Source organism: Centroberyx gerrardi, chromosome 18 (assembly GCF_048128805.1).
Source record: "Centroberyx gerrardi isolate f3 chromosome 18, fCenGer3.hap1.cur.20231027, whole genome shotgun sequence".
Lineage (NCBI taxonomy): Eukaryota > Metazoa > Chordata > Actinopteri > Beryciformes > Berycidae > Centroberyx > Centroberyx gerrardi.
Window position 1 is genome coordinate 18,880,174 of NC_136014.1, and position 60,948 is coordinate 18,941,121.

A 60,948-nucleotide genomic window follows, 5' to 3' on the forward strand; every position below is an offset into this window, starting at 1 on the left:
TGAACATCTCTCTTCTGTATCGATTTGTACCCAGTTGTTGGGTTGCTTATGATTTGAGTTTTGTTTTTCTTTACTTTGGGGTGGCGGGAGGGAGGGGTGGAGGGAGGGGCGGGAAGGCTGATTTATTTTCCTTTTTTGTTGTTGTTTTTCTTTGGTGTCCTCATCATCCGTCGTCCATCCTCCAAGCAAGGATAGAGCCGCTCCTCCCGTTTTTGCCTCATCTTGTGCCGCATGAACTTTTGGTGGTTGGAAAATTCAAAGTTCTCCTCCTCATCTACTTTGTGTTTATTTTTTTGTGCCATATGGCTTCTAAAGAAACATCCCCCCATTTTCGATACAACATAGGGAAATGAACGGCAACAAAATCTTTTCTTGCCATCATCCTTTTTTTGGCCTTGTGCAGGCAACCCCATTCTGTCTCAAGAAAGTTGTGTGTGAAAGAATGACTCCCTGTCTCCCCTCCCAAACGTTGCCCCCCCTCCTCCCTCCCTCCCTCCCTCCCTTCCCACCCCAACCCACCCACCTTCTTTCTTTTAGCCTTTCTGCATATACATGTCTGTTTTGAATGCAGATGGCATAAAAAGACTTTTATTGCCACAAAGTATATCTGTTTTTCTATTCTATCTGTTGCTCCAAGTAGAAGGCATTTGTGGCATGCATATTGTACTGGACTGTACTGCAGCTGTATAGACTAACTAACGTGTCAGACCTCGATAATCCTCTCCCTCACTCCCCCGCTTCTGCATGGATATGATTGGCATCCATTTTGTGTGCTTCTTCTCCACCCATAAGTCTCAGGCTAACCCCAGCTGGCTGGTAGTACATGTTAGCGTGTGTTCGGGGCGACAGTAGTGGACCCACTCCACCGCTGTTCCCCATGGCAGCTCCTCCTTCTGAGGCGTCTCGTGTTTGTGTCTGTGCCTGTTGTCTGTTGTCTGTTGTCTGTGTCGGTGCTCCGTCTGTGTCTGCCAAATAGCCTGTCTTGTCTGCTGTATGTGGTTTGTCTTGTGGTTGTGTCGTCTATGTGTTTCTTAAAAGTGTTAAACCTTACCTCTACCCTTGATCCCATGTGAGTTCCACAAGAGAGCAAATAAGAAGTGTGCAGAGAAATTTCACCAATCCCACCAATAAGGACCTCCAGACATTTACATAACAATTAGTTAGACTGACAGTAAAAGCATGTCTTGCTGGAACAACCAGTAAAACAAAACAACTACTTTGAGAACAGCAAAGATCAAGTCCATTTCTGATTTAATTTCACAGTGATTAACAGAGTTGCGGCTTATCATTACTGCGTAATAATAGCAATTTAGTGATTAATTTGTAATTATATTGTATTGATTGATGCAAATGATTTTCATAAATCCGCAATTGCAAATCTGGACATTTAGTTCCATACATACAGTATCTACGAGTTATCAAAACCTTATAAGGCACTGATATTAGTCAGACTCAGTGAAAGTAAATATATAGTATTTGCAGTCAACACAGATATGGGATAAATATATGAATGGGAACTTCTGCAGTGTCTCCACTGTACACTAGTAGTTTGTGATATTGCAATCATTTGCAGAATAGCATCAATGACATTTGTAATATCCACAAATCTCTGCAAAGAGAGGAACTGTTGCACTGTAATGTTGACAGCCGAATAGAACGTAAAAAGATTATGTGTATTTCGGTAAATGGGCCGTAAATGGTGCTGCATGCATCATTACCCTATCGGCTTTTGATGAATAGGAGAACAGATCTAACAGAGATGCAACATATTTCTAGATGCCTCTTTAACATATTGGCCTTGGGTGGGAAAAGAGGAGAATCTGTGGCACGAGGTGGTGCTAGATCAGAGGCAGCGATGTAATCTTCAGTGATTTCTCCATCGCTGTGTATGAAGAGCCCAGACATGTGAGGGGTACAGAATGAAGTATGATAGGGATGGATCACTGAGTTTCCTTGTGGCGTCGGCTCTGGCTTCCGTCAGGCCCCATCGGGCTGGCTGTCACTTCGACGCAGGCCTCAGATCAGTTTAAAGGTTATTCAGCTGACACGTGTCCGCCGAGCGCAGAGGTGCAGCCTAATGGCCATTCAGCAAATCGACCGGCTGACAGGGGCGACTCGCCACGCCTGCTGAAGATGCCAATTTAATACGCCAGAGTGCGCCCAGCCACATGATGACGGATTAAGAAGTATCTGCCATGCACCGCGGCTTAGGGACACCCCCGGAAGGGAAGTCTTCCTCCAGTCAAAGGTGGTTGGCGCTTCCTCACATGGCAGACCTCTCTGTAGCTCTAAACTTAACATCGTTAAACTTTTAGCAAGGAGATGAATGTCCACCGGTGAAAAGTCAGACTTCTGTTGGCTGGGGTGTGCGCGGGCAAGATAAGATAATTTTTTGGCAGGGTTGAGTGCTCAGCTTTTTATGGTACATGCTGCTAGAAAGCTCAGCCATTGCACAGCGCACCAGTATAATCCCTGGCATGTCCCTTTAACTGTGTCCACAGTGAGAATCTGTGTGTTGCTGGCTCTCTGGTAATCAGCTCCCTACCTGTAGTGGGTAGAGGTGAATGAATCTGCTACAGCAGGTTTCTGGGCACAATACGCACAGCCACAATGGGATTTCAGGGCCCCAAACCACTGACTCACCCACAATTTGCAGCGTCGAAATCCCATTGACTCAGTCCATCCATGGTTGGTGCTGGTGCGCTGGCTTTCCCCTTTTATGGTGTAGCACCGTCAAATCCCTGACACACCGATGGGATTCATCTCCATTCGGAAGCCTCAGCAAACGCTGGATGGACATGGGGATCAGTCCAGGGGAGAGAAGAGAGGGAAAAGAGAGAGGGAGGAGAGGAAAGTGAACAGAAACTGCTGCTCTGAGATTTCTACATCTGTAGCCTCAAAGTTGCTGAGGTAGTCAGTCGCTCAATCGGCCATTTAGTAGTAACTTTATTTATTAAATTCCTCTTCAAAGGCCCCAGCACAGGCGTTCAGAGATAGTCAAGCTGTCTCTCTTGCTGTACATGGAATGATGAAAAGGGGAATGGCCACAAATATCAATTTCTTGGTGTTTTTTTTTAAGAATAAAAAAAATTAGGGTGATACTGGAGGTCCTATTTCCATCAGCTCTGCTTCTTTATGTGAGGTTACCAGTCTGTCGTTTTGATGCAAAGGCCAGCCAGCAGATACCGAGGGCTAAGAAACACTTATTAACCTGAAGTCCTTCTAGCTCCCATCTGCTCTGAAAGAAAGAAAGAAAACACTGTAACTCCGCTGTAGGTCTAGCGGAGTGGAGAATTATTTGCAAAAGAGGAAGAGGCTTAGAACAAAATCCCTATCCGTCTTGACACAAGTGCAGAAAACAAACGCAATCTCGTTAAGCAAACCCATTAGAAACCGCGGTGTTTGTCTGGTTCAGAAATGCAGCGAGATGTGCAGCGCTTCTACAAGAGCTTACACAGGATTAAAGTGTTTACAAAACATCAAGGTCCTCTGCATTGGCTTTTCTGGAGACCCTTACTGCAGCGGTTCCCTCCCATCCAACGCTTCTGTTGGTATAGCGTAAAGCTAACAGTTGCCAAAAGCGGTTAGCCAAGAATGGAGTTAAGGGATGCAAACAAGGCCAAGACAACAAGGGCAGAGTGAGATAAATAGAGCCGCGAATGAAATCACTTACTCTGAGCTGTTGTTGTTTATTTAGCAGGGCAAGGAGTTTAGCTCGCTGATTGAAACATTATCATAGCTACACGACAGGATCAGGCGTTGTGAGTGGAAGGGAGGACTGCACATTACAGTTAAACGCAGAGATCTGTTCTCTATTTCCCGTCAAACATTACTGTGTTCCTCTACACATGGAAGCACATGTGAATCCAGTGCATTGTTAAGCAATCATGAAATCCTTATTAAACATGCAGATGCTGATAGTACACAGTGAAACAGATGCTATGCTCTCTCAATAATACTTTACTCATGCTTAAGATCCTTTCTAACCAATGCTCTCACATACACACACACACACACACAGCGAGGACAGACACCCAGTTTTACTTAATGAATGAGGTTTCTGTAACCAGCCCGGAGGGAGAGGGACCAAGCCTTGATATCTGAAGACAAATGTGCCTCTCACATCCCCTTAAATTCACCAGGGGCATAAATAAACTCGCCATCTTGTGCCCTCTTGTGGAAATCCTTCCCAACACTGTGTTTATCTGTCAAACGAAGGCTGTTGGTTATGCGCATTAACATAAAGCGTCTAAACATTTACTAAAAGTAGCCCATTAATTATCAGTCTACTTTCCCCTTTGATTAATTAGCGAAAGCGCTGGGACTAAATGCCACATAATGTTGGTTATATATCACCCGTGGTGTACCTTCCCCTGTTAAGTGCTGATGAATGGTTCCTTTGCCTGAGACAATACCCCACAGCCCTTGGTGGCAGTGACCGTTTACTGACCTTTAACCCTTCTAAAATCCCTTTCCCCACCTGACCCCGGCTTGCTGTATTGTAACTGTATATTACTCTCCCTAAATGCAACTTACTTAAGCATGCATTAACCCAACTTCTTAAGGTCAAACTAAAATCCAAAAAAAAAAAAAAAAAAAAAAAAAACATGTCTAATTTACCTGTCTCTTTTCTGACGTACATCCAGATTGCACGCCCTGTCCTGTGTTTTAAAATACTAACAAGAGAAACGTAATTCATGAAAAGTAACTAATAATAATTGTTTATTATTAGTTAAATGAAGGTGGTGACATTTTGCCTATGAACTGTCCCCCCCTCTCTTTGTCTGCCTCAGTGTGTGCTCTCTGGTTGTTCATCTTTGATAGTGTGTGAGAAATTTAATGCCTTTCTTTCTTGCTTGCCAATTTGTTTTTTATTTTTTTTGTCTTTGTACATATATGTTACAACACATATATGTGTATATCTATGTTTATTTCTGAAAATGTTCAAATTTTAACTCTGATAATTTGCTAAGAATTACTACTGCTAATGTTTGATGAGTTTTTCCTAATTAGTGCTAAACTTCCTCTTTTCTCTATGAATTAATTACTAATTCGTCAGCTACAGAAGGCTTTTAAGATTGGGTGTCAAACACTATACAGCCGTATTGGAATTGCAAATTCATGGCCTCATAGAGAAAAAAGAGAAGAAACCTCCAAAGTAGACCCTCACCACTATCTGTGAAAATTTTTCCAAACTGTTCTACGCTGATCTATTATAGCCTCTTGTTACTTGATAGCTACTTCTGATTTAAATTTGGATTTAACGAACGAGCGGATTAATTTGTGCATGGCAAAGAAGTTGCAGCTTAGGGTTTGTAAAACTGTCAGTGTTGAGAGTGCTGTTCTCTTTTGTAGATGGGCATGTATATGCTCATTGTTTGTATATCCCCATCCCTTCCTTACAGCCAAAAGCTCTAATGCCGCCCGACCGCTTCGTGCCGCCTTTACATGGACATGGCAACTGATGTACACGTTCACCCCCATCTATGTCATTTCCTTCCTAGTATGTTCATAGGTCCCACCCCGTTTCACACTCCCTCCTCCCAAAACCCTTTACGTAGAGAATCTTAAGATATGTACAGTCATCCATCCGTTCATAACCAATGAACAAGTTAAAGTCGAGCAAAAAAAAGAAAAAAAAAGAAAAAGAATAATCTAATCAGGCTGTAGATATTTACGGAGAGACTTTAAAGGAGCTTAATCTATCGAAGCAAGACTTATAGATGTACAGTTTTCTTTTTTATACAAAACAAAAATGACGATCAAAAGAACAAAAAAAAAATATATCCTGAACAGAATGGTGAAGATTATTTTTCATGTCATGATGTGTGGATGTATGTGTTGTTGCCTCCCTGTACCATCCTGTCTAAAAAGAGAAATAAATACTAATTAATCAGAAATTGTTAAAAAGAAACTAACCTAACTTGTCCAAAGGCATTCTTACACAACTTTCTTTTGTAAATTTTTTTTCTTCCTGCCAAAATCATGCGGGCAATTTGTTGATGTAAGTTGACAAAATTGGTGGTATGCTTTCTTCCTTTGAAAACTGTTTTTGTAGGCTTTTATGATTTCCCAAGCTGACTTTGTTTTACCTGTTTCTATACTTACTTACTAATCCCTTTCTGGATAGCTCTATCTGTGGCTTTACGTTGTGAATGTTTTACGATGTTTGCTCTAACTCTGAACTGTTTTTGCATTGCCTTTAATTATTATTTTCTTTCCTTGGTTTCTGTTTTGTTCTTTTTCATTATCGTTACAAGAGGTTTGCATCTCTTTATAGTGCCCTGTTTGTGAGCCTTTGCAGTGTACAAACAAGCCACTTTGGCAAGAGGATAAGCAGATTCAACAGACATCTGAATGTTTCTCACTCTTTGTAGCCAATAGCAACAGGTTTGAACCAATAAACAGTATCATCTATTCCAACGTGGATGTATCGTAAATAGATGGATCTAAAGATAAAATGCTTCACTTCCACTCAGCGCACCATGACAGCATGAATAAAAGAGCGGCTTTACACTCCAAAATATAGTATATTGGTACAAATAAGAATGTGAGTTTTGTTATCGTGCCGTAAAAATCTGCATTCAGGTGTCATTGAACTGCCGGGTGACTTTGTGCCATTGTGGTAACTGTATAGAGGTCAAAAGGCAAGAGGCTAGGGCAAATAGGGGAGCCTGCTAATGCTGAGTAGAGGAGGAAAGTTAAACCTCCCTCACTTTTTCATGAGAACAACTCACGAGTGGCAACTTAGGCTTTTACCGGTACAGTTTTTCTTTTATCTTTGCAGTGTGCGAACGTCCGATAGACGTAAAGGGCAGTTCAGGTTTTTAAGAGGCCTGTATGACTTTAGAGTACTTTCAGCCCATCAGAAATGCACTTGCAACAGTTTTTTCTCCTTCCTATTTTGTTTCCCTTTGTTTTTGAGCTATAGGATGCAGAAGTAGTTAGCATTTGCTAGCTTGTGCGGGTCAGTGGGGTTAAAAAGCACTTCTCTGAGCGACCATACGCAACGCCTTCCAAACCAGTTTCTCATTTCAGACTTAGTTAACTATAGGAAATAAATCTTATTTTTGAGGGAAGTGCCTTTCAGCCCCACTGGCTTCCACTTGAATTGCAAACCAATGCTAATACCTTCTGCTTCTTTTATCGCCATAACCCATACTTTGATGCTCCTGCTCCTCTTTGGATGGACTAAACGGACTTAAAGTTCAAGATAAATGAAACGAGCCTCTTAAAAGCCTGAACTAGTCCTTTATGTGGTAAAATATAATATTCCGCATTATCAGATAGAACTATATATGGGGCCACATTTTGAATGCCATAAACACATAATTCATATTTTTCATACACGATTATGATACATTAAATACATACCATGACTAGTTTACAGTGCAGGATAAATGTAGTATAAATGTAATGTTAAAGCATAATGCTTTCTGACAACATTTAGGATTTTTAGGAGTTAACATTATGTGGAGTCATGTCAGTTTTATATGGCTCACCCTTGTGCATCCCTCAAAGCCTTTTGATGCATTGTATACTTTATTTATGGCTGTTGTTTTCTTTCAGTTTGGGTCTTGTTTGGTTCTGGGTTTCTTTGATTTTGCACTGGTACAGTATTTTCTGTTCTTTATTTCTTTGTTTATCTTCATATGATTTCCTCCCTATGTTAAGCTTTGCTTTTTACATTTTTTGGTTACCGGTTCTTTTGGTGTTTGACTGCTTTTGTCTTGTTGGTGGAATTCTTTCTGGCGTCTGACTGCTCTTTCTCTCTCTGTCGTCCTTTCCAGGAGGGGAGCTAGTCATCCCCGTGCTAGTCGAGGACCCCATAGACATCCCTTCTGTATCCACCCGTTCTCCCTTCATCCCCCTCCCCCCAACCCTCCGCCCCGTCCTCACCATTATTGAGACCACCAAAGAATCCTTGGCCATGGCCACTGAGGCGGGGGTACCTTGCTTGTCGGACCGAGGCAGCGATGATTGTGATGATGGTGATGGTGATGGTGGTGATGATGGTGATGATGATGATGATGATGGCATGGTGATTTCGGGGTTTGGCTCTGGCGAAGCTTTCGACTCTAGCCTGCCCCCGACTGACGATGAAGATTTTTACACCACCTTCTCCCTGGTAACAGATAAGATCTTGACCACATCGGCCTATGAAGGTGGCTACAAAGCCCTCGCGCCCAAGTGGGAGGCCAAGGACTTGAGGCCTAGCAAAGCCTCTGAGGCGGGTAGGACTACACCCACCCCGCCTCTGCCCGACCTCCGGGGCACGCCGCCGGCGGCAGTCCCCTCGGACACGCCGCCCAAGCTGCCCGCCGGGAAAATGAACAACCGCGAGGTCAAACCCCCGCAGCCGGACATAGTCCTGCTGCCCCTCCCCACGTCCTTCGATCTGGACGGCACCAAACCGCGGGGCCCCCTCATCACCTCGCCCATGCTGCGCACGGTGCCCGCCGCCTTGCCCACGGTGCCCGGCGTGGTGCGGCGGGTGCCGCCGGGGGCCTCGGAGGTGATCCGGGAATCCAGCAGCACCACGGGGATGGTGGTGGGCATCGTCTCGGCCGCCGCCCTCTGCATCCTCATCCTCCTCTACGCCATGTACAAGTACAGGAACAGGGACGAGGGTTCCTACCAGGTGGACGAGACGCGCAACTACATCAGCAACTCGGCGCAAACCAACGGCGCCGTGGTGAAGGATAAGACACCTAGTGGCAGTGCCAAAGGCAGCGCCGGTAGCAAGAGACCGAAAGACAAGGACAAGGAATATTATGTATAGAAAACAAAAAAAATCATTTCCCAACACATAAAAAATATTAAACTGTTTGGAACAAAGATATAAACATTTTTGACAGTACCATATTGGCAACTGTGATTTAAAAAGGAAGATTCCTCTTGAGAACTCACGACATACTGAGTCATTGAAACATTTTCAAAAGAACTATGGCTTACGGAAGCACACTTACTATGGTAAGCATTACGGAGAGACAATGCAGTACAACTTCACAGGGACTCAAAGACAAAGACCTTTTCCCTGCTGGAGACATTTGGCAGTGTAAGATAACATCACTCTTACTTACACACCATCCCAAGTGACTGTCAGAGGTGTGTGATCCTTGGAGTTCTGATGACCTTGTCCATTGTAACCCTGTAAAATAACGATCACTGTCATTTCGGCCATTCTGAGCATGCATGTGAGGTGTATGTGACGTGGTGCTGGCATCTGTGTAAGTGAGGGACCTGAAGAAACAATGATTGTCGGGAAAGTTGGAAGTCAAAACATACTTTCGCATTAAAAAGCGGTTTCATTAAATGTAGCTTTTCATGGATGCGATATGAGGTAAGGTAAACGTATACTTCGAGGTGTCTTTAATTTTCGAATTGTGTTTTTTATTTATTCGTTTAGTAATTTATATATTTATTTATTTATTTATTTTTGGTCCGGTGTTTTTTCTTTTTTTTTTTTTTTTTTTTTTGAGGGATGATATCCAGTCAGGGTCGACTAGGCAGTGCTCATTGGAAGCGATACAGCAATGTATCACAATTTTTGTTCTCCCTTTTCTCCCGGTCTCAGCTAAGGATTGGACTTGCTATGCATGACATCCATATTCTAGATGGCGTTCAAGCGTGCAAGAGTGGATCCACCAGGCAAAATGCTACATTGTTACTTCTTTGAATTTTAAATCTCTGATAGCGTTTCCCCTTCTTTTTTTTTTTCTTTTTTTTTTTTAACAGTTTTTCCATAGACGAGTAGTTTTGGCCATTTATTACATTTTTTTTGTCCAATTTTCTTTGCGTTTCTGGAGATGCTGTGGCAAATGCATTATCATAATGTGTGTCTGGCGGAGATGGATTGTTGCAGTCTAAAAAATGACCAGGCTAAAGACGTATTCCAGTGTGAACAAGTGTGATTCTATCTGTTGTCACAGTCAACTGTGTCAAAAACAGCAAATATGTTTACATATTTTATTACATCATAGCCGTTGTACTTTGCAGGTCAATATTGTACATAAAATTCTAGTTTCTGTTGAGTTTTTTTTAAAGTCCTCTTATTGTATAGACAGACCATTTGATTTGATTTTACTGGTGTACTAACATGACAAAAATCAGTTTTATTTTGTTTCTGCCAGGAAAGCCTGGAGATAAAGTGATGTGCACAGGAATATTTTGTCTAGGCGGGGAGAAAATGTTGTTAGATTAGAAGTCTAGTCTCTCTGGATGGTGTTTCTCTAAGTCGCATGAATATTTGACCACTGGAAGCTGTCAGTCAAATAGAAAAAAACACCTTCCCCAGATCTTGTATTAGGGACTCCTCCTTCTTCTGAAATTACTTTAATGTTATTTATTTTTTTATTGGAGATTTAAAAAAAAAACAAAAAAAAAAAGATCAAGAGAATAAAGACAGATTGTGATGGATTTGGAGACCTATTGCTGCCACCTTACTGACTTACAGGTGTTTTATTTTTATTTTTTTTCCTCTTGCTTTTTTTTACTGTGACGTCTATGTTCCTGTCCGTTCAACTCTTCTTTTGCATTTGATTTGTATTTTTTTTTCTGTTGTGTAGTTTAATTTCAAGTCTCGCATTTTTATGACATTTTCTTCTGGCAATGTTGTTTTTTTATTTTATTAATTATTGCTGAAGTTATTTGGTTCTCATTCATTTCCATGCAAATTGGTCAGTGTGTATGTCCACTTTGATTTTTTGTGTTGGTACTTGGCTTTTCAACCCGTTAATTACTGTCTTATGCTCCTTTGACTCCAAACAATTCCCAGAAATAAAAATGTTGTTCCCAAAGTTTTCAATGTTAGATTGCGGGTGGCTGTCACTCATAATCCATGTTCTAGGCTGAGATTACTGCATGAGAGAAGATATTGCATCCAGGAGACACACATGGAGATAGAGCACCAGTATCCAGTCATAAGACTATTCACTGAACCACAATTTCTCATCCATTTGCTATCACTTCAGTGATTTCCTTTTATACCTAAAAGTGGTATCATTTCCATTCAAATGAAGTCCAAAGCACAGTAGCTCAACACTCTATCATTTACCTATAGATGATTATGCAAATTCATACACTGTTCATCGATGCACCAAGAGAGAGGAAGGGAGAGGGAGAAAGAGAAACAGTTATTAGAGGGTTCAGAGTCTTCACAACAGTGGAGGAATGGCTCTGGGTTTCTTTAGAGTCAGGCCTTTGTGAGAATGCACAGGCAAATGAGATTCTCCTCCACCATATGGCCAGGTTATGAGTCACTGAATGGCTGCAGCACCTGCTTTCCCAGCTCGTTTTTACACTGTCCATATTTCGTGCAAATGGGCCTTCACAGCGCTGGCCATTAACTTGCAATAGCCCATTGATGTAAGATATCAGAGCTCAGTCTGTGAGTATATTCAGCTCGCACAATGACTACATATTAACTCATTCATCCTGCCGCAGGCAATGGGAACAAGAAGGCCAGGAGGGATTCTTGCCATTGCAGGACTATTTTTACATCCTCAAGCAGACCCATTACATGACTTTTAAAAATGCACCTTTTTTCCACCAGCATAGAAATGTGTTCTGTTCAAGTCAGCAGAATAAAAAAGTTCATTTATAATTATATGTATAAAAAAACAACGTTCAGACATTGTATTGATAGATTCACTGCAGCGACATTTAATCATACCACTTCAATATAGATGGATTACTTATTTTCATTAAAGTTAATTATCTTTTAGAGTTCAGAGGAATTCAAAGCTGTGAACTTGTTCCAGTTGTTCTCCATCCAAGATTAGTTCCTTTCGTGGTTGAGTGCCCTTTCTGAAATCGCTCAATATTATTTGCTCTTTTAAATTGAGCCTCGGAGAGCTCTGTGCACCGGCGCCGGAGCTTCTCTCCCCAGGCCTCAAAGTCAACTTCACTGTTGGATTCATCTGTTCATCTCCATCAGGATGCTCTGTGGACTCAACTTTCATCTTTATTTATGATCTGGAGCAATTTGTCAGAAACACTTTGCTACATTTACCATGTTACATTAGAGTACTACTGTTAACTGTGTATTTAAATTAAATTAAATTATCCCATTTAATAATAACTTAAGCAGGCAAGCTTGACATCCTGGTAAAAAGCAGATGTCCTTTTCTTGGGCGCAGGGGGCAGATATTAAAATAAAAGACAAGTACTTTAATGCAAAAAAAAAGAAGAAAAACAAGAACAGAGAAACACAAAACAAGCACCAGGGAGACAGAAGGACAATTACAATACAAACCACCACTGAAAGAAATGGGAAATAAATTATAAATTATATAATTATAAATAAGCATTATGATTCAGCCAAATGTCTCCTCCAAAACACAAATAAGTATATATTTATAATTAATATCATGAACATAATAATATATCCAAATAGCAATAGTTCTAGTGCTGAAATTTGCACTGGGACTAAAAAAGGGACAGATACTGTAAACAAGACCATAATTAGTCCCTATTAGCACTGCTGGCACAAACCCTAAAACAGAGGTATTACTATACTCACAGCCATTAATCACCCTCAGATCTACAATACCAGAGTGCCACAGAACGAAAGGTATCCATTTGATATTCAGAGCCCATTTGCTTACACAGTTGTTGGCTGACAAAGTTTATTGATTGGGTTTTATGCGCACCAACTACTTTCCCTTTTAGTCAAATTAGTAGAAGTAGATTACATCAATCCCACCGATGCAGGTTGGATAATTCATATCTTAATTGACAGAAAAACAATTTACATTTGCTAATGGGTTTTCCAAATGGATTTCTCTCTGTGTGTGTGTGACTGCATTAGCTCTGCCTCGTCTGTAACACCAACAAGAGAGAGGCTCAGTTCCCCTCCATGCATTTAAAGGTTGACAGTTGACCCGGCAGATCAAATTTTACGTCGACTAATGAACTAGTTAATTCCGTCTAAATGCTTCATAACACGTATTCCAAATTATTCTTCCAAATTAGCATCTGCTTTGCAGAAGCATTACATCAGCTCTACCACTAATTGCGGATTATAAAATCTATATACTTGGTTGCTTTCTAGGCACGTTGAGGCGGGATGCAGCAAAACACCTTGAGCAGTTGGAACGACTGCAACTGTAGCATTTCACGCTGCCGCTGTATAGATTGTACATCTGCAGCTTTTTTTTTTTCCAGCACAGTCTGGTAAAGATTCAGGAGCGCTGCAGTATCCTCCATGGACCGGGGAAAGCAGCTGTGAAGACGATGGTGATCAGTCCTGACAGGTAAAATATGAGCCCGCTGACCTTAACTCCAGCATTATGAAGGGCACACACACACACACACACACACACACCCTCTCAAAAAGCAGTGTGTCTCTGTGTCAGTGTGTGTATGTGTGCGCATTAGGTATGCTTAAACCAAATCCAAGAGCACACACACACACACACACACACACACACAGAATGGCTTTGTGCATGCCATTCATACCCCCTCGGCTCAGTGCGTGCACAGCTACACATTTGCAGGGTATTCAGGTGTATATGTGCACTTAATTCACTTTTGTGTCTCCCTAGAAGAAGCACACCTCTTATTCTTCCGCTCCATCACTTAGCGGCCAAAGCTTTCAGTTAGCTCCTCAGCCCTAATTAACTGCCGAGATATGAGCGCGCTAATCTGGGCTCTAAATCTTCAGTTCCACTGACAAAAGCTTTTACAGGCTGTCACAGCTGCATGATAAACAGCAGCGGGGCTTTCTCATCTAGTGGACACAGTGCCATCTAGGGACTCGGTGTAGCAGCTTCAGGATTTTCGGGCTTCAACCTTGTAGAGCCGGATCGATGCAGACTTAAGGGTATCGTCATATATAATGCATGCCGGGCTGTTTTTGAAGCAAACCTATGCAAATACCAATATCTGAAGACTGGAGTCATTACTTGTGCAGTATATCTGCTAACAATCTACATGGATAGTGCTTGTAATTTCTGGCATGGCAGCAGGATCACCATGGCTTCAAGTGTCTTTTTTCCAAGGTAGAATACAACTTGGAAAATTCTGGACAGAGTCAAGCGGCCTTGTTTGCCCAGATGAGCCGGGGCTGCACCACTGCACACTGAAGGAGAGAGGAGAGAGGAGGGAGGAGAGAGAGAGAGAGAGAGAGAGAGAGAGAGAGAGAGAGAGAGAGAGAGAGAGAGAGAGAGAGAGAGAGGGGGGAGAGAGAGAGAGGGGAGAGAGAGGGGAGAGGGAGAGAGAGAGAGAGAGAGAGAGAGAGAGAGAGAGAGAGAGGGGAGAGAGAGAGAGGGGAGAGAGAGAGAGAGAGAGAGAGAGAGAGAGAGAGAGAGAGGGAGAGAGAGAGAGAGAGAGAGAGAGAGAGAGGGGAGAGAGAGAGAGAGAGAGAGAGGAGAGAGAGAGAGGGGAGAGAGAGAGAGAGAGAGAGAGAGAGAGAGAGAGAGAGAGAGCGAGAGAGAGAGGAGAGAGCCTGAGCTGCACACCAAAACACTGCTTCACTGGCGCTATGCAGTCTGGAGGATTGACAGGATTGTGAGGATAGAGACAGGGTGTGTGTGTGTGTGTGTGTGTGTGTACATGTGTGCACATTCATACTGTGTGTGTGTGTGTGTGTGTGTGTGTGCGTGTGTGTATCTGCTACCTAGGGAGACGGGCCTCCCATCCAAGCTTGACTGTGTGATTGGATCCAATGAGAATCCCGATGAAGCAATGAGCATCTCAGCGGCGGCTCCGTGCTCCCGGGGCCCCGGCGCGGCCCGCGGGCCGGCCCGACCCCGCCGCTCCGCGCCAGATGGAGAGCCGGGTGGGACGAGGATCCGGGAAGGTAACGAGGAGGCAAGGTTCAGCTGTTTCGCAGTGAAGGTGACTGCGGCAAAACTAGCGGCAAAAAATACAACGTTCTGCTCATAAATGATAACGGCAGATAATCGTTGAGGCTGTCTACTTGCTCAAATCAGATATGTGTGGGAAGGCAGAGATGTTGAAATTCATAAAACCATAGCCTGGGTGTGAGATGGTTGGACGGTTGGGGGGATGGTTTACTAACTGTGATGCTTAAAGGCGTCCAGATTTACCATGAGGGAAAATCCCGGGGGTGAAGCATCTTTCTAACAAGATCTTTGTCAAACAACAATTTCCTGATGCCCAAGATCAGTCTTTTTGGAAAGGTGACCGACTGGAAAATGCACTCTGAATCCAACATTAAATTCTCCATCAAGCGGACTTTTGCCTCAAACAGTTTGCTCTTCATTAAATAATTAATTAATTAAAGGTTAAATACATTTCTTCTGTTAAATCTAGTTGCCTCTGAGCTGTGAAGACAATGCTGATCAGTCCTGACGGGTGAAATAGGAGCCTTAACTCCAGACTACACGTACAAACCTCTCTAAAAGTAATTTATATTTACTTTGCACTTTGCATGCTTAATCTACAGTTCATATATGCACACACACACACACACACACACACACACACACACAATATCTGCTTCGTAAAGTTCATGTGTCTGTGCTCCTGTGTAGCCAAATCACAAATTCAAATGTGATGCAGTGATAAGTGATAAAGTAATGATACATTACACCGAATCTGTAGCAATTACAGCTGCGTCACTCAAGTCAATTCACAACTGGGCCGTAACATTCACCATCTGGTTGCCACGAGGCGACACGGGGGCCGCTCCATGTGATTTAGCGCAGAGCCCTCGTGTGCGATGACACTCGAGCGTCAGATGCGGGACGCGAGACGGGCCTCCTGCCACAATAACCGGAGAGGCAATTTTGGCACGGAGGTTGGCAGGGCCGAGCGGTTATTCCGCCACACCTGTCCGCCATCACACATGGAAATCAGGGCCCGCGAGTCACACCGCTCACGAGTGCTGCATATGCGATGAGGAGACTCGGTGCGATGCGCTTTCTCGTATGTTAAAACAGGTTAGAAATACAAATAGTTGCACGACAACTGCACCAAAAAACATGTTTTTTTAAGCCACAGTGAAAATGAGGTTGATACAGAGACTCAGCTGCAATAACCCATTCACTTATTGAACGACGGCGGCTGGATACACTCTCAGCCTCCGGGCTTAAACGAAAAGCAGAGCATGGCTGTCTGATTGAATGGGTTTGTAATGCAAGCCAAATAGGTTTGTTCTAATGGGACTCAGCCTCAGCGGCGGCTGCAGAGGCTTACGCCAGCACAATAACAGCGGCAAGTAGCAGTGGCAAATACCCCATCAATGTTTGATTGGCTGTGAGCGGCAGAACCAACACAAAGGGGTTGCTGTGTTTACTAATGGACGTTTGGGCGCAGTATTATTCAATGAGGCTTGACTTTAAGAATCGGCATATTAGCGGGGAAGGGTTTATGTACTGTATACAGTACAAGTCAAAAGTTTGGATACATGCATTTTTCTTTATTTTTACTATTTTTCACATTTTAGAATAATAGTAAATACAGCAATACTATAGTATAGTATTGCTGTAATAACACAAATGGGATTATGCGCTGACCCAAAAAGTGTTAAACAAATCAAAACTATCTTATATTGTAGATTCTTTAGCCGCCCTTTGCCTTGATGGAAAGGCAAAAGGCTTTGGAAAGAAATTCATACATAGGCATCAACTTCACTATTTATATTTGTCTAAGAAACAAATTTCAAGCATTTAAGCATAAGCCTTTAGATCAAAATGGCTTTAAGATAATGAGAAACATAGTGCATTCAATCAGGTGTGTCCAAACGTTTGACTGGTAGTGTATGTGTTTGCATGCATATGTGTGTGTGTGTGTGTGTGTGTGTGTGTGTGTGTATGGCCAGCTATGTTTCTGCTATTGCACAAATTCAAAACGTTCCCAGAACTGAAACCAGCAGGGGGCCCGTCCTTCACCCGGGACGCCCAGGGTCAAGCCTCCCACAGCAGGAGGCGCTGACCCCAGACGGCCCGCTGAAGTGTCCTTGAGCAAGATACTGACTGAACCGCCACCCGCTGCAGGGGCGCTGTGTGCCGCAGCCGACCCTCCGCTCTGACCTCACTGTGGAGGGGGGCAAACCAAGAGACAAATTCACCTTCAGGGATCAAAAGAGAATCTAAAAAAATCAAGTGAGCTGTAATGGGTAATATCTGGCAGTCAGTAGGAAAAGGTTTATTTTCAGGGCTAGGGGTTGGGGCTGGGCTTAGAATTAGAATTAGAGTTTAAGCTTATAATAATAATAATAATAATAAACTTTATTTATATAGCACCTTTCAAAACAATTGTTACAAAGTGCCTAACAGCACTGCAAAACCTGACAACCCTGTTATTTTATCTTGTATAAAGACTTATCAAGCTTATTTTAGGATTTCTTTTGTTAAATCATCTTACTGCACTGGCAGATAATTTTACTGGTTTCAACAAATGTGACTTTTTTTTTTTAGGATAATGTAACTTGTTTCAGGAAATGTACTTAACTACTTGCATTGTTTTATGATGATTTCTTGAAAGAAGTCATTTTGGCATGTATCATGTGAAATGTATTGAAACCAGCAGGATTATCAGACAGTGCAGTGAGATAATTTGTCAAAAGATATCATGAAAGAAGCTTGATAGGTCTGGAAACAAGATAAAATCACTGGACAACTTGTCATGTTTTGCAGTGAAAAATCTCTTATGGTCAAGTTTGTCTGTGATCTGCTAGATGTTTGTATTGTGTTTGTCACACACCTCTCTAGTGTCACCGATCCCAAATGAAATATCTAAAAACATCAAATTAAAAAGGTATACTATTTCCAACACGTTTTGCTTTGCCCTTGGCCTTGTACAGCAGTGATAGAGGATGGTGCCGCATTACAGTCGGTGTGATAAAGGAAGGCGCTCGGCAAAAAACCCAAAATGAGTGTTATGGGAGCATCGAGAAGGAAAACTACATATACTAATAATAAGCATAATAAGCACAATTGTACCTCTAGGAGACCACAGGGGCCAGGTTAATGCTATGGTTCAGGAATGATTTATGTATGATAATATAGGAGTATTCATGTGTATGTGTGTGTGTGTGTGTGTGTGTATATGTATTTGTGAGTGCTGAGGGAAAGAGCTTTTGTGTGTATGTGTGACTGAGTGTGTGTTGCTTCTTCCGTCTGTCTGTGTGTGTTTATTGTCAGCTTCTAAAACACATCACCCAGCTAATTTCCCAGCCGTTCTCAATTCATAGAGGCAGGGAAAGAAACAATTGATCTGAATACAACTGCCATGTTTTAAATATCTTTGAATGTCATACAGCAATTTATTGCGCCCAGCTTAGACAAGCTGTGTATTGATTTTCTCATGCGTGTGCAAATGCAGATCACAAACCCTTTTTTTTTTTTCCCTTTAGGTGTATTTTCTACTCCTGAAAAACACAAATAAACACAAACCGGTGAAAAGCTCTGAATTTATTCATCACCATCTCTCAGTATGACAAAGTGGAGTAAAGCTGGACTAATGATGGGGCAGAATGTAAATGGGGAAACCTCTCTGCTGGGACTGGCAGGACTGATCTATGAGTTTGCATGTGTTTTGCAACCTGAAATTGCTTCGCTAAGCGGAGGCTTTTCCTATGGATGTATTTACAGTATAAAGAGCCACATTAGTGGGCTGCGGTTGTGTGTGTGTGTGTGTGTGTGTGAGAGAGAGAGTGACAGAGAGAGAGTCAAGGCCACCCAGCAGCTATGAAAATGTCTATAGAGGCTGGTTTCTGAATGCGTTTTATTTACAGACGCGGACACGTCAATAATATGATGAATGAAGGGGAAAAAAACAAAACTCAAAGCTCAGAAATTGCTCAGCAGCAGCTGTCAGTCTGAGTGCAGGTTCGAGCCCTGATGGAGGACCAATTTTATTGCTAAAACCATGTAGTATGCACCCAGTCTGCAATTTAACATGACGCTGGCACTGCTTGCTGCGCATGGACATACTATCCTATATCCTATATCCTATATCCTATATCCTATCCTATAGGCAGCCCAAGAGAAATGTATTTGACTTGCACCAGTATAGGAAAAGCAGTCAATAGGCAAGTGGTATTACAAGGCAAAGCAATCCTACATTTTCACATTTCTTTTTGCCACTTGACATGTCTGTAAAATTTACAGTGGCCATGGCTTTCTCTCACATCACCTTCTTTTTACACCATTTCTCTGGGTGTTATTTCTCAATGTACCAAGGGCAGAGAGGGATTTGAACCAGCCACCGCATGTCAACACACACATTTAGGATCTATGTTGAGGAAATCATTACACTCCTGGTTGCCCTTCTGCACTAGAGCATGTACTCCAAGAGGTTTTCAATATTTCCACTGGACCTTGGCTTTCCAAATGTGCTCTGAACTTCAGAGGGGAAACAGGGATTGAACTCAGGCTTAGTAGAGCTTCTTCTGAGCTCATTCCTGCTCCATGGTTGAGCTTTGCTTTCCTCTGGATGCTGCTTCTCAAAACACATACATATTTTATAGGACCGGATCCTTAATCGCCTAGACTTTGTTAAACACTTTTTTTCCCCTCTGTGTTACTAAGTCTAACAATAACTTTGCCTGCCTAAAATATGTACTTTTTTCTTTTTGAAAGTGGTGATGTTAAAGAGATACAATGCGGCTTCTCCAGAGGATTTGAGACGGTAAACGTGGATTGAAGTGTGTTCAAAAATCCCCAAACTCACATAAGCTTTGATTTTATGAAGGGGAAAGACTACTTAGCTGTCAATTAAGATATGCTTTTTTTTTTCTCTTTTTGAATATTACGGGCTGCAGTACAAAAGACGTCTGCAAAAGGTTTTCCAGGAGAGGATTTGTGTTGAAAACTTGGCATGTGCAAAACTCTGAAAAGCCCACAAGCTTGGATTTAGTCAAGGTGCAAGCTTACTTCTTTTGACAAGTTTTGCTAAATGAAGACTCCAAATACTTCTATGTCTTGTTTCAGAAATAACTCATACTGTATTAGTGACACGCTACTCAAGAGGAACTGAAAAGATGCTTGATTGGTGAATAACATTGAAATTATTATCATGTGTTGTCATCTGATTTGTCAATTTTCTTGGCAGAGAAATTCAGACCTCATGTTTTTTCAGGAGAGCATTTAACCATTAGAGCATTGACAGCTAATTAGAAGATAGCAGTCAGTATTAGATTAGATAAAAATATATATTTTCTCCCAACTGCAACATTACTTAATGAGTTAATTTTCTCTCTTATTCACATGTTCATTGTTTCATTCAGGTATGTTCACTCTTCCTTTTGAAAGCCAACCTTCTATTAATTAATCTTACCCGCCCCCCTTTTCCTTAAACCCAAGGTAAGTTTCTACATATAGGTGCTCACCCAAAATAGGTCAAAGGGAGAGTTAGATCAGGTGCATTATATATTTGTCCTCTTCATTCAGGTGCGCACCACAAATAATACAAAGAATATGAATATTCTTGGGGAGAGCCACAGATATTTTTGGAATAATTTGCACATCCTTTGCATAAATCTGTGTTGTTCCCCACGCTGGCATGAAGGACATAAAAACTTGATTCTGGCTTCAGCGTACTTTTCAGCTACATTAAGCACAACTGCCAACATTACTGGGTCAACGAGTCCTTTCTTAGGCTTGAAATCAATTCTTATGGCGTGCATAATGATCTGCTTAGTCTTTCATAAATTTCAAAGCACGCTGAGCTACACCATTTTTTAAAATTTCACACCTGGAAAAGTCTCAATCCCTGCAGATCTAGAATTCTTTTTCCTCAATGCAGTGAAAACAGATGCTATTAAAGGAACAACACATCCTAAAACAACTATTGGAGGTATACCTTCTGGGAAATGTAGGAAATCACTTAAGTAGACGAGGCGTATTGAGGGAAAGTGAGTAGAAGAAAAAAGTAAATTACATCTACATCACAAAATAACATAAATAAACAACAGTGTAAGTGTATCTGAGGGTGGAATTTTCCTTTAAGGCCATACTTAAGCACTATTAAAGATTCAGCTTGAAATCAGTGATGTTGGACAACCACAGCGGCTTTCCAGACTGTACGTCCAAACTCTTGAAACACGGCTCAAACAAGATTATGTTTAACTTTGAGAAATGTTTACACAGCAGGTACTTTGTTTACGCCTTTGAAGTCTAGCAGCAAATTAAGAAGAAGACATTTCTCGCTCGTGTGGCTTTGGGTTGTTCTCTCCAATGAAGGACTTCGGGAAAAGCAAAAGATACACCGCGGGGACTAGATGGAGCCTCTAGGCTGCTGCAAAGAAACACTTCACTTTGAAATTAAGTGGACATCAAGTGTGCTTGTAGAACCAGACATTTAGCTGCATGGAGATTTATTTGTAGTGCATATATTTTCTCCACATTTAATAAAAATAGACATCTTTTTGTGCTTATTGAGTGTTTCTTTTTACAAATATATACTGCATGAAGCAAAAAGCTATCATAGATCATCAGGTCATAAAGAAAATCAGTCAATACATTAAAAGCAGGGAGTGTGAAACATTGAAAAACAACTGATTTGTCACAACTGTTCCATGATGAGGAGAACACAGTACGTTGGTAAAAATAAAAAAAACAAAACTGCATAAGTATATGAAGTTCAAAAGGCACCATAGCTCTCATAAAGTTTCAGTTTAGGTAGAGTCATATTGAATCAGTTTAGCACAAACACATTGGCATGATAATATCTGAGTACAAACCAGTCAAAAGGTAAACAATAGTTGAAACAACTTCTTTTGAAAAAGTGTTGAGCAGTTAAAAATGGTGGAACAATGGCAAAAAAGTCACTTCAGCAACAATGGCTGCTGAACTACTTTGGTTTTCACCTGAATAATGTTTTCAATCTATTAAATACATTCACTTGAAGTGTCTTATAAATAACATTTCAAACACTACGAATCCTCCTCTACAGTGTCAGAACTTACATTTTCCCCCTTCAAAGTATCTCTGAAAGTTGGCTATGAACACTCACAGGTTTCCCCTTCTGCACTGGAGCACCTTCGATGATCGCCTGGTTGAGGTAGTCGAGGAGGATTACGTTGAGGGCAAGGCCTGCTGGTGAATTCAAGTTGTTTTTGTTTTTGTTTTTGCATGAGCACCGGGCGCGAAGAAGTGAGGTTTAGCTGTAAGCACCGTGTGTTTAGGAGCGCAGAGAGATGGAGGAAGGCTCACTTGAGTTTGAGCTGATCTGTGAGCGTCTTCGCCCCGTTGACCGCAGAGACGTCGAGCTCTGGACTGGCCAGGCGTTTGTGAGGGGCTGAGGGAGGGAGGGAGGGAGGGAGGAAGGGAGGAAGGAAGCAAGAAAGAAACAAAGAGAAAAGAAAAGAAAGAAACTGATTAGCATATGTTATTGCAAACTTTTACCATAGTTCTAGCCTATTACTTATCCATCTGTCAGCCAGCCACAGTCTAAAATGTGGGAAAAATGGAACAGATAAAAAAAAAGGTAGTGCTATATATCATTAGCACTACCTGTTAACGCCGAAATAGTCATGATTGTACGTGATGATTACACTGTATATTTACATTCATCCTAGAATAGTCACAGACATGATTCTGGCCACCATAAATATTGGAAGTAAAACAGACAGGCAGCTACAGTAAATACGGGACTCCCACATTGAGCCAGATATCAGTAAGCTGCTCAGGAAAATGCTACAAGTGATTTTGGCCTTGATCCACTGGCAGTGATACAGATAGACACACTTCCAGAGCAGCGATAGAAAGACTTTAGTCAAGTTGAGCTCTGGCTGCCATGATGCCGCCACTTCTGGGAAACTAAGAAACACTGACTGCAAATACAACAATGCTTTCAGTAACACTGCCATGCTGTAGGGCTGCACAATTCATCATGTATAATTGTGTGTATCTGTATCTGCTGTAATGGAAAATCGTCAAGGAATTGACATAAGATAATCACAGTGACAACATCTACCGAAATAACTGTGATTATCGTTTCTGAAATACTGGCATTAAGCCTGAAATTATCTAGAAATGCAGGGTTAGAGCTAAAATGACTGTCAGGACTTTTTGCAGCTTCAGTGTGTAAATACTCACACAGTGTGTCAGATCTCAGCGAGCTGCTAAGGAAAGTGCCGGGGCCTTGGATGGAGGAGGAAAGGGCAGCCAGTCTCAGGCTCCTGGAGGTGGCGTCCAACTTCTCATCCTGGGAGAGACAAAGGGCAGACTCGCTATAAAAAGGTACTTCACCAAAAAAAAAAAAAAAACCCACAATCTCTGTTGAACTTCTCACCTTGAAACATGCCCAAAAGCTGTCGACTGTTCTGTATAATACCAATTTGTTATACAGTCATCCAGTTTGATGCATTTTTCAGCAGAAACCTACCTCACAGACAGCATAAAATCTAATGCAGGGCGCCTTAAAATCGAGCTTGTGGGACAAATTTGCAAAAATGCTTTTTAATGTTCCACAGAATGATAACATTTTCTATTTGGGAAGTGCCTGTTTTGAAATACCTTTAGTACAAGGCATGAGAAGCTAAAGATACACTTCTGAATAATCGATGTCCAATCACATTTTGTGTCCAGCAGCCCACCACACATTATGTTCTGGCCAGCGTCCTTCTATGTCAAAAAGTTTGGGCATGTTTCATCTAATGAGAAGTGAAGAGCTTTGAGATAAAACCCCAAAGCAAACAAGTTTGTTAAACCGTGTCCAGAGAGGATTAGCTTAACAGGAGAAGGTAGGGAATGTAATCATTGCTGCGACACGTCTAGCTTGTCATGTCAGTAACTTCTACAGACTGTGTGCAGCAGTGTAAGCTGACAGCCTCTATTACATACAGTTATTTGCCCCTAAACATTCAGGCAAAAAACAGTCCAGTCTGAACAGATATCCCTGAGTATTTTGTGCTTCTGATGAGAGGCGGCCGAGGCGCTCCCATCTCCTGTAATTTTGAGACAGATTAAAGAGTTCTTTTATCCTGCGCGACTAGATCATTAACGTTACAGATGTCCTGCGATAACAACTACGTTTCAGGCATTGTCCTGAAAATTAATCCCGTCTGAATGGGGCTTTAGAAACTGGTGTTACGAGTAGAGCACCGCCATTAGAGTTGGTGTAAAAACAGATTGCTGTTGCCGGCATTACCGACTCTGATCAAGATGGAAGCCTCGTAAAGACGTTCCATCCATCCTTTTTCCTTAAACAAACCCCGGGTGGGCGGCAGCTATTAAGCTAATGCAATCGGCACTTATCGCTCAACGCGGGAGTCATTTGGCAAACCAACAGGGTAATCTGGCAGATTAAAACCATTTAAAAAGTGACTGTGTGGCTGTTTAGGGGTGGTTTCAAACTGCTGATGGCAAACGGCTGTCAACAACGTTGTCTTGATGGCTCCCTTGGCTGAAGAACAGAAAGGGGAGAAGATGAATATAGCGATTACCGTGTGACTGGTAAAATTCAGGTTCCGTGTATGAGTGAATTTGTGCCAGTGCTCGAAATTTTCCCGCTTTGTCCATCCGTCATGCATTACCAGCATGTGCAAAATTATTCATGTATTCATACAAGCCGCAAATTAGGTCCGGTAATGCCAGTTGTTGAGAGTGGACACACTGGCACCGGCGTGGGCGAGCTAGACTCATGAACGGCTCTCAGAGTGAGGCTATGCATGTCCAAACGGCTGCTATTTGAACAAAGCAGTGCAATTAGTGACTGAAATAGAAAAAGTGTGGGTTGTTGTTTGGGAGCACTGGCTCTCACAAGGCATTATAAAGCTCATTTTTCTAGAGTCCAAACCAGCGGACTTGCAACAGCGCATGTAAGTGTGCGGCGTACTCGGTACTCCTGGATTCTGCGTTTGGACTCGTCCAGCTGGTGCTGCAGGTCCCAGACAATCTCTTTGTATTTGGTGTAGCGCTGCTGTACCATCTCCCTCTGCCGCTGAGATTCCTGGAGGCACAAAATGGAGGCCGCATCATAACCCAACCAGAAACAAAATGGCTACAGTCATTAACCAGGCCAGAGGGGGGAAAAAAACATTGAAAAAAGAAAAAAAGTGTTGCAGCTCTCCTTATCAAACATCTTGTGGTAGATGAGTAGAACATGCTGAAATGTATGCATTCACAATATTACACTGCACTCACATTACTATAAGGAATTTTGGATAAAAGTATCCACCAAATATCGCATGTAGATTATGCATGGCTGTAATGCTGATCAACAGTATTCCAAGTTTTCTGCATTTCATGTGTGAATGTGATGATGTGTCTTAATGTGTGTATTTAAAGTTTTCTGCATATTTTCTCTGTTGTGAGTTCCTGTATGCGGTGTGTTTGTATGCTTTGCTGCATCCAAGTTTCTTGGTAAAAATGATAAAAATGAACCAACCTCCAGATCTTTGAAGTTCTCCATCAGACACGGTTTCTCTGGCACTGACTCCAGGTGGTCCAGGGCTACTCTTGTGCTCTGGGAACACACAAACACACACACACACACACACACACACACACACACACACACACACACACACACACACACACACACACGGCAAATGCACACGCATACACACAGTTCTTAGATGAATATAGACTAAATTCATCTATTATTATGTTCATCTACAACCCTGCCCCTAACTATTAATCATCATTGATAATTATTACTACCAATTTAGCCATTTAACTGACACTCAGAGCCAGAGCAACATCGTAATAAGCGTAATAGTATAAAAGGTCAGGAACCCCAAAATCATAAATAACATTATAAAGAACAAGTGCAAGGGACTACAACACAATGCAAAAAATGTTTAAAAGGAAATGGAGAAAAATACACGGGTAGACACTATAATCAGTTCAAAATGACTCGCTTATCATATCCCCATTCATGTACTTTCTATGGATTCAATTATACTTCAATTATACTTATAGTTTGAGAACAGTATTCTGTGGTACGAATTGGCGAATGACGTGCATGTTCAGATACTGCAGGCATGATTTCTTACTGCCTAATGCAATTCAGCCAAATTCAAAAGACATGCTAATTGAAAGACTTTTTTTTTTTTTGTTTCCGCACATTTTTTGTTTTTTGTTTTGTTACCGCATAAATACATTCAGCACAATCTTTCATTAAGTGACTACTCAAGTCCCACTCCGTTCCATTCATCTCTCCGCTGAATACTTGAATTCCCAGCCCCGTTCAGATGAAGCGTTTGAGCATCAAAAGAAGTGGCTGTTACAAGGCATTACGCTGATTGCTCCACTGAGCGACGCGCTGACATACAAGTAAAACCCGCTGACGGATGATCCGCGGCACCGGGGTCGGGTCAATGCTGCCTGCCACTCTGTTGTTGCGGTAAGCAGAAATGATTTGAATTGATGGCGGTCCGGGTTTTTTTTTTCCCTCCTTCCCCCCCCCCCCACCCCTCTTTCTCACAACAGCTAATTGAAAGTGAAGCGGCCGAGCATGCCGCATAATTGTGATGGATCGACAGAGAGCGTCGGACAGCTTCATTTTTTTCTTTTTTTTCCAGAGCCTGTAAAAAGTGCTCGGGTCAATACGGCCTTTCAATAGTCCTAAGTAATATCGGGCGTCTCTTTCTGGTTGACACCTAATAGGTTATTAAGGATGTTAGCGGTGGACGTTAGCGGTTTGGGTGGTGAGGTCAATACTGTACCGTCACCACGGCCCGGTCAGCAACGGCTCCTTGGTTCTCAGCCCCATCAGCACGACTTCTGATGATTAGCGAAGCTCTGAGCCTTGACTAAAGCAATCATTTCCAACCCTGCCGTTCCCCAAGTTGGCCTCTATGGGTTGCTAGACAAACATAGCCTTAGGTGAACCTGCCTGCATGGCTACACAGAGATGGAGAGACTTATGCTGAAAGTCAACATGACTTTTAATTTAACGACTCGGGGGCCACTTCAGAACTCTGCCTTTTCTGACTCACAATATACACACCAATAATCTTCAGTTGCAATCATAACGCTGTTGACTTTAATCATCTTTAATCTTACCGTCTCCAGATCCAACACGCGATCCTGTGGAGACACACACGGCACAAGATTACTTTACATGCCTTGATATAAAAGACCAGGCATGAGGACCAGTGCCAAAATATGGGATAAAGTAAGGGATAAATAAGACATAAAATGTATCTCTGTGTAAGAGACAGAGTCCAGGCAAGTGCTCAAAATGGCAGTTAAGAGAGAGAGAGAGAGAGAGAGAGAGAGAGAGAGAGAGAGAGAGAGAGAGAGAGAGAGAGAGAGAGAGAGAGAGAGAGAGAGAGAGAGAGAGGGGAGTGTGTATGTGTGTGTGCGAGAAAACTGACAGAAGAGAGGAATAGACGGCTCCAACAAATGGGTAACAAGGGAAGGAAATGCAGGGGCTGCGGAGAGTCTATAGCAGACAACAGCCTTCTTATCACATACTCTGACACACACACACACACACACACACACACAAAGACAAACCGCTCTTGCCGCTCACCCAGCTCCTGACTGATGTTCCCTCTCTAACGACGCGTAAGTGATGGTACGCCTCTTATCTGCCACTCAAACACACACCTGCTCCCCCCCCCCCCCCCCCCCGCACCCCCGCCACTCCACCCCAAACTGACTGCCTCTCCCCTCCCTCTCTGTCTGTAATGTGTTGGTGGTTTTGAACACGGGTATTCTCTTTTTCTCAGCCCACCCCATACCTTTATACTCCTCTACCTCCCTCCCTCTACACGCGCCTGTCTTTCTCCCCTCTCTCTCTCTTTGTCTCTATGTCTCTCTCTCCTCATCCTTCATAATTAAAAGCTCGACTGGGTCTGAGAAGGCTGATTAATTGCACACAAGCTCTGGCAGGTGCCATCATGCAGCCACAGATGGGCTCCCTGTATCCAACACGCACACACACACACACACACACACACACAGAGGCAGGCACACACACACGCACACACACACAAAAGCACAAACGCACACACATAACTACTCTGTACGGGGGTTTGGAATGAGCGATTGCCTAGACAGACACCTTTGTGTGCGTGTATGTGTGTGTGTGTGTGTGTGTGTGTGCCTGTGTGTTTCACTGTTTAATGGTGAGTAAAGGGCCAGTGAGGCACTGGGGGCCAGTCCACTCCAGACTAGGTGAGTTGGTGGCCTGCCAACAGTTGATGCCGCGGTATTGAAAGACGGAGACAAGGCCTCTGGTGGCTTTTAAACTCCAAGGCCTCATGTCTGCAGTAATTAGCTACTTGTCCAAGCAAGGCTGCAAGGGGTCTGTTCAGGGCCTGAGCCAAGTGCTAATGTTTGTACCACAGGATCACAGAACGCTGACGACTAAAGCCCAGCAAACATTAAAAAAAAAAAAAACGATGCAGAAAAGTAAAGGATGCAAAAAAAAAAGACATGTTTTGAATGTGATGTGATGATAAAAAACAAAACAAAAAATGCACCAGCTATCCCTTTTTGGACTTGAAGCAGAAATCAGGCCAGCCACGCCGGGTGGGACTATTGATTTGAAAAAATACTGGATATTAAAAACCTATTAAGGGGATATTAAGGGGATAAATAGATGCAAGCAGACAGACAGATCCAGACTATTAAAGGTGTATTATGCTGACCTGAAGGCTCCTCATCTCCTCTTCCTTCCTGCGACTCCTCTCCAGCAGCTCTGGAGGGGGAGAGGATTGTGTGAGAAGAAAAGTTGCATTGGATGTGTAGGGTTAGGATAGTACATAAGGTCAACTTACACAGTAGTCTACTCTCCTCCCTATACACACACACACCGATTTCTGAGAAACCGTGGGAGCTGACTGAATCAGTCCAACTACTAGACTGTCGTCCTCTGTCGATGGCAGACTGGCAGGCAGACTGGCAGGCAGAGAGGCACAAAGACAGTTTGTTGGAGATGCAGTCAGACAGACAGGCAGAGAATCACCTACATAGATGGACAGAGAGACAGGCTGACTGAAGGACAGACAGGTGGATGGACAGACAGGCAGACGCATCCCACCAAGGTGTATAACAACACAGTGGCCCTTATTGTAGCAGAGAAGGATGCTACTTTTGCTTACTAGTTTCAGTGTGGTTTTTATCATCCATTCACACCAGGACGTACTGTATTGTGTCATTGGTCTTTTTTGCTCGAAGCAGTTTTGGAACCTCCCATCCCTCAAGCTCCTCAAGCTCGCACGGTGATTGGAATATGAGCAAACAGATGGTGAAGAAAAGTGGGAAAAAGTCAAAAGCAATGTGGACACATCAGAGCAATGATCACTTTGACCAGTTTCATTTGTTAATCCATGAGATATGGAAGGGTGAGTCTGAACCTCACAGCATGTCTGAAGAGATTTGATAATTCATGTTTTTGTGATGTGATGTGATGCCATTCCTTCCAATATGTTGCACTGCCTTGAACACAGTTCATTGCTAGTGGATTTTTTTCATCCAGGCGGGTCGGGGAAAGACAAATTCTAGTTGTGGTTTGTCGTTTGATTGCAAGCACCCTTTATATGATTGCAATCAACTGTTATTTGATTACAGTCATCGGTTGTTTGCCTACTGAGATGGTGATGTAGAGGAATAACTTTGATATAGTTTTATTAAGCAATAAGCCACAAGAGTGATTTTAGAAGAGCTAAGAGGCATTGGGCATGATGCCAAGCAGAGTAAGCCTTGTGTGGCTTATTGCTTTTATAAACCGGCGGTAACACACCACTGTAATAAAAAATAATGCAAATGTAGACATTTTCTTTTTTTAATCAATCATTATTAAATATAATCATAATTAAATATTATTATTCCAACAACCAATGTACTTCTTGTGCCAACTTAGGAGCTGCTTTTGGGTTAGTGCATTATTTAAATTAACTGTTACGCGGTCACAGGTGTGTGTTTATCTGGAATCACACAACAGCTTCGATCATGACTCAGCCAATCAGAAGTGAGGATCAGAAATACCCGTTTCGTAATGAAAGAAAATATCCACTGTGACAGATAAAGCAGCACGACGAGCGGAGCCCCAACAGTCTCTAAATGCCTCTTCAAACTTGCAAAGTCCAATAGATTACTGTGATTGCTGTTCCATTTGTCTCCCTTTCTGTTTCGAAGGCTGTTCCCAAGTTCGATATCCAATCACCTGGGGATGACTGCATCTCCGCCCCCGCATGCACAAACACACACACACACACACACACAAAACAAACATACACCTGCCTTCCCCGGCCAGCCAGCTAGGCATGAGCGAGTTGCAACTAAAGAATACTCGAAAACCCATACAATCACCAATTTGTGGTTAGAGATCAAACCTCCAGCCACAAACCTCTGGTTTCAGCTAGACAGGTTAAATATACCTTGAAGATGGCAGGAGAGAGACGGCAGTGATAGTCATTATCGCTGCCAAAATGCTCCTCTCTCATACCCAGGCACAACTCATCTAAAACCTGTGGCACAGTCACTGGGGCAAGTCCTGCAATACTAAAACTACAGTATCTGTACTGTGCAGTGCTGGCCAGTGTTGGAGGGAAAAGGCCAAGAGAGGGCATTGGACAAAAAACTTTAGGGATGAAAAGTTCTGCAAGAAAATGAGTAGGGATATTGTGAGATGATTATATCTTTCAGGAGTTCTGCAAACTGCAGTCATAAATAGCTAAACTTCTGAGATGAAGTAGGATTAAAAAAAATATATATATATCAAAACCCTATAACAATTAGAAATATGTTTTGAAACTCAATTCAAAATTAATTTTATAAAAATGGTAGAATTAAATAAATAATCAAATGTGATGAAGTGTGTGTGAAGTAACTACAAAATGATCCGTTTTTACTGTCATACTGTTCATCTGAGTGCAGTATTACAGTGGAGATTGATACAACTTGATTTGGTAAGCCACTGCTCAGCAAATGCTTTCAAGAGTTTTTTTAGACAGTCTGGTTCTGTAACAAAACAACCTAAAGAATCACAGAGGAACCACATTATTAAAGGAGAACCCAAATTCAAACCCGAGTTGATAAAATCCTAACTCTAACACCTCGCATTTAAATAACCGTATCTTGTAGCTTAGTTGTGAAACACGGATTAGTCTTGGGCCTAATTACTACAGAGATAATATTGGTGCCTCAGCCTGCAGTGCAGACAGACAGGGTTACTTCTGTCAAATGGCTGATTGGGTCCGAAGATAGAAGGAGCTGTGTGTTTCCCAAGGGGGTCTGGAGATGAGGCCGTATCATTAGATCACTGATCTGAATGACGCAATGCCCTACTACTATTGCCACAGAGCATACAGTAGAATGATGGACAGCTGATTGTCTCTCCATACAGCTTCCTCTATCTCCCTGTCTCTGTCTAATGATCTCTCTCTCTCTCTCTCTATGGCCTCTCTGTCTCTTTTCACCTCTCTTTCTCTGTTAATGGAGCCCAAATTAGGCCCATTTCCCTGTATTGTTCAGATGAAGCGCTAAAAAACAAGTTGCTCTTCCTCCGGCAGTCGCAACTCATTAGCAGAAAGTAAGACAAAAATGGGCTGAGAAGAGGGGAGGGGAGAACAAGTCCATTTACCAAGTCCCAAAGTTCACACTCATGCGCACACACACACGCTCAAACACTTTCTCAAACATTTGTAATCGCAGACAGACAGACAGACAGACGCAGGCGCACAATTTCTGAAAAAATGCATCATCGCAGACACACACACACTTAATTTCTCAAGCATCCTGTACCACAAAAAAAAAAAAATCACAACACTGCACTATTTATGCACAGCATTTAATTAGATGTTCGTCTCAATGATGATGTGATTAGATGTGAGTGAACTCAGAGGGAACTGTGTATGACAGTGACAAGACCAAGATGCAGTTGGAGGGAGAGAGAGAGAGAGAGAGAGAGACAAAAAGAGAGACAGAAGGATGAAGTTCATGTTGTTGAATAGACTGTATCAATCAAAAAGGAATCATCAGGGAATCACTGGTTGTTCATAAAGAGTTGGCTATAATATGTATGTATATCAAGTGTCCAAATATTCACATTGTTTCCCCATTGTTAATTCAACAGTTGTGGGCAACCATAGCAAGAACACTGCCACCACAAGTAGACAAAATGCTATAATATAATATAATATAATATAATATAATATAATATAATATATAGCCTCAAGCAAACAAAGCAATGAAGAAGCCAGAAGTAAGTTCTTTTTGGGACATTATTTGAATATAATTTGTAGAAAAGAGGATTATGGGAGTTTTTCTGAAAATCGCAGCCAAGATGTCGAAGATTCAATGTTCAATTTTCACGATAATACAACTTTTACTTCTTTTCATTATCTGGGTATCTCAGGTATCTGAATTACTGAAAAGCTGAATGGGAACTGCACTCTACCTGTTGTTTGTGTTTCTGTGTGTGTGTGTCAACATGACATTTAATATGTTTCTACCTTTCTTCTCTGTGCTGAGGGAGTGCAGCAGCTTCTCCTGTTTGTCCAGGCGCTGCAGCAGGGCGGCCTGCTCCGAGTCGCGGCTCTGTCTCAGGGCCTTCAGCTGGTCCCTGGTCTGCTGATGCTGCTTCCTCAGACGACGCTCCCGTGTGCCGCGCTCCCGCACCTCCTCGCACAGCCAGCGGAGCTTCGTCTGGTTGGTTTAAAAAAATAAATACAAAAGACATACACACAATGCATAATGTATTAGATAGGGATGGACTGGGATTTTCCAGCTTTCTGCATGGTTATTGGGAATTTGGGCGATAAATTGGCATGCATAAATATTGAAAATCAGGGTTTATGATAATTTAAATAAACACCGTATGACCAAAACCTCAGCTCGCTTTTTAATGGTTTCATAATCGGCTTAGAATTGGGTGAATACAGTAAAACAGTAAAAATCACTGGTTGCATTTTATGTCCCACCTTTCCTAGTCCCAGCAAACACATCACCCTCCTCCTCACTGTGCCAGTGTAACTGGTCTGCGAGCTCGGTAGTTACTTTTGAAAAGCTAATGATTTTGTGTATTGCCAAAATCACAAATCAAACATGGCAGATTGTTGTCATTGTATAATACCAGGATGTCATCCTGTGCAAAGTCCAAGAGGAAAATTTGCAATGAGTTTGGATATTTCATTGGCAAACATCGGACTGCTGCATTTACATTCAGCATTCCTATGCAGTGCACATTTCCATAGGGCCCACATTCTCAATTTTACTCAACACTCCATGGGGTTTGCAAGGTTGACACCTGATGTCATTCCTTCAATCAACTCAAATAAGCAAGCATCTGCAAGAAGCCACAGCTTTTTATTCACAGCCTGGTAATATTAAGTTTCATACTGATATGGCTGTGTCCCCTCTCATATATTAACATCTCCCTATCACTTTACATGTGTGGTCACCCAGTGTGTGACTGGCCATCGACTTGTTAATCAAAGCTCTGTTGTGAACAGGAATGACACCACAGTTATCAAGACAGGTGCTAAATGTACTAAAAACCTGGTATTTTATAAGGCAAAGGTTGTTTTTGTGAATCCACTGCACTTTTAAGGTGATTTGCCCACAGTACAAACTGCATTTAAAGTCACTAACATGGCTCATGGTGCTCAAGCTGTCTCGCAGGGATACGCAGCCTCCTGGAAGAAGCACTTGAGGTGATGAATATGTAAATCAAGGCCTGCCCACCTTCACATTATGATATGCAGATTCTGACTCTGACTTGAGCCCATTGCACGCTCCTGTCCTTACGCACCCAAAACTCTGTTATGGCTAGCACTCCCATCTGTTTTCTGATGTAAAAGAAGAAATCTGCATACTAATCGATGCCAAAGACATCAAATAGGAAATTAAGTCACAAAAAATTGAAGCAATAACCAGTAAAATTAACTAAATATTCTCAGTCCACTAAATCCTTCATCCTTTTGCACAGATTGGTCTCCTCTCTCACCTTTTTCCTCCAACCCACACTCATTTCCGCTCATATAACAGCTTCATTTCACACACAAATCTGTTGAATTTTTAAGGGATCATCAACAGAGACGGCACCGCAGGGCTCACGGAGCGTACCACGGAATCGTTTAAATGTGCTGATGGCCTGCATCGATGTTTAAATAAATGATTTTTTTCTTTACAAAATGAGAAATCCACCATTTGGAAAAAAAAATTACTCTTATACATACAAAATGATTGATAACACAAAATTAAAACAAAAAGTATTTTTAAAAGGATATGGGTAACTTAACTTCTTAATTAACAAAATGATAACATTTTAACAGGCTGGATCCTCTTTATTTTAGTGGTAATGAATGATAAATGTCAGATAACTTTTTTTCCCTATAGATATATAAAGTCTTTTAGAAGAGAACATACTGCGGTAATATGGCACAATTTAGAAAATGTACTTTCATGTGACACAAAAGCCTGACCTTATCAAAATGTGGGTGTCTATAAAGCTGAGACAAGGTGCTGTAGAGGTATGAATGTAGTTACACAGGGGCATCTCTATAGGGGTCGAAGCCTTTAGGGATTTAAGGTTAAACCCTTCCCTTGCTCCTTTATGCGACTTGTTAACACTGACCAAACTGTCCGATATCATAAGAATACCATAAGTGAATCCTGTTTTCCCTCTAAAGCAAAATCCTTTCATAAAATTCTCATCTTAACTCCTCTTCAAAAGGCTTTCTGCTCCAGCAGCGAGCAGATGTTTCTGGTGAAATCTCAGCTTACATTTTTAAAGTGCCGAATCAATTCCATCATTATTTTGACAAAGCCATTTTGAGTTTCAGATGAAGCCAGTCTCCGATGTTAAGCTCACTTCAGCAAAGAGCACAGACAGAATGAGTGTCATAATACTTTAGAGAAAATATAGTGGCCCAGACAGACGAAACAGTCGATGGAACAGCTCCTAGGGGATGGAAATTATGTTACTATGTTTCATACAACGGGCTGTTTCAGCCAAGCAAATTGATTGGTTAAATAGGCATTCCTACTGTGCTTTATGAGCCTGTAAAGCATACCTAGGTTTTGCTCAGATAAATAGTGTTAATTAGGGAGCTAATTATCTTTCTTGCTAATTTCCGCTGTTTTATTCTTGTACACGCACAGTACTTTGAAAGCATTTCAGGCGGTAGAGGTACACTATGCTGGTAACCACTGTATACTGTGGTATATGAAAGAGACTATAATTGCAAAGGAGAGGAGGATGAGACAACACGCTAAACTGCATCTCACAACTTCATCAATTAAAAACAGACTCCTACGAGGAGTGCAAGAGGCAAGTGTCACTGCCCTTGTGATTATTATGAACAGGCATTCCCTTGAAAAGCACTGAACTTCACCGATTCACACTGCAATGCTCAGCTGTGAAAGCGGTTTCTTCAACAATTTTTTTTTTCTGAGAACACAGAAGGACACAGAAATCAAAGAGTAAATTTGCTGCAGTGAGGCAGCAAAGCAGCAAAGTAACTGAACCAGTTGCTGAAAGATGAGTTTTACTCTGGTAAACATTGGTTTTAACATACCCACAAACAAAATGTGCGGTGGGAGTAAATATGTACACAGCTCCAACAATTTTTTTGTGGTTGCAAGGACCAAATCATTGATTATTCTGTATTATTGTTGCCTTTCATTACTCTGCTATATACCTTAGGCATTAGGAATGAGCACAGTGTTCATGGTAATTCTTTATATTGAATTTAACATGCTTAATTCTGCGTTCTCTCAATTGAATAATTGATTATTCAGGAAAATTTAGAGTAAGGATGCCCGCACTGTTGCATATTAAGATCATACCTTCGTCTCAGCTAGCCAGCGGTGAGGGTCTTTCACTAATCCGGGTTTCTGGGAGATAGCCTGTTAAACAGAACAGAGAAGACTGCAAATGTGAGCTGTCTTGCCTTGGTTAGCATGCAGTACATATTTCTATTCTGAAAAATAGAAATAGAGTAAAGAAAAAGAGTAAAAGATCTTGAAATTGCATTTGTGAGTGTTTGTGAATGTCACTTGTCTACAAAAAGGTTTATGAAAAGACAGTTGAGGATAGGACTAATAGAAAGCAAAGAGAAAAACATAAGATTAGAAATGAGGATGGACAAAGAACAGAAAAAAGAACAGCCATCTGTCAAACACTTAACTTTTGTGAAGAACTGTCCTACACTTTCTGCCAGCTTAAATTGGTGTGTGCGTGTTAAACATCCAATGACAGTAATGACACTACACACACTCGCGCACCCACAAACACCTACACACAGAGGTTGTGTGTGTCATAAAAAATGAGCTCAGGGAGTGTGTTCCATCCTTCGTAGACAAGCCTGTCAGCATCAGCAACGCAAACTGACTGTCTGCCAACTCATAATGACTTCTGACACACACACACACACACACACACACACAGGCACATGTGCGCATATAAACAGAGTCACATAAAAAGTCCAAAAACCCATGCAAAAACATATACATGGCATAAAAACATACCACACACACACACATAAACACAGACCCATGAACAAACCCGACATAAAAATAGCCCACACACACGCACACACACACACACACACACTCTGCCTTTTAAGTACACCCTTGTGGCATGGTGTTTGTGTGCATGATCAACAGAAGTGGAAAGCACACGCAGTATGGTTTTTTCGGGGCCCTTTCTGTCGCATGCCTTTGCAAACAATCCAGCGCTGTTACATAGTTACCGCACAGGTGTCAAGCAACTTTTTAACGTGTCACTCAAACTCAGATCCAAGTGAAGTGAGTTTCCCAAGCTGTTGCCACGGCAGCTCAAACTCCAACAACGGAGCACCGCCGCGCAAAGGTCCCCGACTTTGGGAGTGTACAGCCGCATGGCAGAGTGTGCGACTGTGTGGGGGGATGCAACATGCTTCTGTGCTTTTCTCTCTCTCTCTTTCTCGAACCATCAAAGGCCGCTCTGCGCCGGTGGCAGACAAAAGGGAGGTGAAGCCATTGGAAAACTGAACAAGTAGGCAGGGACTTGAAAGCGCTGTCTGCGGGGTTGGAGTGAAAGCAGCATTTTCTCAGCAGCACTGCAGTGGAATGCAAGCGTCTGCCACTGCTAATATAAGTGTGTGTGCTTTGTATGTCTCTTTCAGTGTGTGTCTGTGTGAGTTTGCATTCATAGCCACAATAGCTGTTTGTTTGTTGCACCTCCCACTGAGAAAATAGAAAAGAAGGGGAAGTTTAGACAGGGGCACAAAGTGGAGGTGACGCTAGACGAAGACGTAGCAAAGATTTCTTTTTTTTTTAAAGATTATTTTTGCCTTTCTGTCTCATTAAACAGATCACAGTGAAGAGAGACAGGAAAGACGGAGAGAGAGGGGAACAACACGTTCCCAGGCCAGATTTAAACCCAGAACGTTACAGTTATATGGTCTGCACCATAGCCAGCTGAGCCACCAGGACGAACCCAGGAGAGAGGAAGATGTGGACAGGGAGTAAGAGAAGAGGGAGAAGACTAGGAGCAGTAACAAAGGAGGCGCCCTCAACATGGGACCAGATATGTGGTCAAAAAGAATGTGAGTTAAGAAAGCCAGTCAGAGAGAATCTGACATCGAAGTGTAAAATCCAAACCCTTGTAAGGAATATCAGCTGGCTAGTAGACTATTTTGCTACTATTAGGGTAATTTAATGGATTCAAAATCTTCTACAGTCACATTGGCAATTGATTTATCAACTGCCAACATGAATTCCCAATCTTCCACATGAAATGAGCACACTGGTCCCATTAAGTATTTTTTACTGTACATTTCAAAGTGTTGCTACACTGTTTTACAACTCCCTGCATTAGTGCTTCTAAGGAAGTAAGGAAGTAAGGAGGGTATCATGAGGTAACTGAAACCTAATACACCCTTTAACTGTTAATGATTCCCCTCATTAGGCCAATCACTAGCTGAGTTTGACTTCTTTTCAACATGACAGATTACAGATGAGGGGAGGCATTGGCTTGGATGTCTGGCTGCAGCGCTGCTGGACCAGATTGGGAAATCTATATGAGCAGATAAGAGCTGGCTGGGTTCATTAGCCTGGAGCAGTGGAGGAAAACTAGCTTTAAGCGTGTAGGGGGGGAGAGGGTGTGTGTCCTGTGTGTGTATTTGTGTGTACATGTGTAGGTGTACTGAATAGGCAATACATGGAAAAGATAAGGATATATAGGAAAGCAAGTATGGAACATAGAAACTTTTGTGTACGTAAGGAGTGTTGCATGTTATGTATACTATCTACCATCTATGTGTGTGGTTATGTGTATGTACATGCAGTGGTGTTATCACAATAATACAAGTTGACAACAGTATTAATACTAGGATCAGTTTCCCTAAAATGATGCCATGAAAAAAAGATTAGACAACACAACACTTGGAATAACTAAGTGTACCTGCAATAGTTAAAATGCCATAATTATTCTAATAGTAAACTTTGTTTTAGATGTGTTTTCCCCAAAAAGACAAAACTTTTGAGGAGAGTAACACTGAAATGACAAAAAAGTGTTTCCTTGTAGGACATATTTTGTCATCAAGCAACTTCCAAACAAGCAGCAAAACAGAATTCTTCAGAACGGAGCATAATTATCTTAAGTCATCTGGAGCACGATTTTCAAGTGAAATGTATTGTAAACTAAATCTGCGAGTAAATAAATACGCCTGTAAAAGGATTTCATTCACGGGTGTGAGTTTTACACAAACTTATCACAATAACTTCTGATGTGAAACACCACAAAATAGCATAAAATTTCTCATATCGGGTACCAGGGCACTTTTTCAGTACTAGTAATTCTGCCTGTCTGTACACGTACACACAGTGACCTGCAACACACATAAACTTCATACATGTAATGTCTCTGTAGTATGTGAGACACTGATCTCTACTTGATCCATGCATACTTTCAAACATGCCTTCACCAATGTCATACTTACACTTAGATCAATGCATTTTCATTCAATACAAGCCTCCAGATGATGCAAACTTCATCGCAACACACGTATGTATGTATGTGTGTGTATGCTCTGATGACGGTGTATGCATGTGTGTGCTCTCCTGAAGGTTGTATAAACAGAAAGAAGCATCTTCTTATGGATTATGTTTCACCTTCAGCACTTTCACAAAGACCAGCTGGGTGAGCAGTGTATCTGACAGAATATACACTTTGTTTGTTAGAACTGCACACACAAGACCAGAGCAAGTGGACTGGTCAAAAGGCCTGCCTCTTGACGACAGACTATATATCCCTGCTGGCCTTGGATCAAATCTTCTCTCCTGATTCTTGTTTACTCTGGCTCCATCTCTCAGTCTCAATACAACTACTACTTTCTTTAAAAAACACACTACTAGTGCTGTGACACTACCTGCAGTTTGTCTTCACCGTCCCTGGCCAGGCTGCGGCAGGCCGTGTCTAGCTCCTCCCCCACAGTGGAAAGGACCGCCTCTTGCTCCGCCTCCATCCGCAACACCCTCTCCTCCAGCAAAACAAGCTCCGCTTCTGAACCGCGTTTCCGCTCGTCACCTGCCCTGGCCTGAGGAAGTTGGGAGAGGGTTGAGTTGGGGGGGTGGACACAAAATTACAGAATTATTTGTAGATGTGTGGAGTGAGTGTAACTTTGGTTTTGAGACCCAGGCTTGCTCCGGGGGCCCATTCAAAGATCAATTCCAGTAGGTGTTACAGTTTAAAGCTGCACTAGGCAACATTTTTATGTAAAATTACACCCGTTTTATCAGCCTAAATCTGAAATTGCGGCTGCAAAAGCTGAGCACTATGGCCTGTCGATCCATTTTCATTGTATTAACGCGTTTCTTTGCAGCGGGGCCTACCACAGCTAAATATCAAGAAAACACTGGCAGGTAGAACAAAGGCAGATAGACAGAGAGACAACCTTGGCCAATAGACCCATTCAGTTTCCTCTCACACAAACAGACGTAGTTACGTTTCCTCTCCTCCCCTGGCCTGCACCGTCAATAGTTTCAGGGTCTGCATCGGGACACAGTGAATCGATATGTCCGAGGCACAGGAACCAACTGATCAGTGTTGCCCAGGGACTGTGGATCATTACCCTGTCCCTGGGATAATAAACCACCCATGTTACATTAATAAGGGCCCCTTTTGCTGCATTCACCTGCCTTCAAATCAATACATGGATCCCCCAAAGAGCTTCTGCTAGTTATCAGGGGCCTGTCGGTGAGGTGAATGGGGGCTCAGTACTTCATGAGCTGTTGTAAAACACCTGAGGCCATATTGATAAAGCCCTTTTAAAAATAGTGCTGATTTGGCACCACTTAACCTTTCGAGCCATACTGAAATTTGTATGATCACACGACCTTACCAGAGATCCTAGATCAGCGCTGCCATTTGGAAGGAAGACAGAGAGAGAGAAAGACAGAAAGACAGAGGGAGAGAAAGATGGAGAGAGAGAGAGAGAGAGAGAGAGAGAGAGAAAGACAGAGAGAGAGAGCGAGAGAGAGAGAGAAAAACAGAGAGAAAGACAGTGAGAGCAGAAGGAAAGAAGAAAGGAAGGAAGGAAGGAAGGAAGGAAGGAAAGCGATGCCCTTTTAGGCTGAGTTGTGCAGGCTTTTGTTACTTGCTATGACAGAAACACTGATCCAGCAATAGAAGATACTGTATTTGCGATTGGCTAAAAGGTTTGAGGAAATACCTTCCAAGCTGATGGGAAGTGCAGCCAGGCCCCCAGCCACTGATATCAAACCAAGCCTCTTGACTAGAAATATATTGCCTGGTTATCTGTGCATAGCCAAATGTCAGCTTTTGCATTTCTCCTCATGAGCTACAAAAAGGTATTAAAGTTAGTATGTGAAGCCTGCACTGTAAGTGAAGTGTATGTTGCTAGTTCGACTGGAACTACAACTGCTGCTGATAGCACTATGCGTCTGTATAATTTCTCTCATCATTCTTTTAAAAGCATTATCCTATGTATCTTATTTTCCTTTTGAAATAGCATTCTTGTTCGTGTGATTTGGTTTGTCACGATTAACTGGAATTGCCTTGTAAGTTCCGCACACATATTGTAAAACTTCTAATGATGGCAGGGGCGTTTTACTGCTCTGAAAATGGAGAGCAGTTGGTGCCTATTAGAGAGAGGCCATTATATCTGAGAGATTGCATTTATTGTATGTTTCACATTATTTGATATTACAGTCGTTATGTTTGCAAAACATGGCAAAGGGAGGGCTTACTTTGTCATCCAGTTCCTGTTTGAGTAGCTGGTACTTCCTGTGGAGAAGTGCATGTGCCTCCTCTTTGGTGCTCAGCTGCTCTGCCAGTTTATCACACTCATCCTTCATCCTGTCCAACTTGATACGCAGCGCCCCACACAGCTCCTTGTCTGACGCTGCATCTGCCTAGTAGGAAGTAAATGGGTTTAAGGCCATGATACACAGGCAATAACTTGAGATAATAAAGATTTATTGTGCCAACAATTATGACAAATGGGGGTTTTTCAGCTTTTAACAATTAACTTCACTGACTTTATTATCCCCGTAGGGACATTTTTTTTGCAGTGTTTCACTGGCACAGCGCAAACAAAAACGACTACAACACAGCACAGATCATCGTCAACACATACATATCGTATACATATTATACATATACTAACATGTCATAAACGTGTAGGTGTCAAGGGGTGAGGCACTCTATTCTAACCAGACCAGCTGGATGGAGCCACACAATGGACAAAAAAAAATCCTGCTGTGTATTTAAAATAGACTTAAGAGGTATGCTTATTAAGTAGTGCAGTAACTTGTGGTATAAATGAATGTTTTGACCTATTTTCCTTTAAGCTGGTAGTCGGAATCTGCAACCCAAATGTAGCAGCTCAAATTCTGTGAATAGTGGGTGTCTGGGGTCAGACAGGAGTCTGTCTGCTTTGCTGACAGATCTGGATCAATAAATCTAATCCAGACCAGTCGACTGAGTCCCTTGCAATTTGTAGGCAGTGGTTCAATTCTACAATTTCTACTTTTTAAACCCGTTTGCCTGTTATTCCTGTGATATTCTTGCACCAAAATACACCATGGGGGTGGTAGTGAGCAGTGCAAATCAATTTTAAAAGTTGCCATTTTATTGGAATAAGTGCTGCTCAGTGGATCATACATATGCCAAATTTACCAGCGGACCCCAATAATATATAAAAGGTTTTAAGTCATATTCTGGGAGGTGTGTATATTTGCTGAGAAGCAAGGCAACAGTAACTGACAGAATTCATAATGGCGTTTGACATGACATTCTCACCCATACAGAGAAAGAGACAGCATCATGTATTGGGCCAAGAAAATAATTAAATGCCATTGGCAGGATGCTGAACTCATGGTCTCGTGGCCTCATGACACAGACTAATGCACGTCTCAGTTCAACCCAAGTTTGCAACGGCAGATTCCGGCCTCAGACATTAGGATTCCATCTACAATCAGCATATAATGCAAAACTGTAGATATGGTAAAATGGAACTAACAACAATGACTGTGGGGTGGGAGAGAGACAGACGAAGAGAAAATGGAAAAACATAACTGCTGGAAGTGGATGGGGAAGAGACAGAGAGAGACGGAAAATGCAAAATTGGAACTGGAGGGAAGGAGAGAGAAGGGGATTAAGACAGAGAGAGAGAGACGCGGGGAGAAGGAAGACAGAGTGGAGGGGAAATCAAGAGTGAGAGGACAAGGACAAGAAAAGAAGAATATTTTAAGCTAATTTTTTTTTGACAGTTGAATATATCAAAATAGCAATATAGGCTTTTGGCTATGCTATATGGATATTGGGTGGGCTTCTTAGGGACATCTGCAGCACCCGCAGGCTAGCTCTTAAAAACATTCCACCAAACGCCCTTGTCCTTACCGCACTCTGAAACGACACCATTACAATGAGCTATGTCAGATATTAATGTCATTCAGCACAGCTAATGGGCTAAACTCAACCATATCAGTGAGGACCATGCCCCTTAAGAAACAATGTACCCATGGGGGCTCATCATTGGAGATACGGGAGGGAGGGTGGGGGGGCGAGTAAGTCAAGTGGAGTCCCCTATCTCCACCACTGCCTTGATGAGACTTCTGGAGAGGATGGGGTCTGATATCAGAGTTTTTAAATATTCACGCTTGGAGCTTTGAAATGGCTGTGAGGAACCACGGGGCACCACACACCATTAAGAGCTCAGCTATCCCCGCTTCACCCCATACTCAAAGGACAAAGCCCCGGCCAATGAGGAAAATTACACTAAATGAGAATTTTGTCTGTGTCTCGCTGAGTCGGAAATATGCCAGATGTTTGCTGGCTGAGGCGTGTTACCCTGTGCTGAATTTGAAATATGTGCCAATGATACTCAAAATGTCAATTAGAGTGCGCGACGCTCTGTGATCCATGCCATGGCGGAAAGAAAAAAAAATCTCTTGGGTTGACTTCTGACCTTGACACCTCTAAAGACTTTAGAAATCAGAGCAGGTGTCACACATAATACATAAATCATGAATTAAACTGCTACTGTATTTAGGGCCTCAAGGTATGATTTGGCATTTTCCTTAAGGAGAAAGCATTCTCATAGGAGCACACGTGTGAAGGGGCCCACCTTGACCTCCTTGATGTGTGCCTGCATTTCATCCCGCTCCTGCCGGCAGAGCCTGAGCGTCTCCTGCAGCTCGCGCTCCTTCTTGGCCCTGCCGCCCTCCACCATGGCCTTCATGTTGTCCAGCTCCTTCTGGTGCACCTCTCTCTCGAGCTGCAGCTGCTGCCCCAGCGAAGCCCTCTCCTCCTGAACCACGGTCAGCTTGACCTGTAGCTCAGAGGCGCCCCTCTGGAGCTCCTTCCTAGAGCTCTCCTCCTCAGCCAGCCGCTGGGCTAGCTGGACCCGGGCTGAGGTCAGCTCCTTCAGGGAGGCCTGGAGCTCCGCCTGGGCCTCCTGGTCCCTCTGAGAGCGCCGGGCCTGGCTGTCGGCCCGTTCCTCCAGCCTGTGGTTCTCCTCCCTGAGCCGTGCCTGGAGGACAGCTTGATGCTGAGCCTCCTCCTCCAGGGCAGCCGAGGCCTCCCTCACCTAGGGAAGTGATGTTAGGATTTGATCAACTCCAGTCCCTAATTTGGTTCTCCTTAACTATGAGGCTCTTTGATGACTCTCTTGCTGATTTTTTTTTGCCAACAAAACCGAATCGCAACTTTACATCAGTCAGTGTCTGTGGTTGGACTACGCTCCATACAGTTCTAAACAAGCCAATACGCTTGTAAACACAAAAAGAGCCTTCGAGACAAAGACATTTCATATATCCCTACCTTGGCAATGACTTCAATGCTGGCTGGCTACTCTCCAAAAAATGGGCATAAAGATTGCATAAACACACTGTTTTCAGCCAGTCTCCACCTAGTACACAAATTTGAAAGATGTTGTCTGTAATAACAGATCATCCATCTGTACTTGGGGGCTGTACTGTATTTTCTGATTGCAAAGTATTTGACGCTGCACAAGGCAAAATACCTGCCTTTACATCACTGATGGAGGTGTGGCCAGAAGTGCAACACGGTTGAAAGTTTCAGCCCATAAAGAGCAGCGCAACAATTTTCTGCCCCTAGAAGAGGATGCAGGTCTCAATTCCAAAAACATTTAAATTAAGTACAGGATTAATGCTATTCACTGTATAGAAGCCATATAACCATGTTTACAGCTCAAACAATGTGATTTAGTGCTGATTTGCTCTTTAATCAACCACAGTTGCAACAAACTAATAAATTCTCAAACTTCCTTGTTGATTCATTTATTGTCATCATCACGTTGCACCCAAACAGCGTACTGCTTCATGGCACCAGGACGGATTTAACAGGATTGCTGTTACGAATCAAGTTAGTTTAAAGAATCGATCTTCCCACCACAAACAGAAAAACTTCAAAGACTAATGCATGCAGGTTTTCGCATTCCCCTTTAGCGATATGACAGCAAAAACTGATCATCACACAGCCTATTGGTCCTGTCAGCTGTTCTAAACTACTGATATCATATTATTGTTATCCCTGTTGATTTGGAGCGGTAATTGTGTTTCTGGAGGTTCAACCCCAACCCTCACCTCCCGGACTTCCTGCTCCAGGGACAGGTGGCGCTGGCGGGTCTCAGACAGCTCCACATCTTTACGATGGAGCTCCTCCTCGCGCTGGGCCAAACGGCCGAGGATCTCGGTGAGCTCCCTGCGGACCGCCTCAGTCTGCTGACTCAGCATCTTCAGCTGGCCCTGGGAGCTCTCCCTCTCCCTGGTTGCCTGGAGGGAGAAAGAGAGGGAGAGAGAGAGAGAGAGAGAGAGAGAGAAAAAGAGAGTGGAATAGGGAAGTGAAGAGTGACAAAAGAAGAGGAGGCGGAAGATGGTGTACAAAGACGAGCTCTCAGAATAATGATGAGAGTCAGAGAAAGAGAGACAGAAAGAAAGACAGAGAGACCGAGGGAGAGAAACATATGCAGTACCAGCTCCTGCACTGATAGGAAAATGCTAGCACTCAGCTCCCTGATAAGGGACAATGGTCAGGTCTGTTCAAGGCAGATTGGTTCTAATACTCTGGCTTTGACTCGAATTTGCAAAGACTTTGCTGGAGCTCAGCGCCTAATCATTTAATTGAGCACTTAATTCTCCCTCCTAATTCATTAAGGGGGCAGAAATGATTTTGTAATTAATTCGGCTCACGTCGAGTGTGCCAGGTGGGAGTCTGTCCGTCTGTCTGTGAGGCGCAAGGCTGCTGACTGTGAGTTTGGAGGTGACTCATTCACTTCAAATGGAATGGGACTCACTGTGAGGTGACTTTCAAGCTAATAATAATAGTCAGTCATTAATTATTCAACTAAGCACAACCACTATAATATACAGTGCCTTGCAAAGGTAGTCAGACCCCTTGACTTTTTGCAGAGCCTTCTATTCTATCAAAAATAAAAGAAAGATTTGCTCAACATTTCTTATCATTGGTTACTCAAATGTCATATTTAGCATGTATTTAGTGGTTATGAATAACGCTTTCCAATCAATCTTAGAAATGTGTCTTTCTTGCGAGGCTGAGGCCAGGTTCCTTAATTGGCCTGTATGGGATATATGGTTCTTTTATGGATGACATTAGAATCCAGTTCTTTAGATTTAGAAGAAAATATAAATCTTTCCAATCACTATAGTTGAAAATACACAAAGTGCAATTTCAGTGTTTTTTTCCCAGTCCAAGTTTACTATAGAAGTGAATGGAGAAATTGGACAAGAAAAACTCAAATATTCTGTATTTTCCCAGTGATGGGAGGGTGATGATTTATTCTCTCTGAAACTTCAAAAACTGGACTCGAATGGTATCCGTACTGTAAATGAATGAAAGGAAAGGAAAACATTGTTTAGAACATCAGAACCGCTAAATCCGTTCTAAATATGACATCGGAGTTGAGATGATGAGAAATGTTGAGCAAATTTTTGCTAGTGTGGCACTTTAGCCCAAATGAAGCAAACGGTTTGAATAATTATGCAAACTCGCCGTCCCTGTTATTTTAATTTTATTCTTTCGCATAAATTTCTACAATTTTGTTTTCACTTTGATAGAATAAAGTGCTTTGCAGAGAACTCAGACTAAAAATCCTGAATAAATGCATTTTGAAATAATAGCACAACAAAATGGGCAAAAGTCAACGAGTCTGCATACTTTTGCAAGGCACTGTATACAAGTATTACACAATAATATTTAATAAGCAGCACTAGTGGCTCTTTCTCATTTTTGCAACAATGAAAAGGCCGCATTGGATGGATGGGTGGTTGTACAATTCAGAAAAATAATATGAATAAACAATAGTGTAAGCTCTGATGGACCTTCTCAATGCATCTTCTTGCACGCAGAGACAAATGTTAGAGTTTTGACAGATTGTACTCTGGACCCAATATTCTTGCACCTTCTCTAGAATAACTATAAATGCTAGCTGCAAATAGGCCATATACCAATGCTTTTTATAACATCGCAATGCACTGCAAAATAATGCATCTTAGCAAGTCATTTAGTCTCGTATTGAGCGTTAAAACCGTGTTTTCTTTAAATCAAATTCAATTTCCAATGCAGTTTAGCCTGTTTCCAGAATGTTCTTGAAACAAGCGGCTATATCTTGAAATAAGGCAGAATAAGACCAATCACTCCACTGGTATCAAGTCTCTTAATTCAAAGACAGTTCTCAATGCAGTTCAAGTTAAACTGCGCTGTAAACAAGTGACATTTTCTCACCCCATTGGCAGATTTTTTCCACTCGCTTTAAGAAAAATACTATGAAAAATAATATTGTAAGTCTTGATACTAAGTTCATATTTTTTACAATGTGGCAAGACACCCAGCATTATAAAGGTTGGCAGTTACTCAGCAGTAGCCAAGGAGCAAGAGTCTGGCTGCTACTGAAAGCTGTAGCGTCAGAAGTTGTGTAATGAATGCATCTCCTTCAACCGACCTGCGTGGCCTTGTCGGTGTGGACTTGATCCTGGACCCTCGCCTCATCCAGCTCCTTCTGCAGCCTCCTACACTTTGCCCTCCACTGCCGCACAGCCTCTTGGGCCCGGGTCTTCAACTCATCTCTGCTCTGCGTGCTTTCCTGGAGCAGTGCCTCCGTCTCTCTCCTCTCCGCCTGTCCTCGGCTCTGGGAGGATGAATGAATTATTGAATGAGGTGCATTTTCCTTCCATATCTATCCGCATTCCTCAAACCTTAGGATGGGACCCAAAATGTACCATAGGCCTAACTCTGATGGATCTCCATTAGGGATGGGATGATATATCGAAATTCAATATATTTAACTGGTATCAGCACCTCTAGATTAGAATCTCTTATCTAAATGACCCATCCTGATGGATTACAGTGTGACACAATAAAATCAAATCAAAATACCTGGATGTCCCTCAGCTGCTCCAGCATACGTAGCTGCTGTTGCTCCCGCCGCGCCAGGTCCGATGACAATTCCTGGGAAAAAGAAGGGAGGAAGGTTGAGGGCGAGAGTGTGTGTGTGTGTATTTGTGTGTGTTGATGGGTGGAAAAACAGGGGAGGCAGAAGCGTGAGGATGAAGGAAAAGGATGACGGCACCAAAGTGAGGAAAGGAGAGACAAAGACGGCAGAAATGTAAGAAAAGAAGGGGAGAAGAAAAGAGGAACGAGAGGGAGGGATGAGGGAATTTAAGGGGAGTTAGGATAGATAAAGAGAAAGGGGTGGCCTAAGGAGGGCAGCAGGCAAAGAGAGAGAGGTTAAAGAAGGTTAAAGCTATGTTTACATGCTGGCAACAATTGGATTATCTGCAAGGCTGGTCTGAAAAATAGTCTGAGAGTTGCACCGGATTAACTTCATATCCACGAGAAAATCACAACCACTTTGAAGTTTCAAGCTTGATTGAAGTTTAAAGCTGGGGCAAGTTAGGTTACCCTTGTACAGTTGAGGTATTTATACTGGATGAGATTATGTCAGTTAGGAGTAATTAGTCATACACCGATTAGTTATAGACCTATTAGACTGTATGTAAATGTAGTCACAGAGAAATTGAATCTCCCTCCCTATTCTCCTCATTATACTACGTTTTTACTCATTTGCCGTAAAAATGAAACATTTCCAACATCTATTTTGATCTTGACATAAAAACCATAAGAGTCGCCCCAGGTGATACATGCAAAACACCCACTTCATCTTTTAACACCTACTCGGCAATAGGGGAACCGTGGGAGTTTAAACACATTTTTTGGTGAAAGAAACATCGGAGATTGGAGAAATGTGCCAAAGCTTAAAGCACAGCTATTTCTACTAGCATTTTATTGATACCCGCCATAGCCTTGAATACCCCTGCTTAGTGAGGGGATGTTTTTTTAGTTTTATTTTTTTTTTTATGTCTTGTTACAGTGATGGAAGTGACAGATCGCACCAGTGTGAGAAGGATAAATGACTGCTGGTTGACTTCTGATCTCCTATTCCAACTGTCACTTCATCTGACGATTTTAAGAGGATCAAGTGGCACGGAGTTGGCTGAGGATGCGACCATGGATGAGAGGCACCAGACAAACTGAAATAACCCGGCTCTGGAGGATGCATGGCAGCGCACGCACACACACACACACGCAGACTCACATGCATCTTCGTGTTTGTTTGCACTCACGCTCAGATATCCCCCAGTTTCTCCCATTTATTCTTTAGAGAGTATACAGTAGGGAGAGATGAGTGGGGAAAGACATGTAATGCAAGTCATGAGCCTGACCTGAACCTGTGGCGTCATTAGAGCTTGGTATGAAACCTAGCCCGCTGTTTGCCTGGGGCGTCCTATACAAATACCCACTCTCACACAGTCTCACACAAGCTCTCTACACACTATACACACCTCCACCTGTATGCTGAGTTGGACCCGCTCCTTCTCCTTGCGTTCCAGAGCCCTCTTCAGTTCCTCCACCTCACTGAGGATTGAGGCCTTGCTTAGCTGAGCTCGCAGCTCCGCAACTTCTTTCTCCAGGTCTGAACGATCTGAACGATATATACATATACACACACGCACACACACACACACACAAAGACATACACCATATAATTAAATAGTTGTTTGAACAGATGCCTGAAGGTGGAAACAAGGAAAGGAGAACAAATAGTGATATGAAGTTGGAGGAGATGGTGGATGAGCGAACGAGAGAAATAAACAGTGTCTTATGAAAAAGCAAATAAGCCTACATTACCAGTCAAAAGTTTAGACACACACATTTTTCTTTATTTTTTCCTATTTTCCACATTTTAGAATTATAGTAAAGACATCAAAACTATGAAATAACACAAATGGAATTGTGCAGTGACCAAAAAAATCAAAACTATCTTATATTTTAGATTCTTTAAAGTAGCCGCCCTTTGCCTTGATGGAAAGGCAAAGGGTTTGGAAAGAAATTAATACATAGGCATCAACTTTACTATTAATACTTGTCTAAAAAACACATTTCAAGCATTTAAGCATAAGCCTTTAGATCAAAATGGCTTTAGGATATTGAGAAACAATAGTGCAATCAATCAGGTGTGTCCAAACTTTTGCCTGGTACTGTATGTATCCATTTTTTAGGGTGGGAGGAATATTTGAGCAGATTTAACTTTTGAATAATCTTCTTACACTTGTTTAGACATTACTTTAAAAATGGTTACATCATCACCTAGTATTTTGGAAGTTCACACAGATGTTGTGCTGTTAATCACTTCACTTGGGGGCAGACTACGTGTCAGTAGGCACGGTGAGAATATAAATGAAGCGGTGTGAGATGTGAATCAAGGAGGATTCTCCAACGATATCTATGGATATTGTTGCTGAAATGCAGAACAAATAAACATAGTGATTTGATGATGCTACCATCAAATCCTAATTTCTAGATAAAATTCAAATTATAGACAGTAGCATCTAAATCTGCTTAAACTCGCTATTGGATATTCGACTTGAAAACCCATCATGAGAATCTGTCATTTTCAAGATTTTGAATGCTTTTCAATGCCTACTGATGCTCTAAAATCACTATCATTACAAAAAACAATAGGGTACTGAACGGTATGTTTTTTGATCATTTTCTCCAACCTCATCCCAATTTTCTCTCCTCTTATCACCATATCTTGGACTCTCTTCTTCTCTTCTCTTTCTGCGCTACCTTTTCTCTGTCCTCTCACCGAGACTCTCTCATCCTTTCACTGTCTCGACTCGTGCTGCCCCTCCATCCCAGACCTCCCCCCGCTCCCTCCCCCCCATCCAATGTCTCACCCTTTCTTCTCCTCTCAAAAGGTATTATGACTTTCCAGCGGTTACCAATGCATGTGTACTGTCTAAAGGTTTTCTACAAGGAGGAATACCTACATAAGAATAAAAAAGAAAAACAGGTGAAAAGAAGGAAGGTCGGCAACTATAGCTCCCTGGTTACAACAAGAGTTGGCATAGCAACCGATAAACCCCTCTTATGTCCAGTCCCACTACGTTCCCCTCACCTCTCCTTTTCTACCACTGCAGTACAATCCTCTCCCCTCCTTTACCCCCACATCTCTCCCCTCCAAAGCCCCGACCTAAATTCAGTACCTGGCCCTCGCCCTCCACCTCCTCCACCTCTCTCCTCCCTATCAGTGTGCTGGGCGTGTTGCTGAGCAGAGAGCTGAGAGATCTCCAGCCGGGCCCGCTGAAGCTCCGTCTTCTCCTTCCCCGTCCTCAGCAGCTCGCCGCGCATGTCCTCCATCTGGGGGTCACGACCCGCGTAAGATAACACAAAGAAAGACACATGATTGTCTGACTTTGGGTCAAAAAACAACATTATAGCTTCCTTAAAAGTCACTGCATAGCTTGTTGGTTTGGCTCATGGGGTTTACTGTGCATGCATGCACACACACACACGGGGACACACACACACACACACAAACCTGTTGGAGGAGGGAGTCTCTGCTATCCTCTGACTGCTCCAGCAGTCTCCTAGCTCTCTCCAGCTCCTGCTCCATCTGAAGAGCGCACAACAGAAACAACATCAGAACAATCCACAATGCACCAGTGTTTTGGAAATTGATCCGCCTGCAGGAGCCTGTTATCTACCCTCTATGAGGAATTTGCGTTAGGAGTGTAATGCAATTTTTTGTATTATTTAAAAAAAAAATCCCACCTGCTAAGTCCTTCAAAACAGTTATTTGAGTTGAGGAACAGTTATGAAACTGTTTGGAAGGGGCTGCATGTAATTTTCAGCTGAGTAGTTTTGTGCTATATTAACTGCATTGGTAACAATTTAAATGCTAACTATTTCTGCCGCCAATTTCAGAAGAGCAAAAAAAAAAAATGATGCATGAACTTCTGAGGGGCATATTTCCACAACTTTTAGTTCATAATAAATCAAATAACTTGTTTTAGTACACCTTTAAGACTGCATTTACTCACTACAGCTAAACACACCTTGGTCTTCTCCCTTTCTGATTTCAGCAGCCTGGTCTTGATGGCCTCCTCTCTCTCCTGTGTTTGGATTTGGTGGTGTCTCCCCAAAGCCTAGACAACACACACACACACACACACACACACACACACACACACACACACAGGCCACAGAATGTGTTATCATGGCATGCACAAATAAAAGTACTGCAAGACCACAACAGAAGAGGTGTTGTGGAGTCACTAGATAGCATCCATCTCGTCTTCTTGGAACAAAAACCTGGCATCGCGGTGGATTTGTACAACGGCTTAGAGATCAATCCCACTCATTCTGAGCAGGCTGTGGTGATGAATTACCGGCTGCTAGCAATAACATCCACCCAAGTGACTCATCATCTATTTGATTCACATCACAGCAGGCCCACCGGTGGGGAATAAACGTGCCCTCTGCTCTCCCTCCTCTCTTGCTCTTTAGTAGTAAAAGAGATTATTTTCCTCTTCATTTCCTCTTGCTTGTTTATTTACCCTTAATTTTGGGACAAATGCATTATTTCCCATCGCCCCGGGCCCCGCTGGTGTCCCATTAGGGCACTGCTGTGGAGAGGGATGCAAATGAATCAGTAGCTACTATCATCACACACTGTGTGGAAAATGGGGAATCTCTCGCTCACAACGGTTATCAGTCTACATGAAGCTATACAGCGCCCCTCTGTGGTGCACTAATAAACTGCAGGAGATTGGACATGAGGTGAGACAATTGCTAACATACTGATATCACAAACTGCCGTCCTCCCGAGCAAATACATGGTTCAGTTACTTAAAACACATACTGACATTATGTTGATGACTATTCAAACTACAATACGCATAATTTGCATGGCTGAATAGGTTCAGTAAAGTAATAATACAAGAGAGGATGTTCTTTACTGTGATTGTGGGCACAAGCGGCATGCAGCTACCTACGAGTATAGTCTGCATCACCAAAGTGTACCTAATGACAGCGCTCTCTCAGGGATAATGGCTTTTATACAAATGCATGTCTAAGAATAAAAAAGGAGTAAAGATGCCTAATAAATGTAAATGAATGATCTAAGTGTGCAGATCTCTTTCACTCTGATTCAACTGGTACTCCAGCACCTTAGCAAACACTCTCAGTCGGCTGAGCGGTAGCCGCTGTGATACTTGTCAGAGCCTTTATGATTAGTGGTTTTAGCTGACATCTTTCTTAAAGGTGAGGAATGATCACACTATGCTTCACCATATGTTTTATGCTATCATGCTTGCAGTTTAATCCTTTTGTGCCAGGCTTGGCAGCCAGCACGACTTATGTTGTATATGGGGAATCTAGCATTAATAAACTTCCTGTGCGAATGTCATTGGTCAGTATTATCAGTCAAAAATACCCAATGGATATTTTTCCCACGGTAAATACTAGGTGGGGTTGCTTGAGGCCGTTTGGCTTTCTCTTTGCAGCGTCAGGTGCATTTCTCACTCAAGTTGAAAAATTTCAATTCCAGTGAACGCCTCTTAGCCGCCTGCGACAAAGTTGCCTCTACATTTTTTTTGGTCTGTCTGAATGTAGGGTGAGAGCGTCGACAGGGACGGGTGGGATGGAGGGATCACAGCAGAGGAGGGATGGGGAGGAGACAGAGAGAAAGTGTCACCTCCTGCGGCTCGTCAGACATGGCCGCCCGCTGATCGGGCCTTCTCTCTCTCTCCGTGCTCTGGCGCTCGGTGTGCATGTCCCGCTCAAGCTCCTGCAGACGCCGCTCCACACGAGACGACACCTGCAGACAGTAAGACAGAGGACGCCATGGGTCTCACAAACAGCACCCGACGCAGCGGGACAGCATCAGGACAACATGACAAATGAGACGTCAGGAAATGAAGGGGGGTGGGAGACAGAAATATCTTTTAGAACTGAATGGGAGTATTATGTCCGAGATGCAAGAATCCCCAGTCTAATTAGGAAAACATCCACATCCACTTGCATAAGACGGTTAGGGACACAGAAAAGATAACAACATAAAACATGCTGGCTATAATTTGGGAGCATCGTGTTCAACATACTAGTGATGGTGCAGTGAAGAGCCTTGTGCCTGGAAATTTGATTGTAATATTAGCAATGTTAGAGTTCTTTGAAGTTACATTATATTGAGGAAAACTGTTCTTATCTGTTTTCCATTCAGAGAACCAACATATTTGCATATTCCAGGCTTCATTCAGCAGTAACCCTAACATGATGCCCTTAAATTCAGGATGCCTCCACTTTTCTTATTATTATTTCTCCACTTTCTCACTTGTTTCGTAAGCACTTTGTTTTGTAATGTGTGTTTGCCTTCTGTGCAGTTTTTAATGTTTTTATTGTGTTATTTTCTGCTTTTCTGTTTCTAACTTTCTTTTTTATTTTCTATTTTTTAATGTTTTCATTGTACAGCACCTTGTAACTCTGGTTTCGAAAGGTGCTTTATAAATAAAGTTTACTTACTTACTTATGGTGTCCACAACCCTAGATAGCATACTTGGACACTGAAGTATTGAGAGTGAAAGACACAGCTAGAACTCACTGGGTCTTGTCTCTGTGAAGTTGTCAAGTGGTCTGTGAGGTTCTCCATCGCTCGCCTGGTGTCGATATCAGACCTACAAAAACAGACAAATCCAGCGTATTGAAAATATTTACACACCAGAGTTCTCCGTCTTTTTAAAAAAATCATTTTTCAGAATATCATTGATCAAATTGTGAATGTGTAATGTGGCACCACTGAAAATAATTATGCGGTTTAAGATGTTGGGATATGGTGGTGGATCAATTTGGTTAGGTCAGTGGAGATTTTTTTTAATAACTTCAAAATGCCAATTTCTAGTGCCTTTTGAGAGAAGGATCTGTGGCCTTTTGATTTTCCAGCACTATCTCTTTAAATTTCCCATGACATTTTATCATTTTCTCATCAAGGTATTTTCAAAGACTAGAAAACCAGGTATTAATTTTTTATTATTTTTTCTGGGATGAATGGAAACCTTGTATATACAGTGGATAGCAAAAGTGGAAGATCAATATCCTGGAATGGCCCAGTCAGAGCGTGGACCTCAACCCTACTGTGTACAAAATCTGTGGACTGAACTAAAAAGGTGTATGTATATTTTTTATCTCTTTTGCAATTTGAGTGAGCTTGAACTCTTCTGAAAAGAAGAATATGGGACAGAAATTCCTAAATCTGTGTGTGCAGATTTGGTACAGACTTATCCAAACAGACTTACTGCTGCTAACAAAGCAAAACATGCTTCCAGTATTAATTTAATGGCATGCACAATTAAGAAACCGAGGTGTTTTAGTATTCCATTTTAATACATTGTCGGATATGAGTAGCCTTTTTGCCTCGATTTTCCTGGTTGCTAATTAAAGCGAAAAAAAAAGTCTAATTTAACGAGTTTTCATTTCAAGCCTCAAGGCAATAAAACTACAATAATTGAGAGGGTGTGTAGAATTTTGATATCCATTGTACAGATATCCTAAAACCTCTTGCTCACAGTGTATGTCCGCTGTCACAATTTCAGACTGAAGCAAAGTATTCAAGCTGGCATTGGGCAAGCTTTTCATGTCTGATCAGCAGCTAAATAATTGGTCAATTTTTGCTGTGGCTTGTAAGATTATTTACTCTACCAGCTAGTATGGCAGGTAACTAAACATTATTTGGAGGTCCTATTCAGTTCTAAAAATGTACTTGTCTGGTAAAATTGAGATAATGAATGGTGAATTCAGGGATGTTCCCATCACTGTGCCCTGTAAACAAAAAATCTTAGTTTACTGCTTTGGTCTCAAGGCCCTGCCCCTCTTGGATACCTATTCCTCCGGAGGATCTCTCTGTCCAGGTCATGCGACAGTCTTTGCTGGTCACAGCGCAGGTCCCGCAAGGACTGGTGGAAAGTATGGATCTAGGAGGGACAGCAACATACAGATACTGAATAGAGAACATGAGACACAAGCAGCAATGCAGATGTAAGATCACTGCCTTGACAGAGATGCACATTTATTGCAACCATTGTGGAATGTGGAAAGTATAAATAAATAAAAAGAAAGGGGGTCTCTGCACACATTTTATCCCTCTGTATTATTAACATATCAACATGAACAAAATCAGATTTGAATGAAATCTGATCAAGCCTGATCAAAGTGACACAACATCATATCTCTGTTGTTGATTCAGTGTGCCCTCTTGTGGCAGCTCTCAGTAACTACATGACAGAAATGAGTGGCACTGATTGGCACTTGGTCTCACTGCATCCCTTACATCGTCTCCTGCCACGCTGGCATCCTTGAAGCGAACAGTGGCCGACTGAGACCTCCTCCTCCTTCCTGGAGGACCAGCATAGTCCTTCAGCGGAGAGGTAGGGTAGAAACGCTGATCATCTGAAAACACAGATATACAGAGTTTTAAAGTTTTACTTTTAAGATTCAATAACCCCTATCTTATGTCCTACACACACTTCTCATGTAGGCAGAACTCCCTTTTCATTCTATGGATTATTGCCTGTGTATTAACAACATATATACTACTCTGATACTATTCTTTAATAGCTTAAAAAACCTTATGATGCAGCCATGATGCAGATGATAACATCGGCTGAAATACAATTCAAATTCTGGTTAGTGAGGAGGCATTTGTAATAGCCTGAAGTGAACTGTATTCTGTTTTACAGGTCGCATAGACCCAAATCTTGCAGTACATATAACAAAATTAATTAAGTGAGGTGAGCAGAAATAATTTCTTATTTTGGACAAGAAATATACTAACCACAGGCTTGTAAAATTTCCATACCTGAACCAAACTGTTCTTTTTTGTGCTTTTACTTATCTTTGTATTTTATCATCGTGTTTTTATCAATTTGTTTTTTTGTTTTATCTCTGTGCAAATTTTCTAAAACTAAAACTCAACACAACTGTCAGAGAACTCCTTCCTCATTCTCCATACCTGAGCCCGAGCAAGCCTCCAGGTCACTGGTATGCAGGGTGGAGGCGGAGGCCGAGGCACTCTGAGCCCTGGAGGGTCTACTCAGCCTCTGTGCCTGCAGCTGACTGATTGACTCCTCCAGGTTCTCCCTAAGCTAGTACAGGACAGTATGCATGTTATCGACAACACAAGAAAACAGGACACAGCTTAATAGGGGAAAGAAGCAAAAACAGAAATCTAGGAATTGGTAAAGAATGGGGTGAACCGAGATCCTAAAAAAAAATAAAAGAAAATCACATCGTAGAGGGGAACTGGAGAGGGAGAGGTAGAGGCGAGGGGAGTCAAAGAAATAAAAAGGGAGAGAAAGAATGGGGACTGAAGAAACAATGAGATAACGGTTTGTGAGATAATTTGAAAATGATGACTATGTGCCGAGATACGTGTGTTATGGATACTTTGAATGTTATGACGTATGCATTGGAGATGTGAATTTACTAAACAGCTGACAAAACATCTCAGTGCTTCTCGTATATTCATTCTTCAGCGGTAAGACACCACAGCATTACCACAACTACAAGAAAAAATGTGATATTACATTTGAGCTAATTTTCCCATAAACTCATACAAATATTGAGAAATATTTAAAATAAAATAATTAACTGATAATTCATTGTACTAATGTCTCACCAGTGCCATGGCTTCAGCCTGATCGTCTGTATGCTCCGTGTACTGGCCCAGCATCCGGTCTACTTTGTTCAAGTTCCTACTGGTGTCCTGCCAGATAGAAGAAGCTATTAGTCAAAAATGATTGAACATTAAGTATCTTTATAAACCAACACAGACTATAAATAAACACATAAACCCATGGTTTATTACAGGCTTTTAGAGAGGCTTAGGTGCTGATGCTGACAGTATGGTGAGTTTTGCGCTATGATAGGTGGTGGAGGACTCTTAGCAAATAACCTTAAGAAACAAAATAATTAGCCTATACTAATACTACTAACACTATTACTACTACTACTACTACTACTAATAATAATAATAATAATAATAATAATAATAATAATAATAATAATAATGATACACTTTATTTGTATAGCAGCTTTTCAGAAACCTTTACAGATACTTTACAAAGATAAAACACTTCACATAAAAAAAATAAAAGATTATATAAAAAATAGTAAATAATGAATTAGACGGTAATAAATAAGAACAAAAAATTAAGAATCTAAGAATTGTTGCAGAAAGCAAGCTTATAAAAATGGGTTTTAAGAAGATATTTAGTCTAAGCTTGTTGGGCAGGTTGTTCCGCAGTATAGGGGCCTTAATGGAGAACACTTGGTCCCCTTCGGTCTTGAGTCTAGACTGTGGAACAGGAGGGACAGGGTCTGGCTCATAGGGAGTTAAATTGTCAGTGATGTAGCTAGGGGCTAAAAGTAATCAGTAAAACCTTAAAAGTCACCAGTGCAGGGAGGCTTAAATTGGGGTGATATGATCTCTACATTTGGCCCCAGACAGAACTGATGTGGCAGCATTTTGGATAAGCTGTAGGTGTGAGAGGGACTTCTGAGTGAGGTAGGAGTTAAAGCAATCTAAGCGAGAGGAAATAAATGGATGAGTGATCTTGAGGATAGCAGTGGTTTGATTTTACAAATAACTCTCAGCTGCTGAAAACATGACTGCACAACCCTTAACCTGCTTGCCAAAGGTTAAATTGGAATCAAGGCTCGTAGCTGGTTCTTAGCCGCAGGTTTCACATCTCAGGCTAAGCTCCCTAACTGACTGCAGAGTATACTCAAAGAGTCAGGTGGCCTGAAAAGAACAATTTTCAGATTTGTTGTCATTGAGCTGTAGAAAGTTCTTGCACATCCAGTACTTAATGTCTGAGAGGCACTCAAGACTGTAAAGACAGTTGGGGTAACTGGGCTTTAAAGGGAGGTATAGCTATGTGTTATCCAACAAAAAATGTGGCCTAAAATAGAGCCCTGTGGGACCCCCAGCTTACATATAGGAGGAGGATGTATTACTTATTGAGATCAAGAATGGAGAGATAAAAGCTAAACCTGTCTAGAGCTTTTAAAAAGAGCTTTGTCCCCTCTGCCATTGAAGCTCTGAATTCAGTGCAGTGAATATCTTGTGTCAATGTATTGTTAATGTATTGTTGTCTTCCTGTTTTGTATGAATATTGTGTGGTGGGTATGTGTGTACATGTGAGGCTTTGTACAAAGGGTGGAACCAAACTTCCTCTTGTAGGACAATAAAGTATCCATCTATGTCTGAAATGCCAACTAAAAGTTCGGCGTGATCAACTAGAATAGCATGATCCACTGCGTCAAATGCAGCACTGAGATCTAGAAGAACTTAAAGGATAAGGCCGGTGTTTTTTAATGCATTGCTTACGGTCAACAAATCTTATGAAAATAACAAAATCACCAATGAATTTGTTTTGCCAACAAGTCTCGTCCATGTAGCCGATGCCCAATGAAGCCATGTCCCAGCAGCCATAGAACTCCATTGTATTCAAAAAACGATTAAAAACACGTCAAAGAGCCATGCCGTTGCTCTGGGCAACATATTTCATCATTGCGATGCACCGAGCCAGCCGACTTTTTCCTCAAACAACTTAATAAGCTGGCTGTAAACACGTTTGCGATCTCAGGAAAGTAGTTCCATGGCACCGAAAATAGTCCCCGGCGTATTGAAGAATTTGTTCCCATTTGAATGTGATTTGGTAATAACTACAAGAGCCTGACTTTTCGTGGTAACAGTTAGCGATTTTTAAAATTGAAACTATGTCTTTGTGAGCTGTATTTCAAGGTTTTTAGCTTACAATTGGAGCCAATGACTTCCGGGTTGACGGCTAAAAAGGGAACATGGGAAGTCAGAAAGTAAAGGGAGTAGAGCAAACGCATTGTTTATTTTGTTATTTTCATAGGATTTGTTGACGGTAAGCATTGCATTAAAAAACACCAGCCTTATCCTTTAAATTGCACAGTCTCCTGCATGGGTTGTTCAGAGAAGAGCATGTGTGATTTTCAGAGGAGCAGTCTCAGTTCTGCGTAGCGGTCTAATACCATACTGAAACCTTTCAAATATGCTCGAGAATCGAGAGATAATGACTTTCTCAACAACTTGAGATTAAAAAGGAAGTTTGGAGATAGGCAAATAGTTAGGCTATTTAAAATTGTAAAACTTTGGAAAATTCCAGAGGTCAGAGAGCTGTTGACAATAGATACAATTCTCTGGCCCATAGTGTTAAGAACTTTTTTAACGAGTAGTTTAGTGAGAAAAATATCAAGAGGGCATGTGGAAGACTTCATGTGAGAGATAGTTTCTTCCAGTAGTGTTAAAGAGATGGGTTCAAAAAGGGTCAGCGCTGCACAATTATATTAAGGTTATCAAACACTATTCAGGAGCCTTTGATAATGAAAAGGCACTCATTCAGATGCCTCATGCAAGAACAAGCTGTAAAATATTTATGCTGGTGCATTCATTTAGGTGGTCAGAAGACACATGGTATGGCAGAACTGCACAACACAGACAACATTAACTGACCTATGTTCAGTACTTGCAACTGGATGAAATTGAAAACATCCAGACAAACACCATATCTTCATCTGAACGGACGAGACGGAGTACCTGTAAAGTGCTTGCCAGGGTGCTGATCTTCTCGGAGATGCCTGCTGCTTGACCAACATCTCCGTTACCACTGGCTCTGTGACTGTCCCGACCAGGTCTGCGGTGGGCATCACGCCCCCGCGGTCTGTGTCCCCTCACCCTGTCATATCTATCCGACTCGCTGGATGAATCCATAGTTTCGGACAGGGCAGGTCTGTGGGAGGCGGCGAAAAACGGCTGATGGGGCAAATCTGACGATTAGCGACCAGCACTAGCTTCGCCTGCTAAAATCGTCAACGCTAACTGCAACGTTAATCAGATTAACGAGCAAATCTGGCTGGTTTTGAGTTTTCTCTCCAATTGGTGTTTTTGTCATAGCAAGTAGACATACGAGCTTTGTCATCGTTACCCTGACAACCGGTAAAGACTGAAAGCTATATGACCAGCGAGGCCCAACAAATGAAACTGTCAACAACTAATCAATCTCCTTGCTTAGCATTGTTGATGATGCTCCTCCTGGCTAGCAACAAGTGGCAATTTACGTTACAGTTAGCTAGCTAATACAACGTTAGCCAACTAGCTGTGAGATAATCCCATAAAAATTGCTAAAACGCCGCTTGTGTCCAACGGTACCGAGC

General features: G+C 42.1%; 2 protein-coding genes across 4 annotated transcripts in view; one reads left to right on the plus strand and one right to left on the minus strand.

Moving 5' to 3' along the window:
- Positions 1-8,782, plus strand: part of nrxn3b (neurexin 3b) — a 259,015-nt gene extending 250,233 nt beyond the window's left edge. The window contains exons 21-22 of one of the 3 annotated variants that reach the window (XM_071924921.2): positions 7,794-8,155; positions 8,231-8,782. In XM_071924921.2, the coding sequence (XP_071781022.1) occupies positions 7,794-8,155; positions 8,231-8,782 (914 nt within the window). Of the gene's footprint in view, positions 1-7,790 lie in introns of all 3 variants that reach the window. The other 2 variants (XM_071924920.2, XM_071924923.2) reach the window with 2 other exon arrangements.
- A 12,536-nt stretch (positions 8,783-21,318) lies between these two features.
- On the minus strand, positions 21,319-60,505 carry cep128 (centrosomal protein 128). Its single transcript, XM_078289904.1, has 25 exons — positions 60,332-60,505; positions 57,380-57,466; positions 56,714-56,846; positions 56,033-56,151; positions 55,585-55,676; positions 54,311-54,383; positions 53,408-53,530; positions 51,768-51,857; positions 51,251-51,325; positions 50,916-51,069; positions 49,209-49,348; positions 47,743-47,814; positions 47,309-47,494; positions 44,934-45,122; positions 43,454-43,915; positions 41,073-41,237; positions 39,233-39,400; positions 35,667-35,726; positions 32,330-32,522; positions 28,523-28,572; positions 26,928-26,951; positions 25,306-25,383; positions 24,754-24,867; positions 23,013-23,121; positions 21,319-22,212 (listed from the first exon to the last, which is right to left on the minus strand). Exons 1-25 carry the CDS (start codon positions 60,503-60,505, stop codon positions 22,124-22,126), a joined length of 3,219 nt encoding a protein of 1,072 aa, XP_078146030.1. The 3' UTR covers positions 21,319-22,123.
- Between the last annotated feature and the right edge of the window lie 443 nt (positions 60,506-60,948).

Bases quoted from the DNA above. Each gene is read 5' to 3' on its own strand.
- cep128 (XM_078289904.1), bottom strand. From the start codon at position 60,505: ATGGATTCATCCAGCGAGTCGGATAGATATGACAGGGTGAGGGGACAC. The intron at 51,070-51,250 runs GTTTGTGTGTGT...CGTGACCCCCAG, and splicing joins GAGACTCCCTCCTCCAACAG to ATGGAGGACATGCGCGGCGA. The intron at 41,238-43,453 runs GTGGGCCCCTTC...ACTTCCTACTAG, and splicing joins CACACATCAAGGAGGTCAAG to GCAGATGCAGCGTCAGACAA.